Source organism: Balaenoptera musculus, chromosome 14 (genome assembly GCF_009873245.2).
Source record: "Balaenoptera musculus isolate JJ_BM4_2016_0621 chromosome 14, mBalMus1.pri.v3, whole genome shotgun sequence".
Lineage (NCBI taxonomy): Eukaryota > Metazoa > Chordata > Mammalia > Artiodactyla > Balaenopteridae > Balaenoptera > Balaenoptera musculus.
Window position 1 is genome coordinate 18,203,104 of NC_045798.1, and position 72,089 is coordinate 18,275,192.

A 72,089-nucleotide genomic window follows, 5' to 3' on the forward strand; every position below is an offset into this window, starting at 1 on the left:
CAAAGAGTAGCCCCCACACTCCACAACTAGAGAAAGCCTGTGCACAGCGACAAAGACCCAACGCAGCCAAAAATAAATTAATTAATTAATTAATTTTTAAAAATTATAAAAGAAACGAAGACAGAGCAGAAGCAAGGTCCAGGATACAGGAACCCAAGCTCTGGCTGCTTCTCAAGCAAACGTTCTTTCAGGTCGGCTTTTGCTTCCTAGACTCCGGAAGTGTGGATCCTGAACCAGAGGAAAGTGAGCTGGGTGATGGCCTGACAGTTCTGTGTCCAAAAGAGCCTGGGCAGGTGATGAGGGGACCCTAATGACAAGGCTGCTCCTCACTGTGCCCTCGGCAGAAGCAGGACCACCGGTAGCAAAGGCCAGAGCCTACATCTCAGCATAGCTTTGCCTTTGGTGTCACCGGGCTCCCTACTTGCAACAAGAGGGCTCTGCCTTGGAGCACCTCCAGGTTCTGACTTAAGGCAGGGGCAATCGTGCCTGCAAACACAGGGTTATTCTTAGTGCCGGGTCCTGTGGTCACTATGGAGGTGTTTTGGTGAGGGGGGCCCCAGGTGTTCAGGCCACGCTTCCCCCATAACAGCTTGTGGTTCTCAGGGACCCATTCACTTCTGCTGTAATGCTGAGTGCTGCAAAGGGGCAGCTCATATCTGGGGCAGATCTGCAAAAAAAACCCAACAAACTAACAAACAAACAAAAAACAAAAGAAGAACCATCACATAAACAATAATCTGCTCACCAGGGAACCACAGCACTGACACTTGGGTGCACCTCCTTCATGGCTTATTTTTAGGTGAGCCCCCCGCCCATTATCCCATAGGAAATAGGGAGTTCTTAAGAATTCCTGGGCTGGAAGAGTTCTCTCAACAACTTAATTTTGAAGCTCAAAAGACAATCTGGGGAAGCTACGTGGGCCTTAAAAGATCAAGTTACAACACAGGAGCACCTCAATACATAAGGCAAATGCTAACAGCCATAAAAGGGGAAATCGACAGTAACACAATCATAGTAGGGGACTTTTAACATCCCACTTTCACCAATGGACATATCATCCAAAATGAAAATAAATAAGGAAACACAAGCTTTAAATGATACATTAAACAAGATGGACTTAATTGACATTTACAGGACATTCCATCCAAAAACAACAGAATACACTTTCTTCTCAAGTGCTCATGGAACATTCTCCAGGATAGATCATATCTTGGGTCACAAATCAAGCCTTGGTAAATTTAAGAAAATTGAAATCATACCAAGTATCTTTTCTGACCACAATGCTATGAGACTAGATATCAATAACAGGAAAAAATCTGTAAAAAATACAAACACATGGAGGCTAAATAATACACTACTTAATAACCAGAGATAACTGAAGAAATCAAAGAGGATATCAAAAAATACCTAGAAACAAATGACAATGAAAACACGATGACCCAAAACCTACGGGATGCAGCAAAAGCAGTTCTAAGAGGGAAGTTTGTAGCAATACAATCCTACCTCAAGAAACAAGAAACATCTCAAATAAACAACCTAACCTTACACCTAAAGCAATTAGAGAAAGAAGAACAAAAAACCCCCAAAGTTAGCAGACGGAAAGAAATCATAAAGATCAGATCAGAAATAAATGAAAAGGAAATGAAGGAAACAATAGCAAAGATCAATAAAACTAAAAGCTGGTTCTTTGAGAAGATAAACAAAATTGATAAACCATTAGCCAGACTCATCAAGAAAAAAAGGGAGAGGACTCAAATCAATAGAATTAGAAATGAAAAAGGAGAAGTAACAACGGACACTGCAGAAATACAAAGGATCATGAGAGATTACTACAAGCAACTGTATGCCAATAAGATGGACAACCTGGAAGAAATGGACAAATTCTTAGAAAAGCACAATCTTCTGAGACTGAAGCAGGACGAAATAGAAAATATAAACAGACCAATCACAAGCACTGAAATTGAGACTGTGATTAAAAATCTCCAACAAACAAAAGCCCAGGACCAAATGGCTTCACAGGTGAATTCTATCAAACATTTAGAGAAGAGCTAACACCTATCCTTCTCAAAGCCCTGTTAGGACTAGCAGGGCCTGAGTTAGGAGTAGTGTCAGGGCCTTAATTAGGGACAGTGTCAGGGCCTGAGTTAGCAGTAGTGTCAAGGCCTTAGTTAGGGACAGTGTCAGGGCCTTAGTTACGACTAGCGTCAGAGCCTATGTTAGGAATCGTGTCAGGGGCTGAGTTAGGAGTAGTGTCAGGGCCTTAGTTAGGGACAGTGTCAGGGCCAGAGTTAGGTGTACTGTCAGGGCCTTAGATAGGGACAGTATCAGGTCCTGAGTTAGTAGCAGTGTCAAGGCCTTACTTACGGACAGTGTCAGGGCCTTAGTTAGGAGTAGCATCAGAGCCTTTGTTAGTTATCGTGTCAGGGCCTATGTTAGGAGTAGTGTCAGGTCCTTAGTTAGGGACAGTGTCAGGGCCTGAGTTAGGATTAGTGCCATGGCCTGAGTTAGCAGTAGTGTCAGGCCTTAGTTAGGATTAGCATCAGAGCCTTTGTTAGGAGCAGCCTTGTCTCGTCCTGATCTTAGAGGAAATGGTTTGTTTTTCACCATTGAGAACGATGTTGGCTGTGGGTTTGTCATATATGGCCTTTATTATGTCGAGGTAAGTTCACTCTGTGCCTACTTTCTGGAGGGTTTTTTTATTATAAATGGGTGTTGAATTTTGTCAAAAGCTTTTTCTGCATCTCAATAGGTAATCAATATTATCTCAATAGAGATAATCATATGGTTTTTCTCCTTCAATTTGTTAATATGGTTTATCACATTGATTGATTTGCATATATTGAAGAATCCTTGCATTCCTAGGATAAACCCCACTTGACCATGATGTATGATCCTTTTAATGTGCTGTTGGATTCTGTTTGCTAGTATTTGTTGAGGATTTTTGCATCTATGCTCATCAGTGATATTGGCCTTTAGTTTTCTTTCTTTGTGACATCTTTGTCTGGTTTTGGTATCAGGGTGATGGTGGCCTCGTAGAATGAGTTTGGGAGTGTTCCTCCCTCTACTATATTTTGGAACATAGAGAATAGACTTGAGGACATGGGGCAGGGGAAGGGTAAGCCGGGATGAAGTGAGAGAGTGGCATGGACGTATATACACTACCAAATGTAAAATAGATAGCTAGTGGGAAGCAGCCACATAGCACAGGGAGATCAGCTCAGTGCTTTGTGACCACCTAGAGGGTGGGATAGGGAAGGTGGGAGGGAGGCGCAAGAGGGAGGAGATATGGGGATATATGTATATGTATAGCTGATTCACTTTGTTATACAGCAGAAACTAACACACCATTGTAAAGCAATTATACTCCAATAAAGATGTTTAAAAAAAAAAAAGGATCCAGTTAATGTGATTTTTGGAGGCTTAAAGGGGTGACCCTGTGAAATCAGGAAAACAAATGGTAAGGAAATTAAACTCAAATTGAGCAATTATTCCTAGGAAGATGGCCTTACACTTGCACATATGGGTGGTGGTGTACAAAAGTGGTTTTACTGTCATTTAGAAGAGGAATCCCACAGTGATATTGAGGAGGCCACAACTATCCACCTACAGGATTAATTTTTTTAAATGTCTTAATGCCACATGAATGCCTTGCTGTGGTTTGTCACAAACTCCTGATTCAAAAAGGCCTGTTTTTCTTTCCACATAGATGGAAAACAATCTGAAAAAAACATATATATGTATGTATAACTGAATCACTTTGCTGTACACCTGAAACTAACCCAACACTGTAAATGAAATATAATTTTTTTAAAAGGTAAAAAATAAATATACATAAAAAATGCTAATAACCTATAATGAAAACCTATAGTTTTCTGTTATCCTGATTTCTTGTGAAACTGGTCAGAAATTTGTATATTCCTTCAATATGTTAGGGTTTACTCCTCTTCTTAACTTGATTATCAAATAATCCAAGAGCCTAATCATTGATTCTGTTTGAAATTTATCTCTTCCTCTTCATAAAGTATTGCTTTGGGTATGATACAAAAAATTTGTTGTTATATTTCTCATTGTTTGGTGCATTTATAAATATATGTGCCACATTACTGATTGTATTCCACTTGGACTGGGTGACCAACAGAATTGTTGTACACGCTTGAATTTCCTAACTGAACACCATAGCTTGTTCATTAAGGGAAATGGTCCCTGATCTTGCATATTTGGGGCCTGAAAATTGCAGGGGAATATTTATTGGATAGGAAAAATTTTTTTTTCTGGCTGTGCTACGTGGCTTGCAAAATCTTAGTTCCCAGACGAGGGATTGAACCTGTGCCTCAGCAGTGAAAGCGTGGAGTCCTAACCACTGGAGCACCAGGGAATTCCTGGAAATTTTTAATTTTGGTTATTAAGGACGCAAAAACCCACCACACATCCACTGTCTCCATCATTTCATAAAAGGAAAACCGGGACTTCCCTGGTGGCGCAGTGGTTAAGAATTCACCTGCCAATGCAGGGGACAGGGGTTCGAGCCCTGGTCTGGGAAGATCCCACATGCCGCGGAGCAACTAAGCCCGTGTGCCACAACTACTGAGCCTGAGCCCTAGAGCCCGTGAACCACAACTACTGAGCCCGTGTGCCACAACTACTGAAGCCCGCACGCCTAGAGCCCGTGCTCCACAACAAGAGAAGCCACCGTGATGAGAAGCCCCCGCACCGCAACGAAGAGTAGCCCCCCGCTCTCCGCAACTATAGAAAGCCCGCGGGCAGCAACGAAGACCCAACACAGCCAAAAATAATAAATAAATTAAAAAATGAAAAGAAAAACCATCTTAACACCTAAAGGATAGGAAGGACCTAATTTCAGACCTAAAAAAAAACAAGGCCTTTCCCGGGCAGGGACAGCTGTTGTTTGTACACTGACAATTTCACTGTAGAAACCTTCTGCCCCTGGCTTATGGATTTGAATCTTGTCTCTGATACTTCCTAGCTGTGTGACTTTGGGTAAGCAACTTTGCCTCTCTGTGCCTGTCTCCTTCTCCGGGTCATTGTGAGGACTAAATGATTTAACCTATGTAAATTAAAGCCCTTGCTACAGAGGCTAGTGTAGATTTATCGTCGCCGATACTCACGAGTGACAACAGCGCCACCTAGTGGCTCTTCATCCCAGGTACAGACAAGCTGCTTCGGAGGAGGCATCCACACGGGCAGTGAGTGGGAACCTTGTGTAATGGCCAAGGCTGAGGGAGAAATAAGGAGAAAAGCCACAAATATTCATGGAATTATAAATAAAGTTGGATTCTCACTTTATGCCATATACAAAAGTTAATTCAAAACTGATCAAATATCTAAACGTAAGAGCTAAACCTATAAAACTCAAAGAAGAATACAGGGCAAAAGCTACATGACATTGGGTTTGGCAATGATTTCTTGGACGTGACACCAAAAGCACAGGCAACAAAATAAAAATAGATAAATGACTACATCAAAATTAAAAACTTATGTGCATCAAAGGACACAATCAGCAGAGTGAAAAAGGTAACCCAAGGGATGGGAGACAATATTTGCAAATCATTCATAAGAGGTTACTACTCAGGATATATAAGGAACTCTTATAATCCAATAACAAAAAACTAATGTCACCATTCAAAAATGGGCAAAGGAGTTGAATAAACATGTTTTCAAAAGTGTATACAAATGGTCAACAAGCATGTGAAAAGATGCTCAACATTACTAATCATTAGTGAAATGCAAATCAAAACTACAAGGAGGTGCCACCTCACATCCATCAGAATGGTTACTATCAAAGAAACAAAAGACAAGTGTTGGTGAGGATGTGGAGAAATTGGAAACTTTGTGCACTGTTGGTGGGAATGTAAAATGCTGCAGCCCCTATGGAAAACAGTGTGGTGGTTACTAAAAAATTTAAAATAGAATTACCACATGACTCAGCAACTTCACTTCTGGGTGTATACCCAAATTAATTGAAAGCAAGATCTCAAAGAGATATTTGTACACCCATGTTCACAGCAGCATCAATCACTACAGCTAATCCATAGAAGCAACTTATATATCTCCATCATCAGACGCATGAATAAAGAAAATGTTATATATATATACACACACACACACACACACACACACACACACACACACACACACAATGGAATAATATTCCATTGGACACAATGAAATACCAGTCCTGGGTCATTCTAAGGAAATTGTTCCATCCAAGTATCAAATGGTTTTCTAAATTTATAACCCATCACAGGCTCAAAGTCATGCCTCATTTTAACTGGCCTCCTATTTGGCCCATGACTTTCTTGCACAGACTTATTTTACTAGAACTTGTAATTGGCTTCCTTAGTTTACTGACATAACAAGCATATGTGTTCGCCTTATTTCCAAGATTTTCAGTCATAGCTTTTTTTAAATTTATATTTTATTGAAGTATAGCTGATTTACAATGTTGTGTTAATTTCTGCTGTGCAGCAGAGTGATTCAGTTATACATATATACATTCTTTTTTATATTCTTTTCCATTATGGTTTATCACAGGATATTGAATATAGTTCCCTATGCTATACAGTAGGACCTTGTTGTTTATCCATTCTACATGTAATATTTTGCAACTACTAACCCCAAACTCTGTCCATCCTTCCCTCACCGCCCTTCCCCTTGGCAACCACAAGTTTGTTCTCCGTCTGTGAGTCTGTTTCTGTTTCATAGATAGGTTCATTTGTGCTGCATTTTAGATTACACATATAAGTGATATAATATGGTATTTGTCCTTCACTTTGACTTACTTCACTTAGTATGATAATTCTAGTTGCATCCATATTGCTGCAAATGGCATTATTTCATTCTTTTTTATGGCTGAGTAGTATTCCATTGTATATATGTGCCACATCTTCTTTATCCATTCATCTGCCAATGGACATTTAGGTTGTTTCCATGTCTTGGCTATTGTGAATAGTGCTGCTATGAACACAGGGGTACATTTATCTTTTTGAATTATAGTTTTGTCCAGATATATGCCCAGGAGTGGGACTGCTGGATCATATGGTAATTCTATTTTTAGTTTTCTGAGGAACCTCCATACTGTTTTCCATAGTGGCTGCACCAACTTATTAATACATTCCAACCAACAGTGTAGGTGGGTTCCCTTTTCTCTACACCCTCTTCAGCATTTGTTATTTGTAGATTTTTTAATGATGGCCATTCTGACTGGTATGAGGTGGTACCTCATCGTATTGTAGTTTTGATTTGCATTTCTCTAATAATTAGTGACGTTAAGCATCTTTTCATTTTTTTTTAAACACCTTTATTAGAGTATAATTGCTTTACAATGGTGTGCTAGTTTCTGCTTTATAACAAAGTGAGCACCTTTTCATGTGCCTATTGGCTATCTGTATGTCTTCTTTGGAGAAATGTCTATTTAGGTCTTCTGCCCATTTTTCAATTGGGTTGTTTTTTTGTTGTTGAGTTGTATGAGTTGTTTGTACATTTTGGAAATAAAGCTCTTGCAAATATTTTCTCCCATTCCATAGGTTGTCTTTTCATTTTGTTTATGGTTCTCAGTCATAACTTTTTTTTTAGTCATAAGTTCTTAATCATAGCATTTCTTATGCTAAATCCAATTTCTTTGCAAAAACTCTTTTCTTCAGGCTCCTTGAATTCTTGCTCTAACATGGACCGTGTACTTTCCAGTCCTGCTAAAAATGTATCATCCTCGGATTTTTTTTATAATTGCACAGCTAGGTTATGTCCATAACACTAATGGTCCCCACTGGTGCCTCTCCTAGAGATATCTCTTGTTGAAAGTTTCAGGTGTATATGGTTTAACATCTTTTCTAGGTTTAGATGAACATACATGCCTACACATAATTTATTTTCAGAACGTGGTTTTATTATTATATAATTATGCAAGTGGTTTTTTCTGCTTAACCATTTTTCAAAGCCAGTAACAGAGCTCCTTCATGCTTTTGAATAGCTGCATAATATTCAATGTACTATTATTTGCTTACCTATGCCCCGGGTGATGGAAATTTGGGTTGCTCACATTTTTTTCCACTAGAAATCTTTCTACAATGAAAATTCTCATGCATATATTTTTTCCTATGTGTACTAGTATTACTACATAATAGATGCCTGCAAGTAGGATTTTTTTGACTCATAGGGTATGGGAATTTTAAAATTGATAAAGACTGCCCAATTTCCCTCTTAGAAATTATACAATTTCATATGCTCACCAACAGTTTTAGAGAGTGAGTATTTCCCATATCCTCACCAATACTGGACATTTTTCATATTAAAAAAATTTTTTTTTGCCAATCTGTAAGGCAAGAACTGTATCTCATTGCCCTGTTTTTATTTTTTCTGCTCCCTGATAGTGTGTGCTATTTCATCTCTATGTCAGTGTTCATGCTGTAGGTGAAATCCTAGTTACCCCCAAACAGGTCCAGCCCTGGTGATAGTTCTGTTGTGAAGTCTTTCTTGGTCTCTTCGGCAATCCTATCCTCTTCCGAGGATTCTATAACAATTGTACAGACTGACCTCTCAGTTGCACTGTAAAAAAAAATTTTTTTGGATGAAGCCCATTTCCTAATCCCTTATTTCTTTATTCACTGGTGCTTTGCACATACTAGGTCTAAAGAGTTTAGTTGAATAACTAAAGGTAATCTCTTAGGTTCCTTGTAGCTCTAGTGATTTGTGTGCTGTGTTTCCATTGCCCGAGACTTGTATACAGTTTTAGCTTTAGAAGGCAAAGAACCCATATTTTTAAATGAGCGCAAAGTCATTCCTCATTACTCATATGTGCATCAGAAATGGATTTCGTTATCAGGAAGATTCCCAAGACAACCAGGCTGGACACAAGAAAGAGAATGACGGCAAAGTACAGAGAGTGTACTCCATAGATAATCTTGGGACAGTCACTGGCAGCCAAGCGACTCCCCATTCCATAGGCAGCCTCTGTGACCATACAAATGAGGCCAACCACAAGTCCAGTGATTAGGCCCCAGAGGCCCCCGGCAAAAGAAACAAAAACAAAATTAGGTTTTAGAAAAGATGAGAAGCTCATTTCAGTGTGTCATAATTATTATCCTGGCTGTTTTCTCAACTAAGGACCTAAAAAGGCTAACCTTGAACACAAGGTAACAAAAGTCAGGGCAATTGCAAATACTCATGTCTCTTGGGAAGTGTTGCTCTCCATGGTCCTGAAATGTCATTGTGCTGTTGATTCTCCAACTCCAGGACACTACTGTCTACCTTGATCCAAACTGAGGTTTTCCTTAATTTTTATACACTTAAAAGCTGGTGACTTATTTGAAGAGTAAGAGAAGTTTATCCTGTATGGACTCATGGAAAAATGTACCAGTGTCTGGTCTTCATTCAAAGGAAAAATCCTGTGATGTCACTTACATTCCAGTTAAAAGTTGCAATGACGATGCCAAAGCCACTCCTGTCTCCACCAGCCACATGAGGTGACTGCTGACGATGTCAGTGGCAAAGAGAGAGTTACCCATTTGGAATCCAAGAGAACAAATAAGGATCGAGGTTTGAAAGAACCAAAACAGACTTCTTGAAAATAGGAAATTGATGGTATTTCAATCACTACTCCTTAGGGCAGGGTTTGAAAGATCACAACTTGAAGGCTCATATGCAGGGGACTTACTGTAATTAAGGGAAATGCAAATCACAATGAACTATCACCTCATAACCACTAGGATGTCCACATTGTATGTATATACCACATTTTAAAAAATCTACTCATCTGTTGATGGAGATTTAGATTGCTTCTGCCTCCTGGCTATTACAAACAATGCTGCAAAGACTATGGATATGCAAATCTCTCTTTTGAGATCTTAGTTTTCATTCTTTTGGATATATACTCATGACTCAGACTGCTAGATCAAATGGTAATTCCATTTGTAATTTCTTGAGGAACTGCCATACTGTTTTCCATAGTGGCTGTACCATTTCACCTGCCACCAACAGCACATAAGGCTTCCAATTTCTCCACATCCTCACCAGTACCTACTTTCTGGTTTTCAGGGTGGACCCACTCCACCTTAGAGGTGTAGTTATGACTTGGACCCCACTCTGCCTACTCACCTCCAGGGCTAAGCAAAGGCATCCACCTCAGCATCCCTGTCTCCAGCAGTTAAATTATTTTGGTGGGCGATTACATGGCCCACATTCATTGTCTTTCAGAAGTCTCATGGGGCCATTCATAATTGAATTCCCAGCACCACACCAGGCTATTCTCAATTGTACATCTGTCAAGAGCCCGTTTTGTTACAGAACCAAACTTAGGTCTGCTCACCAGCATGCAGTAAAGCCAATCTACTGACACCAGGTTGTGAAGGGAAGTGCAGCATTTATTTCAGGGCACCAAGCAAGGAGTCCAGGGCAGCTAGTGCTCAAAACACCCGAACTCCCCACAAGTTTCAGCAACACAGTTTTAAATGCAAGGTGAGGGAGAGGCGTCCCAGGGTGTGTGATCAGCTCGTGCACAATTCTCTGATTGGTTGATGGTGAGGTAATGTTGCCAGAGCTGACCCAGGTGTTTGTTCACAAACCTCCAACCCCCTTACCTTTAGCAGGAGTTAACATAAATATTTAAGTTAAAGGTCCAGAGATAAGAAAGAAAGCTGAAAACAAACAAACAAACAAAAAAAACAGATGGAACCAGCTGGGACCCAGATGCCTGGAATCTGACCTCCAGCAGCCTCTGAGCCTCATTATATGCTGGTTTTACTACATTAGCATATTAAATGACACACACCTACCAGCGGCCAGGGCCAGAGGTTAAGGACCAAAAGGAGGATGAAAAGGGGGTGGCACCCCACTCCCTCGGAAAAAGCCCTGCCCCTTCCCTGGTAGAATAATGCATATGCCTCCCTGTCATTAGCTTCACTCCTCCTCCCTTTGTCTTTACTCTTTCAAATTGAATCACTCTCCCCAGGTGGGCGAGAAGTTGATCTGTGAACTTCGTTCCCGCTTCCCCATTCTTTGGCCAAGGAATAAAGTTTGTGCTGTGTCAGTCTCAGCTTCAGTTTCCTTATCCGCCTTGTGATGAAAATGGTGCCGCCATAAGCCATTACAGCTGCCCCCCACCCCACCCCCACCCCCACCCCAGTGAGCCCTGAGGGAACTCAGGATGGAAACAAACGGGTTGCCTGTTGCCACGCCCTCAGCCACTGCAGCCACCCCAAAGGTGCACCCGCAGGGGGCTCAGGATGGGAAAGAACAGGATACCAGCCCTAGATAGCTAAGTTTCATATCAAAGGAATGATCACAATGAGCCCGGACTCTAGCATATTCCTATATATAGAAAAGAGCTAAATTCATTAACTTGAGAGGTCTGGTTTCCTTTAATTAACCGTAATCTTTTGATGTTCCGACTGCCTGGTTTTTGTTGCAAAAACTCCTGTATATCCTGGCTCCTCCCTTGTCTCTTCGGAGCAGTCCCCAGAGCTAGCTGAGAGGCTGCCTCCAGGGCTTGAAGTCCTCAGTCCACCAAATAAAACATAATTCTCAACTTTTAGGTTGTGCATTTTTTTCCCAGTCAACAGCCTACTCTAACACAAATGGAAAAAGAACCCTCCCCCAATGAGGCAGAGAACTTTGGCCAGGCTGGGGCCCAAGCAGGGTCCAGAGAACTTAATTAGCTAACAGTAACAGGGCAGTGTCACAAGGGTTAACATCATTCATCCTCAGGCTCCAGTAGGTCTGGAGGCTAAGAGCTCATGGTCACCAAGTAGTTAATTTCTTCCACTTGGTGGGGCGGGTTTAGCATCTGAAAAACAACTCAGGAAATGTGCACCAGATACTATTATCTAGGTACTTCAGAGAAGAGCTAAAGCAGAGGATATGGGGGGCAGGTCTGTCCCAGGAAGGCCCCCAAAGGGTCCTGCTCCGTTACAGGTGTGGCCATTAGTTATGAGTCCCAAATACCATGAAGAGGTGGGTACTCAGGGAAAGACGCATTCCAGATGTGACTTAATGCAGGTTCAGGAAATATTTACTAAAAACCTGCTACACCTGAATACTGGACTGTGTCCACAAATGATGTCTGGAAACGTCTCATCCAATCCAACATTCCAGAGTTTTCTCCTCTCATCATCTTCTCTTTTCCCTGCACCCTCTCTCCTGAGTTACCCTCCACAGACAAGCCGGAATCTTAAACCAGAACACACAATAGGCATGCTCACTACCCAGAAGGCACCCAGGGCGGGTTTCTATGGCAGTACCCTGAACACTCACAGGCATCTTCCTTGAAATCACTTAGGAACACAAGGATATTCCAGGGAAATCTTAGTGAGGACTCTGCAACTTGGGGGAACTAAATCAACGTCTAAGTTCAATACAACCTCAAATTAACAGGACAACAGAATTTGTTATAGTCTAGAACTCAATGCAACGATTCTAAAGTTCATTTGAAAAAATACATTTAAAGGAACAGCCAGGAATTTCTGAGCACTTAGCACATTCAGGCTTTTTTAGTCTTTAATCATTTCAAGATAGAGCAAACAAAATATTGTTACTGGAGCACCCTGGACAGTGTAGAACTGAGTTAATATTTAGAGCTGGGCGTGCACACAGGTTTCTGTAGGATAACAATGGAATTTCAAAGCAGTGAGTAAGGTGAGGATTATCCAGATGTCAGATGACTATCTTTTTCATAATTAAAATTGGTATTCAGTGTGCATCAAGGATATAAATGCAAAACAATGCAACTGTAAAAATATTAAACGAATTAGTGACTTAAGAAAATTTTTAAACAGCAAAGCCAAAGAATGACAGAAACCTGGAGGCAATTAACAAAAAGACTGATACAACAAATATCATTTACAAAAACAACCTCCAATAGTTAGCTTACATATCACTGCAAATCCACTTGTAGGGATCTGTGCCAGGGAGACAACTAGGGATGAGCCCAGGTTTGAGTCCAAAGACAGTCACAGCAGCTACAACTGAGTTATATTGGCCACAGCAGGGATTTAGTTCAAGTATCAAGTGCTAAGGACATAAGTTTCTGGAGTTCCAAGTGCACATCATTTGGTAAAGTCACTCGGCGGCAGGTTAATCCGCGGATGGCTGATGGGCGGGATCAGGCGGGCCCAAGGGCAGGCAGAGCCACTCCCCCTCCCACCTTCCCATCCCACTGACACTCAGAGCATCTCTTAATTCGCCAGGTGCAGCTTAGAGTTGGCCGCATTTGGGCCAGGATGGAGGCGGCGCCGGAAGAGGCTGGGCAGCAGGGTTGAAAATGAAATTGAGGTGGGCTTGCACCCGGCACCTGCCCTGCTCGGGGTGAGGCACATCCCACAAAGCAGCCAGGCTAGTCCTCCCTCCAATCCCACCCCTGCTTGGTGACTGCTTTGGGGGCACAGGGTTGTGTCCTGGGAAGGGCTAACCCTTTTAGAAAGGAGCTTTGCACCTCTAACCCTGCAGAAATCGGCGCTCAGACGCTGTGGGGCTGGAGGAGAGGGACCCGAAGGCACAAAACTGTGGGTGCATCATGCACAGATCTTCCTAATTCCAGAAGAGGAAGGAAGGTAGGTGAGCTGTGTGGGCTGAGTCCGGAGGACCAAGACTGGAGATAGGTGGGTGGAGTAGCAGTTCAGAGGTAGGGGTGTGTGCGTGTGTGTGTGTGTGTGTGTGTGTGTGTGTGTTTGTTAGAGAAAGTCTAGGGGACACCCGGGCTCCTCACTGTGCTATGGGGATGCCTAGTAGGTAAGAAGAACCCAGTACACACCTGACTCGTACTAGCAAGCACTTTGACCATAGTGTCTCGTGAATCTGTGTGTGGAAAAGAAACATAATCAACAATTTTCTTAAATTCCCATGAGTATCTTCCCAGGTCCCCTGTCTTTTACTACAGGACACTTCTCTGACAATTTTAGGGGCAGTCCCTCTTGTTGGTGTGATTGGAAAACGTGTGTCGCTAGTAACCTGATGCTTTATTTGAAGTCATAGTTAAAAAAAAAGTTCCCAGGCAACTACACAGAGATGTTTAACAAAACCATGTTTTTTAAGGGCCTCTCCCCTTCAGGGTCATCGCCTTCAGGACAGCAGTGACCGGCAGGGCCAGGGTTCGAGCCCGAGGCAGAGTGCACAATCCAGCATCCGTGGAGCCTGCTAAGCCTGAGGTGGCTAGGGGTTCCCGAATGCCTGAAGTACCCAGAACCGACCCACCACGGAGCTTCGTTGACACAGTGAGATGTGGCACAGCAGTGAGCTTCCTAATGTTCCTAAAGATGCGTTGCTGGGTCAGTACAGTTCAGGTTTAGAGTTCTCTCCTGCTGAGAGAGAACTAATGCATCTTGTAAGAAAAGTCGGATTCTACGGCTGCCGGTGTGGGCAACTCTAAGCTGCACCTGGCGAATTAAGAGATGCTCTGAGTGTCAGTGGGATGGGAAGGTGGGAGGGGGAGTGGCTCTGCCTGCCCTTGGGCCCGCCTGATCCCGCCCATCAGCCATCCGCGGATTAACCTGCCGCCGAGTGACTTTACCAAATGATGTGCACTTGGAACTCCAGAAACTTATGTCCTTAGCACTTAATACTTGAACTAAATCCCTGCTGTGGCCAATATAACTCAGTTGTAGCTGCTGTGACTGTCTTTGGACTCAAACCTGGGCTCATCCCTAGTTGTCTCCCTGGCACAGATCCCTACAAGTGGATTTGCAGTGATATGTAAGCTAACTATTGGAGGTTGTTTTTGTAAATGATATTTGTTGTATCAGTCTTTTTGTTAATTGCCTCCAGGTTTCTGTCATTCTTTGGCTTTGCTGTTTAAAACAAACCGCTTCCCTTTCATGTGCATCTTCATAGATGCAAACAGACTTTCTTCCAACCTCCAGTGGATGGAAAGTCATCTACATCTCTTGGTCTCAGCCTTTGGTCCTCTTTGGGGAGTGATTTCAAAATGGACAATTTCAGGCAAGTGTTTGAACAGACTGAGTTGGATAGATTTTTTTAGTCTTGTTTAATACTTGCTATCCCTGCTGTGTCTATGCATTTCTGTCTCTCTTATCCCACATCTACTTTGCATGCTTTAGAGGGTCTTGCTTTGACCTCTGATGGGTCCCGGTGCTGGCCGGCAGTCACATGACCCCATCAGGTCCTGTTTCTTCTCCTCCCCCACCTGCTCAAGCCTCAACCCTTCCTCCTGCTCCTCCTCCGTCTTAATTTTCAGCCTTTAACATCAACTCCTATGTCACTGAGACAAATAAAGCATCAAAGCAGAACTTCAATGTTGTCTTCACCAAATCTCCACATCCTGGCCTTGGCCCCTCACCTGAGACCCTAGGGCACTGGCTCTGCTCCTACCTAAAGGAAAAATCTCCTGGGCCCCTTAGCCAATTCTCTATCCCCTGGCATCTCTCCTGCAATTCTCCTTTCTATCTCCCGAGTCCTAGATCATCCCCATCTGCCTACAACCAGCTGAGTTGACTCCCATCCAACAAGAATCCTCTCCTGCATCTGCTTTCCTCACAGTTACTTCCTTTCTCTTTGCTTCTCATCAAAGAAGTCTTGTCTCTACTCTGAACTCCAATCCTTAACGCCCTCGTCCCTTCACTCCCATCAGGTGCTCTCCCCATTGCTCCACTGAAATGGCTCTTATCAGGCTTCCCCAGTACACTCCACTTTGTCAAATCCCCAGGTCCGTCCTAGGTCCTCCTTGGTCTTGCCTATCACTTGTACTTGGAATAGCTGAGCCCTCTTTTCTCCTTGATTAACTCCTTCCATGTGGTGGTCAGGTCACCGCACACCCTTGGTTTTCCACCAACCTCACTGGCCACTGCTATAGCTTCCCTTGGCTGGGTTCTCCTCCTGTCCTGTCCATATGCCCAGGACCTAGTCCTTGGGCCTCTTCTCCTTGGTACAGGCACTCACACCCTTGGTCATCTTATCAGTATCACGGCTTTAAGTGCGACCTGGTATGTGGACAAGTTCCCTCTCCTGCACTAAACAAACATCCCCATGCATGTCTCATGCTCCTGATTTGCCCTCCCAGACAATTCCTAACTACTTCATCTGATGAAATCCCTTTCTTCCAGTTGTTTAGGCCAAAGTCTTTGGATTCACCCTCTCTTGACCTCAAACCCTTCACATAAACAACCAGGAAATACTGTTGTCCCTGACTTTCAAAAAATATCCAGTCTCTGATCATTTCTCATCCCCTCTATTACTACCCTCTGGGCCAAACCACCAGCATCCCTGGCTGGACCCCACAAATGGCCACCTAACTGGTCTTCTTGCTTCTGCCCTGGTCTCATCCTCAGTCTGTTCCCAGCACAGAACCAGTAACTTGGACTCACGTTCAACCCACAGCCTGTAAGAGTTCCCATTTTCTCAGAGTCACTTAAGATTAAGATTTCCTTAAGATGGCCTCCCTCCCACTACCTCTCCGAGTCCTCCTGCTTCTCCCTCCCTTGTTCATCTTGCTCTCCCTTCAATCTTTCTTCCTTAGGAGCTTGCTCTTTCCTCCACCTGAGGCTTGTGTAACCTTGTTAATTCACTGCCTCCGAGTCTTTGTTTCAGCGTCAACTTCGCACTGAGGCTCTGCTTTGTCCCCCATGAATTAATGCAACCAGCCCCTTTCATACCCCACCTTCCCAATAACTCCCAATTTTCCATACTTGGCTTTGTTCTACTTTTTTCATTTCCCTAGCAATTATCATATTCATGCCATATAAGTTAGTCATCAATTTATTTTCTGTCACTGGAATATGAGATTTTCAAGGAAGTTCCTTTGCTTTATGCTCCGATACATGGCATCATGGCACATGGCAGGCATATGATAATTTTTGGGTGACGGTCGAACATATGGATAACATTACTCTTTATTTTTATCTCCAAAAACTTGCAGGCTCAGCAACCTCGTCAAATCCAGCCTAGACTCAAGCAGCTGTGGGATGATAGCCACGTGGCTGGTGCTGGACCACCAACAGGAGCAGACGGAACACCTCAGCCTTCAGGTAAAAAGAGGGAAGAAGAAAGATTTGGTGAGGGGCAGAGGATGTTTAATATGTGACGGTACGCAACAGCGATAAAATTCTAGACAGACAGCCTCGGTGTTCCCATGATGTTTGGCAGGATGGGAAGAATGTACAGCTCTCAACTATCTCCTGCAGTGAATTATCTGGCTATCAATGCTTTATTCCGCTTATATTTTAAGGCGTATGGAAAAAGAAATAGAGGTCATTATTCATTAGCTAATTCAATGTAATTGCTTTTCAGATTTAGAAAATGCATTGGTATGACAACTATAAGTTAACTAGGAGTTCGGGGAACATGATTTTTCTTGGGTTCGTGAAACCAATACTGAAAGGTTGAGCAGTTCCTCAGATGTTTACCTACATTATATTATCCTCACAGGTGAATGGCTATCATTATACAGGTAAGCCCACAGGCTCAGATGTTGTCGTTTGCCAAGGATTTGGGTAATGCAGTGAAACCTTAGATCTGATTCTCCAACCACCTTTTTAAAACATTTTTAAAATTTTTATTGTGGTAAGAACAATAGAGTTCTACCCGCTTATTGTATTTTTTTTTTTATGGCTGTGTTGGGTCTTCATTTCTGTGCAAGGGCTTTCTCCAGTTGCGGCAAGTAGGGGCCACTCTTCATCGCGGTGCGCGGGCCTCTATCGCGGCCTCTCTTGTTGCGGAGCACAGGCTCCAGACACGCAGGCTCAGCAATTGTGGCTCATGGGCCCAGTCGCTCCGCAGCATGTGGGATCTTCCCAGACCAGGGCCCGAACCCCTGTCCTCTGCATTAGCAGGCAGATTCTCAACCACTGCGCCACCAGGGAAGCCCCTCTTATTGTATTTTTAAATGTACAGCACAGTATTAACTATAGGCACAATGTTGTACTACAGATCTCTAGAACTAACTTATCTTGCATAACTCTAATTTTACACCTGTTGAATAGCAAATCTCTATTTCCCCTGTCCCACTCCCTGAAAACCACCATTCTACTCTCCGCTTCTGAGTGTGACTATTTTCAATATATAAGTGGAATTATGCAGTATTTGTCCTTTTGTGACTGTCCTCAAGGTTCATTCATGTTGTTACATATTGCAAGATTTCTTTTTTTTTTAATTTATTTTTATTTATTTATTTTTGGCTGCGTTGGGTCTTCATTGCCGCACACAGGCTTTCTCTAGTTGTGGCGAGCGGGGGCTACTCTTCGTTGCGGTGCATGGGCTTCTCATTGCGGTGGCTTCTCTTGTTGCGGAGCACAGGCTCCAGGCGGGCGGGCTTCAGTAGTTGTGGCACGTGGGCTCAGTAGTTGTGGCTCGCGGGCTCTAGAGCACAGGCTCAGTAGTTGTGGTGCACGGGCTTAGTTGCTCCGCAGCATGTGGGATCTTCCCGGACCAGGGCTTGAACCTGTGTCCCCTGCATTGGCAGGCAGATTCTTAACCACTTCGCCACCAGGGAAGCCCATAGATTTCGTTTTTTAATGTTGAACAATATTCCAGTTGAAGCATCTTGTATTCTGAACCAAAACCAGATGAAACAAGACAAATATTAGAGCAGGGAGGAATGAGGTGCTAAGGCAAACACTGATGTGGACTGGGGACTTGTTGGGAAAAGCTTCCAAGACTCTTCTTTTCTGATGACCCATTGCTAAAATAATGTTGGGATCCTTTGATATCTTTTCTACCTCAAACAATCTTAACTCTTAATAGCTGGGGTGTAATATTGTCCTTTCTATATACATTTCCCTTTTTGTGTAAATTAACAAGTTTCATGCTTGTTTACATGTAGAGGAACTTCAACTGGCATCTGGATTGCAGGAATCCTCACTGAGGGAGAGGAGGGATGTTGGCAGGGATTATCGAGACTTCGTGGTGAATACTCGGCAGAAATTAGGCCATGTTAGAGAGTCAACAAAAGGTATGCTGGTCGTTAACAATACAATGTTATAGAGTTGTTTAACTATCTATGATGCTTTATACCGTCACCTTAAGTGGAGGTACCCTCTCACCTTCTCACATTTTTGTAATAACATTCACTTTTGCATAAACAAAGACTTAAGAGTCCTGGATGTACTCTTCATTTTCCTCTCTTCCTTTTATAGCCACTTAAGATAGAATGACCCAGTTCTTCGGTTGTGCTGAGATTTTTAAAAAACCCAGAAAACTAAACATTATTACATACAGTGGCTCCCCTCCCCCAATCCCCTGCTTTTGGCAAAGGTTTTCTTTTGTTATTTTTATTATCGTTAAATACCTTGATCCTTGAACTTCCTAAATGTGGGCTTGCATAAGGATTCACCTAAATTGATGTTAGGGATTCTGGATGCCAGGTGTATATAATTGCTTATGTTGTTTGTTGTCAATCTCCTGGTTGGATCTAACTTTGGTTCTTAATATTGTGGTGTCCAAATTGTTTGGGGTCTGATCAGCCACTCTGTTTCAGGATTAACACGTGGCTCCATTTTTCAGGCACGCTAGGTAGCCCAGTAATGCTATTTTCAAACCATGTCCAGCTGAAGTCTTGTTCTCACAGGAATTTATACAAGTACAATGTCATCTATACGCCAGACACAGAGGGTGGAAGAAAACGTGAAGCTTTACTCTCTGAACTTGAAAAGTTATTGGGACATCATCGTATATGTGATGGAAGCTCTTTATTATTACTCCACTCACTAGGGAAATGGTTAAGTAATATTCTACATTTTCCTGACATTGCTCTTTCTCTCCCATTTTTCACTCTATTAGAGCCAAACTCCCACTATTCCTGTGCAACAGTTTGTGGAGATATCCTGAACATCCCTTGCCCATAGGACCTGTAACAAACCCACATGCCATGTTTGATTATCATTGATATTCTCTAGTGTCTCATTTCACTGCTTAAACTGAATTTAATACAAAGGTAAAAAATATATCTTTTACCCTTTTTAATGGTACAATATGTCTCAAATGCTGATAATGAAGTTTTGAGTAAGTTTTTAAATTTCTTGTTCCCTCTAAAACTTTAGCAGAAAAAAACATTGGGAGAAGGACTTCCTATTTTATCCTATAAATTTCTACATCAAGGAACCAAATAATTTATAGGAGCTTGCTTACATAAAAAAAAGTTTTGACTTAAATATTTAATTCTGACTCTTTACTTTTGTCTTGTAAATCACATTTTCCACCTGCATGTGCCTTTTTCTGGGAAGGATTGCTCCTTCCACTGTGCTGTGTTGGACAGCACGCAATGGATTTGTCACACAATGGAGCTTAGTTTCCTTGGAAGAACTACGCGACCTTTTTTCTTTATCTCAGAAAAAGGAAGTGGTCAGCAAGTTGAAGAACCAGCCTGTGAAGATAACCTTTGAGCTCTCCAGAGAACTACAGACCACCTCGCCAGATTGCCTATGCTATTACAACATTCTCTTTAGAAGGTATGTTGGTAACATTGTTTGCTTGAGATTCAGTTGCGTTTTACTGTGTGTCAGTGATGCTGAACACAGCCATTTGCTTCTAGCATTTTGTATTCTTGACAAGTCCCACGTACTGAGAGGGTGAAGAATCTTTTGAGATGAAATGACACTGGAGCCTCAGCTAGGCATGTGCAAATTCCATGGATTTCCTCCATATTCTACTCCCTGCCCACCCCTACTTCCCATGGCTGCAACCTGTCTAGAAGGAATAGCAGACATCAACTTTGTACATCCATGCTTATTTCTTTCTAGAGCAAATATACTTGTTTTCTGTTCTAGATTCACTGTAATGAACAAATAGTCAAAATTAAAACTTGGAACACGTAGCCTGCAAAAGATATTTCAGTTCATTTCTAGGAATGAAGGACATACTGATGTCCTTTCCATGTTATACTGTTTTATATTATGAAAGAGAAAATTTGAGGTTAAATGAACCTCATTATGCACCTCAATAATGTAACTTACTTGTTATTAACAGTCATTATCAGATGTTTTGTGTTGTTAGTATAAACAAAATCACTGACAGATTTTTTTCCCCTCTAATGCATCCTTATGTGTGTTAACAAATGCTTAGTAATATTCACTGCACTTTCAACAAAACCTATTCTTCCAATTTCTAGAATGTTGGAGAAGATGGATTTGAACCAAGTTGGTCGCAACTATTACAATAAAAGTAAGAAGACTGAGTTCTACAAGAATAGGTATGTATGAAGTGTTGTATGAAGTGGAAAGTTTCACATTCTGCAGACATACTCATAGAAGCTTTTGAGACAGTTGCTCATTTGAAGTGGTGTATGATTTACAAGTGATCTTTTAAATACTATCCAATGACTGAACAACTAAGTTACAATTGAAGTTACAATTTAAAATGGAAACTTAAAATTTAAAATTTACTCTAAAAATCCTAGCATGATAAGCATAAACTTTAAGATTGTCAGTTGTTGTATAAACCTTAGAAAATCAAAATAATCATCTCAAACTTGGGTAATTTCTCTGAAAATATTGTCAATCATAACACTTGTGTCTATGTGTATGTATTACTCCTTGATATACGTGTATATAATTTACATATGTATATATCATATATAGCCTCACATATGAGTATATATAATAGTTTAAGCCCATAGATGATAATAAAAATGGTTTAACAAAGATGTATTACTTATAACTAGCACATCTGGTAAAAATCTCTGTTTGAAGGTCCTTCAAAAGACCAGTGATTATTAAAAGTAAGAGATTAGGGCTTCCCTGGTGGCGCAGTGGTTGAGAATCTGCCTGCTAATGCAGGGGACACGGGTTCGAGCCCTGGTCTGGGAAGATCCCACATGCCGCGGAGCAACTGGGCCCGTGAGCCACAGTTACTGAGTCTGCGCGTCTGGAGCCTGTGCTCCGCAACAAGAGAGGCCACGATAGTGAGAGGCCCGCGCACTGCGATGAAGAGTGGCCCCCGCTTGCCACAACTGGAGAAGGCCCTGGCACAGAAACGAAGACCCAAAAAAAAAAAAAAAAAAAAAAAAAAAAAAAAAAAAAAAATTAAAAAAAAAAAAATTAAAAAAAAAAAGTAAGAGATTAAAACTGACTCTAAAAGTATCAGTTTTAGACAGTGAGTTTAGGTTCCCTAATACCTGGCTTTACGTCCAGAGCTGGGATCTTGACACCCACATCTAACTTATTTGCAGATTGGAAATCTGGCCTGGCTATGTTACTTCCATTCTTCCATATGAAACTGGTCTTACGCTCTGTGCTGATGTGAGCCATAAACTGCTCCGAATGTAAACTGCTTATGATTTAATATCACACACTCGTGAAAAAGCCAGAGAAGAAGATGCAAAAGAGAAAATTCTTAAAAAATTAGTTGGGTCATCTGTTCTTACAAAGTAAGTCTGCTTTTTGGAAACCTATCCAATCACTTTGACTTTTTCTCATTAGAGATGTTCCTAGGGTTTTTGAATGATTAAATGTAGACATTCAGAAGTAGAAATAGCATGAAAATGGCAAGAATCATTGGATAATTTTTCTCATCTGGTTATACAGCATGGGAGAGGAACATATGTCAATTGTAAACTCTGCGGTTCTTGTGAGTCCTACTGCTAATTCAGTTGTTGGCTCTGAACGCTCACTTGCACTCAAGAGAGTATGCATCTTCCAAATTTCTCTTCTCCTTTCTCTTTGTCTAGCTATTTTTAAAAATTAGTACTTAATTATAATCTACTAGCAAATTTCCATTTGAAGGAAGTTTTAATTTTTAATCTCCCTCTACACCAGAAATCTTAAATTGATAAGAGGATGTTTTGGTTAAGTAACCTTAAATCCAATCTTTAAGAAGAGCAAAGTTGGAAGACTCGTACTTCCTAATTTCAAACCTTATTATGAAGCTACAGTAACCGAGACAGTGTGACGCTGGTATAAGTATAGACCTAAAAGTCAGTGAAATAGAATAGGGAATCCATGAAGTAACCCTCACTTTTATAGTCAGTTGACTTTAACAAGGGTATGGAGACAATTCAATCAGGGAAAGAATAGTCTTTTCAACAAGTATTGCTGGGATAGCTGGATATTCACCTGCCCCTTCATCACAGGATACACAAAATTAACTCAAATTTACTAAAAAATTAACTCAAAATAGACCTAACTAAAAGAGGTAAAAATATAAAATTCTTAGAAGAAAACTTAAGAGTAAATCTTGACTTTGAGTTAGGCAAAAACCTTATTAGATAAGACACCAAAAGCACAAGTAATGCCCAAAGAAACAAATAAATTGGACTTAACCAAATAAAATGTTTGTTCTTTAAGGTATACTGTCAAGAAAGTGAAAAGACAACTGGCAGAACAGGGGGAAATATTTGCAAATCACATGTAGTAAATAATTTGTATCTACATACATAAGGAATATTTACAACTCAATAAAAGAAACTCAACTTTAAAAAATGGGCAAAGGATCTGAATAGACATTTCTCCAAATAAAATATACAAATGGCCAATAATCACATGAGAAGATGCTCAACATCATTAGCCATCAGGGAAATGCAAATTAAAGCCAAAATGAAATGCCACTTCCTATCTACTAGGATTGCTAAAATTTAAAAAGGAAAATGTTAACAAGTGTTGGCAAGGATGTGGAAAAATTGAAACCAACCATTATACACTGCTGGTATAAGTATGGCCTCTTTGGGAAAGAGTCTGGCATTTCCTCAATGTGCTAAATATAGCATTACCATACGACCCAGCAATTCCACTCCAGGTTATATACCCAAGAGAAATAAAAACATATCCACCAAAATTGGTATATGAATGTCCACAACATCACTATTCATAATAGCTTGAGCATAAACAACCCAAATGTTCATCAACTGGTAAATGGATAAACACAAATGTGGTATATCTATACAATGATATATTATTTGTCAATAAAATGGAATGAAGTAGCAATACATACTACAGCATGAATGAACCCTGAAAATATTATGCTAAGTGAAAGAAGCCAGTCGGGGAAGATCACATATTATATGACTCAATTTATATGAAATGTGATGAGTAGGCAAATGCATAGGGACAGTAAGTAAACTAGTGGTGGTTTAAGGACTGGGGGAATTGGGTGGAAACAAGGAGTGACTGCTCACGGTTCAGGTGTTTCTTCTTTGGGTGATGAAAATATTCTAAAATCGCGTGATGGTTGCACAACTCAGTAAGTACACTAAAAACCACTGGACTGCACACTTAAATGGGTGAATTGCATGTTATGTGAATTAATCTTAACAAAGCTATATATTCTGCAATTACTTGTAGGATTTTAAACCACTTCTTTCTTACATGGTTCCATGCAATAACGTCAGGAATAATACCATATATTACGATTATTCCACAGGTATAACAACAGAACCTACAGGGTGGATGATATTACTTGGGAGAAGTCTCCCAGCTCTACATTTACAAGGTCGGATGGCAGTGAAACCTCCTTTGTAGACTATTACAGGGAGGTATGAAATTTTATTTCTTCAAACATATTTGTCTTAAAAATTTTCATATTATACAGTTAAGTATATTTCTCAAGTCTTATTTAGACACATATATATGTATTTGTATATATTCTCCTTTTGGGGTATTATAGCTTGGCTTATATCTATTATCCATGTATTTGAGTGTTTTGTGTATAGGGTAATGTCACATAATTAGAATGCCTCCAAGATGGCCCTCCCTGTCAGGCTTAGAAGTGGCTATGGTTGTTTTAAACATGTAGATGGATTGTTAGGTAGAAAATAAAACATGGTAAGACTTCAGAAATGAGAACTTTATGTAGGAGTTTCAGCCCTACAGAACTTGGTTCAAAAAGAAGAAAAAAATGACCAATTACAATCTGAGGTGATGTCTGTTACGTGCTAAATCTCATAATTCATGGATTCCTCTATTTATTTATTTATTTATTTTTGGCTGTGTTGGGTCTCCGTTGCTGTGCACGGGCCTTCTCTAGTTTCAGCGAGTAGGGGCTACTCTCATTGCGGTGCGCGGGCTTCTCATTGCAGTGGCTTAGTTGCTCCGCAGCATGTGGGATCTTCCTGGACCAGGGCTCGAACCCGTGTCCCCTGCATTGGCAGGCGGATTCTTAACCACTGTGCCACCAGGGAAGTCCCTCCTCTATTTTTAATTTGAGTGCTCACAAATAAACTCAGGCCAGTTGGTGAGGTTGGTTTTCTAGCTTTAGCAGATGAGAGAAAGGTAATTAAAGGAATGGCAGATATTTGTGGCAAATGGAAAGAACTTATAAATGGATGATTTTCTTTAAAAAGCTTGTATTATGTTGGGACTCAAAACATAGCTACTTGGAACAATTGCAGGTACATAGCCCTCTGACAACCCTTCAAGGGAGGGTTATTATGACATTATCCTCATTTGTGTTTCACACTTATTGCTTGTTCATTCAATCCCAAAAGCATTTAGTGAGTGCCTACTGTATATCTTGGGTATACATTAGTAAGACAATTTAGTTCTCAGCTCTCAAGGCACTTGCATTCTCATGGCAGACAGAGAGATGACAAACAAGATGAAAACTATTCTAATAGTTATAACGGATATGGAGATAATTAAAATTGGGTGGTATTATGGAGAATGTCTGGTGGCTATTAGTCTGCAAGGTCATGGAAAGCTTCTCTGCGAAGCTGATATGTAAATGGCAGCAAGGAGCAAGCTAGGTGCGGATGAGGGAGAAGAGGTAGTACAAAGGCACTATTTTCAGGGTGGGCATGGTGTACCCAGAGCCCAAACTAGGCTGGAGTGTTCTCTAGAGAAGTAAATTGGATTTTATTGTCAAGTCATATTATGTAGATATTTGTAAGATTTCTGTCTAATATACAGAGAATGGGCTGTATGGGGGTAAAAATGGGAGGCAGGGAAATCAGTGAGGAGGTTATTAAATCAGTTGACTTAAATGATGATGGTGGCCTGGAGCAGGGTGGGAGAAGTAGGTGAAAATGGAGAGGACATAGTGAAGGCTTGGTTGTAATAAGTGAGGGGATTGTTCTGGGATGAGATAGGCACAGATGGAATTGCAAACTGAAATATCAGTAAGTTAATTTTAAAAGGTTTATTTCTGGCTTGAATAAAGTCTAATGAGAGTCAGGGAGACTCAGTGATCTCATCTGTTACCATTTTGTGGCTCTACCATCTCAACAAGAGGACTCCAAGGTTGTCATGTTAGAAGAAAAGAGGTAGAAGCAGCATACTGGCTCTTAGGTCCCTTAGACTGAAAGTGATAGGCTGATGCACTACTTTCACTCATATTTCTTTGTTAAAATTCAGTCCTACAGCCTGAACCTAAGTGGACACTCTTTTCCTTCGTGTACAGATGTGGTGAGTTCATCATCTCTCTGCCAAAGGGTGTAAATAAAGTATGCTCTTTGGGCATGCCGATGAGTCTGAAGTCCCAGGGTGTAAAGCCTGGAGTTTTCATTTTGTGAATTATTAGCTCTTACCTAGTCCTTGGATTTTGATATGCAGTCACCTAGGCAGAATATATAGATGACCAAGAGAATGAAGTATTTCAGGAAAGAAGGATATGCGTCTCTGTAAAATGTTAAGATGAGGTTAAATGAGAGTGTATACATATGCCCAAATTCACCAAACTGTACACATTATGGGCAGATTTTTGTATATAAATTATACCTCAATAGAGCTGGGGGAAAAATACACAGTGAAGAGTATATTGAGTTTGATAGCATGGAGTTCACTGCCAAGAGCAAATTGTGTAATGGTGGGAATTGAAGTCCAGGTGGAAGGTACTGAAGGAAAGATTTAGCAACGTTTGCTGTAGAAGGGAAGAGAAATGTTATGTAGACGAAGGATTTTTTTAAGTTAGAGAATACTACAGTATGTGTTTATCCTGGTATAAATTGTCCAATAGAGAAGGAGAAATTGTTAGTACAGAAGGCAAGATAAATGAGGGGTAATGATAGGAACAAAATCCCTGAAGGAAAGAAGAGGTTAGAATCCATAGCTGTGGTAGAGATTATGGACCCTTTTCTGGAGCAGGACACATCCTCCATAGTAATCGGAGGGCAAGAAGAACATACATATGTGTAGAGAGAAGGCACACACTGGGCAGAATGTAAGTGTATTCCTGTCTGAATCTTCAGACATTCACTTCTCAGTGAAGTATGAAGCAAGATAATTGGCTGAGTTAGTTGATGGGCAGCGATGAGGGAGATGTATAGGAGGTTTGAGAAGAGATGAGAAAGTGTGAAATGTTGGTTTTTTCAATGGGTAGGAAGCATAACTAGGGAATCTGAACAGAACACCCCTTTCATATTGTGGCAGACTAACTCTAGAACCAGTCAGCAGGGTTTGATTGTTGGTTGCATGGGCAGAACAGACAGCTGGGTTTTACCAGGGTTCGAGACTTGCCAACGTAGCATGATCAAGGCATAGTGAAGGAATGAATGGCATTTGTGAGGATGTGATTGTGACAGGCTATGGAATGCAAGCTGGGGAAGTAAGGGAGGTGAGGCTGTGAGAGAGTTAAGCACCTCTCTCCTTCTCAATTTATGTGTGCTGATTCCTCCACCTAGGCTGATGTTTGCCTGTTCATCCTACAAATTTTATCTCAAAGATCTTTGACTAAGAAGAGCCGTTCTGGGTCCATCCATGTTGCTGCTAATGGCATTATTTCATTCTTTTTTATGGCTGAGTAATATTCGATTGTGTGTGTGTGTGTGTGTGTGTGTGTGTGTGTGTGTGTGTGTGTGTGCATACACCACATCTTCTTTATCCATTCATCTGTCGATGGACATATGGTATTACTTATATGTGCAATCTAAAATATGACACAAATGAACATATCTATGAAACAAACAGACTCACAGATACAGAGAATAGACTTGTGGTTTCCAAGTGGGAGGGAGTGGGGGAGGGAAAGATTGGGAGTTTGGGATTAGCAGGTGAAAACTATTATATATAGGATGGATCAACAACAAGGTCCTACTGCATAGCACAGGGAACTATATTCAATATCCTGTGATAAACCATAATGGAAAAGAATATGAAAAAGAATATACATATATATAACTGAGTCACTTTGCTACATAGCACAAATTAACATAATATTGTAAATCAACTATACTTCATAAAATTTTTTTAAAAAGAGCCATTCTGGATATCCCAACAGTACCCCTCCCTCCCGTGCATACACTGACCTGCAACATCAGGCCTCTGTGAGGTCACGCTGTTCTGTTATGTACTTGTATTTCATAACACTTATCCCAATTTGTAATTATATATTTGGGTGATTTTTATTAATCTCTCCCCTCCCCAATAGACTACGAGTTTCATAGGACTAGGAGAGCTATAATTCTGCTCTTTGCAATACATATCTCTTACACTTTACACCATGACTGGCACATAGTAGCTCATACACATAGGTTGTAATAGATAATTCATGCATGTTAGCATCACAGAGTAGTGGGATTCGTAATAATTTGAGAGAGTGTGTCACATTAAGGCAAACTACCTTCTTGGCATGTGTTGATAGAGTCTTACATGTAAACATAAGAAAATGGTTCCAGCAGATTTACTTGAGTGAAATGGATGCGCTGAAATATTTGAATGACTATGGTAGTCTCAGGATGCCCTGGTAGGAACTGAGTCTCATAAGAGATGACAACTTGGTCGTAGGGTTGTAATGAGATCTGGGAAAAACTGCTGAATTCATAGATGAGGCATTAGAAAGTAAGCGCAATCCTAGCTTTCAAATAATGGAAATAGGGACAACAGAACTGATTTGTTTTTTGGACCTAAAACAAATAGACTGCAGGTTTTTTCTTCAGCAAAGATGGGTTGATTTGGGATCAGTGGAGAATTGCAATTTGGGGTCTGCAACCCTGGTGAGCCATGTGCAAGTCCCACTTGACGAGGAAAGGAGAACCCTTTTATAGAAGAGAAAAGGAAGTTGGAAGGGCTTTAGTAAACAAAGAGTCCATGGCTTTTCATTGGCCAAGGTCTTGCCAGGGAAGAAGAGAAGTCTTTCTTCTTCCTGTTGGGCTCTGCTATCGTTGCAGGGTGTGAGAGCTCCCTCTCTGGTCTCCTGACTCTATTTAATTGAGGTTTGTTTATTTTTTACAAAAGCTATAAGAAATGGAAGTGTGATTTCCAAAGTTCTCTATAGGAGGAAGGGCAAGTCCAAAGGCTTTGATAAACTGGGTGATAGGAGTTGTGGATGAAGCTTAAAATGATGCCATGATTCTACATGCATGTATATACCTGCAAAAGTGCCCTCCTTAAAGAAGGGTCTAGGACAAGGAAATAGGGGGTGAACCTTAGCTGCCTTCAAATAACTACAGAGTGCTTGAAGGAAAAAAATATATAATCTGCAACAATAGCATGAGAATTAATAGTAGCCGCCCAGCTGGAAAAGAGCCATGAAACCTGGATTTGAAGTCTTCTTGCCCAAAGTTAGAACTCCTTTTGAAGCTCTCAGATGCTTAAATGACAGATGATACCAGAATTCATGTGGTTAACTTATTGATGAGGACCTTGCTAATAAGCAGCTTAGGAAGATCTACAAAGAATCTCCACTTTGTGTTGGGGAGTAAAGTCACTGTTGTACAAGAATTTGCTGCCTTAGGGATAGGAACTTCTGTATGTGATGCCTTAGAAGATGCCTTTCCCTACTGGAAGCAGAGACTAAGGGTTTAGGGGAAATAAAGCAGGAGGAATGTTGGGAATAGATCTGGAATTGCCACTCTAAAAAGTGGCCAGGTTTTTTTGTCCCCCATTAGTATAGGAATCCTCTTGAAAATTCTCAGTATGTTTTGGAAACTTTCAAGGCACTACTGTGGTGAGAAATACATAATCCAAGAGTCTCACCCATCTACATCTATAATAAAAAGGGTAGCACAATGATTCCATTATGTTTTGTGGGTGTTCTACTCTCCTTGGCCATCTATGTTTGTAAGTGATCCCTGGGACATCAAATTAAGAGAATATTAAGAGTGTTTTGGAGGCTCTCTTAAACTGGGGGAAACAATATCACCACACCTCTAGGCCTCCATTTGTGATCCGAAAATGCACTTTTGAACCTATTTATTTGATGTTACTAAGGTTTTGCTAATAGTCATGCCAGTGTTCGTTTTTCTGTTGAGCAGCAGTATGGTACAGTGGTCACTACCTTAAGTCAGCCACTTTTGATCACCAAGAGCAAATGGAAAAAGAGCCGACAGGACACACTCCGTCAACCTATAATGCTGGTTCCTGAGCTATGCCACCTGACAGGTACTGTGGATTTATACCATCTTCATAAAAGACAGCCCTTCTTTAAAGTCACCAATATTACTTTACAGGATTTTCACAAGACTCCACATGACCCAGACTTGTTCTCTCTGATTTTCTTCTTCTTCCGGATACAACAGTTATGTCTTCTCTAATAGAAATCTATTCTTGCTTGTTTGGTGTATTATCTTTCGGATTTTTTTTTAAAGGCTTAACGGATGACCTGCGTAAAGACTACGGAATGATGAGAGAGTTGTCCACCTATATGAGGATGGATCCAGGTAGAAGGCAGTGTAAATTGCTAACACTCATGGATGCTTTAAGAGAGTAAGTGCTTGGCATTCCCTGGCTGTCCAGTGGTTAGGACTCCATGCTTTCACTGCTGAGGGCCTGGGTTCCATCCCTGGTCAGGAAACTAAGATCCTGCAAGCTGCACGGAGTAAGTGCTACTTTTCTGTGTGTGTGAAGTGGAGACCTGTGTGGATCACTTGGCATCTCAGATTCTTCAATTAAAAAGTGACGATTGGGAAGAAAGTGATATTTGGGGAGTGGGGAGGTGCAACTCTATTTTTTTCTGTCATTGCAGTGTTAGAGGAGGCCAAGAGGGGGTAAGAATGAAATAGATTCTAAGTGCCTGCACAAGTGTGAGAACAAAGACAAGATTGTTTGAGTTTTACGGAGTTTACCTGTAGCATCTTGACACAAAGCACTTTAGATGAGAGGAATACTGACTTGTGTTTTGCAAATGGATAATTGCCTTTGTGTATTTTCTTGGGTTTGAGCATGTGGAAATATTTTTTCTTTCAGAAATAATACTGTACAAAAGGAGCTTCGAGACTGGAATTTGGAACTTGAGATGGAGTTTTTATCCTTTTCTGGAAGAACTTTGCAAGATGTAAGAATTCACCAAGGAAGAAGAACTGTAAGACAGCTGCAGGATTGTCATGTCAGAGTTGGGTCAAATTAGTAACAACCTAAAGAGGAACTAACTCGGTCATGTCAATAACCATGACTGGTGTTTTCAGACTACCTGTCATTTCCATATGAGAGGACAAGCCATCATTCAATAAGAATGCATGTAACATGCTTGGCATAGAGTAAACTCTGTATATCTTTATTAGTATTGTGTACATTCTCTCATGGTAAAATGATCTTCCAAATGTATCCTTAAGAGTCAAATACCTAAAATCATAATAACCCAGAATAACCCATGGTATTCTAGTGTGACTAACCTATATCTTAAGGAAAAATAGCTAACATTAGACCAGATGCGAAAGACTACAATATACATAGATTTCCTTGGATTGCCTTTTTAAGTCAGCGTTTAATTTCCACCCCCAGGATTCTCATCTCAATTGTTTGTGATTTCATAGATCCATGCACTTTGAATATCTGTCACATGCAATCTTATGTTACCTGTTCTTGCCCATCAGCATTTTGAATGAGCATCATAATGACAGTAGAAAGCAAGTGGTTTGTTGATTTCTTAATTTTAATGGATCTTTACCTAGAATATAATGTGTTGGAGCTTTTCAGGATCAACTGACAAATGAGAATTTCATGTTTAGATTTCATGTAAAACTCTGTCCAAGTTCTTACTCTGTATCTTGTGGGGAGGGGGAACAAGGGAGGGGTTTACTTTTTTTTGCAAAATTGTTTGAAAACATGTCAGATTTTATATTCATTAGTTATAATAAACTTATTTTTAAAGTACTTTAAAAAATCTTGTCATGACTGAAGTTTAAAATGGTAATGTTTCAATGGGAAATACCACAGATTTACAATGGAAAGGATCTTAGATGATGTTGGTTTTCTTTTTTTTTTTAATGAAGTTTTATACCATGTCTTGAATTCTCCTCCAGTTTGACAACCATAATGCAGATTGGTCAAGAAACACAAGGGAGGTACCTGTACTTAGAGCAATGTCACTGGATCATTGGCTAATACTCTATACTAAGGGAAATTATGGAACAGCCCTTACCTTTCAGCAGAATCTACAGAAATTCACACCCAAAATGGGCATAACTGTCAGAAATGCAAAACTGTAAGTAGAGCAGAAATTATCTACAATTTCAAAATCGGTTGCTGGCAATTTGAAAGTGGAAAAACTTCTTAAATTGTAGGAATCCGTCACGTTATCCAAACTCTGAAAGTGTGTAAGCAAAAAAGTAAAGTCTGCTCTAGCCCACACATATTAAATCAGGCTTTTGTGATCTATGAATTTCTGGTTATTGGGCCACATCTTGAAGACATGAGAATTAGCAACTTGATGTGAGTGGACGGGGGAGGAGGGAATAGTAAAAACTAGTTTCCAGTCTTGTTTCCAAAAACTGAACTTGTTTTTGTCTTAAAAACCTTCAAATGAAATACTTACCTTGGCAGTCTATCTTGCCTTGTTTTATGTCATGCTTCATTGGCTGTATAAAATGTGACATGTTTCACTGTTCATTACTTTTGAAATATAGATGAAATACTTATTTTCTAGGCTTGAAGCAGATGATACAGTCCATCCTTATATAAGCACCTTAGAAAAACATGCTTCACAAAAAGCACAGATGGTAAGTGTCTATTTGATGTGTGCCCCGTCCTTAGTGAGTTGCATTTGTATGTATTTTAGAATTTGGATGTTGCCATTGGTTTCCTAAACCAGCCAAAAAATATAAATTTACCCCTACAATGTAGCTGAATACAGACTTTGGGGTTTAAGCTACTACTTAATATCACCATGTTATGCTCATTCTTTTAGGCTTGAGGACTTAGAATTATTTTTTAAGTCTCAGATTAAAAAACACCATACAAATATTAAGTAATATGGATTATGGTAGGCACACATTCATCATTTCTCTCTCCAGCTGTAACCTGCAAAGTCTATGATCTGTTCTCTTCCAGTAAGTGTTCTTTCGTCTGGTATTTCTCATGGAATTTTTCCTTTCTCCCATCTGTTGTCATTATGTTGTATCTGAATTACTAAAGCAACATCTTTCTTCCTTCCTTGGTTTCTTTCCCCAAACTCATCTCCCATTCTTCCTTCATCATCCAGGATGCTCTTTATATCTATCTATCTACCTACCTACCTATCTATCTAATCTATCTATCTTGGCAGCACTGGGTCTTAGTTGTGGCATGTGGGCTTCTTAGTTGTGGCATGTGGGCTTCTTAGTTGCGGCATGCAGGGTCTTTTAGTCGCAGCATATGGACTCTTAGTTGTGGCATGCGGGATCCAGTTCCCCAACCAGGGATCGAACCTGGGCCCCCTGCATTGGGAACGTGGAGTCTTACCCACTGGACCACCAGGGAAGTCCCCAGGATGCTCTTTAAAGGGATCTTTGTTTCTTGATCCTGAAACCAGGATATTCCTCCTATTGTCTTTTCCATAGAGCCTAGACTTTTCTCTCCTTTCAGCTTCTACCAAGCAACCCTGTAGGCTACTCTGAAGGATACCTTCTGTGAGCCATTATTATACTCAAATGAAATCTTACTTTTGAAATCCTGTTCTTAAATCTGTGTCTTGCTTCCTGTTACTTTGATTGAATGCCATGCTTCATGCTTCTCTGGTGTTGTAGCCTTAAATGCTCAGCTAGGTCAAGGAAGCCTCCGGTGGGACTCAGCAAAGCATCACATGTTAGAATGGAGTTGAAGAGGCCTTGGTGGTGGTTTGCATCCCAACTCATGACATGACTTTCTTTGTTCATTTAGCATCTGCCTGGAAAATGAAAGACTGCCTTTCTAATTGTGGGAATTTCTCTTAAGAAAGTGTCTGAAACTTGAATGGGAACTTGCCCCACTTTTACTAATTATCCTAGTTTTTCTTTTTGGAACAGTATCTTTTATTCAAGGCAGTCCCTTAAATATTTTAAGGTGTCTTTTCAAATGGTGGGGAGAGCACGCCTACAATCTTATGCATTCCAAACAACTGGGAATGACCAATAAAATAGGAACCGGAAATTATGTGTAAAACATCTTTTGGCACAAAAGTAAGTCTCCCTAGACCAGGAACAGAGGGGAATTCTCATATATAAGCAGGGGTGAAGCCATGTGGCTCACAAATTTCAAAGGCTGTGTGGCGCTGGGTGGGGGCCAGAACCAGGCTGTGTAAGGTAATCCACTGAATGTGATGGGAAGACATCAAGTCACATATTTATGTTATATCTCAAATTAAACATTAACTTCCCAAATATTAATATGAATTGGTGGTAACACTACCAAGAGTTCATAAGTACTCACATAGTTTGGGAATAATAAAGAATTTAATTCCTATAAACGTGTGAGCTGGTGGAGTAAGGCAGAAATAGAGGAAATAAAAGCATATTTAAACTACAGACTTTTTTAAACCAGGAAGGAAAAGCAATCTAGTACTGCATTAATAATTTAAGGCTAAAAGAATAAAAATAGTCATCTTACACATAATATTAATAACCTATTCCTCAAAATCAGATATTGGCAGTAAAAATGGCAACTGTGAACACAGTCCCTGTTATTTTAGAGAATCTTTTACAACTTTTCTGTTTAAGAATGAGTACACACCAATCCAATCTAAAACCTCCACTATCTATTTTCCTGAATATTTTAAAACTTTTTTCTTTTCACTTTATATTTTCAGACTTATAGGAAGAGTTGCAAAGACAGTACAAATCTCTCTATAACCATCATCCAGATTTCCCAACCAGTAAATTTTATCACATTCCTATAATCATTCTCTCTCCCTCTTTATATTTACCTACATATAATCATTCTTTCCTTCTCACTATATATATATATATATATATATATGTATATATATACCTGTGTCATTATTCATAGTAGTTACATGTGTGTATATATGTTTTTTCCTGAGCCATTTATCTGATCTACACCCCTAATCCAAATTCTTCCAATCGTTCCCTTTTATAGCAAAATAAATTCTTCGTCTGGTCCATCAAGGGTCACCTGAGGCATCTAACCATCAGGCTTTTTCCGTCTTCTTTTAATCTGGGAAGTATCTTCAATCTGTCTTTGGGTTTTATGGCCTTGACATTTTAGAAGTGTACTGGCCAGTAATTTTATAGAACAATCCTCAGTATAGGTTTGCCCATTTCCTCATGACTAGATTCAGGTCATGCATTCTTGCAGAATATCACAGAAGTATTCTATGGTTTACTAAATCCATCATATTGGGAAGCCCATGATGTTGATTTAACTGGTCATTTTTTTTTTGCTATTCATGGTTTAAGTCATCAGATCTCCATGTAATAATTTTTTTATTATTATTAGAGTTTAGTTGATTTACAACGTTGTGTTAGTTTCTGCTGTATTAACTGGTCATTGTAATTTAGCTCATATGATTAAGTTGAGGTCTGGTAGGTTTCACCATTATAAAGTTAGTGTTTTATCCCTTTGTAATTGATTAAATTTATTATGGCACGACACTTCGAGACTATGCAAATGTTCTGTTTCTCATTGAAGTTTCACTCATTAATTTTAGCATCCATTGAGGATTCTTGTCTGAAACAGTTGTTAACATGGTCTCACCAAATAGTGATGTCTATGTTTCCAATATCCCTTCTATATTTATTAGTTGGTATTTTATTATAAGGAAGAACTCTTCATTCTTGTGTAAACACACTCATGGATTCTTATTTAATGGATCATAATCTTTTAATCTCATTGGATGCTCACTTTGTCCCCTTCACACTCACTATCCTACAAATGAAACTACTTCCCTGCCTTCTTATCACCGTAGCTTAATGTTGTCTGTTCTTGAACTTTACCTAAAGAGCCATATGCTTTCAGTCTTGTGTTGGTTTTTCTTTGGCTCAGCATTGAGGTTTATCTTTGTTGGGTGTAGCTGTAGTCTTTTGTTCTCTTGCTCTAGATGGTAACCCATTGTTTTTAACTTAATGTATCCTATTGTCAAACATTTGGGATATTTGTAGTTTTGCTATTACTTAAGCACCGTCATGACTACTTTTGTACTTGTCTTTTGTGCTCATATGTATGCATTTCTGTTGGGATGCACCTGGGAGAAGAATGTTCCTTTGTCACTAGATGCTGCTAATCAGATTTCCTTAATGGCTGTACCAAGGTGGTACACACCCACCATCAGCTGGAACATTCTCATAGCTTCATGTCTTTAAAGCATAGTATTATAAATCTAATCTGTTTAGAGTGGTAGGCTCAAGATTTAACTCGAGTACCCTTTCCTTGGCAGGACCTGGTCTTTAATTTCTGTCCTTCTCCCTCTTTGAGGAGAGGTTGTTAGTCTTTTCAGAGCCTCCCAACCTCTCAGCCGTGTTTACTGGGATGGGCAGATACCTCAGGAGAGAACACAGCCTCAGTTGCTGGGATCACCTCTCTGGGTCCCTACTTCTCTCCTATCTTAACCCTATCATTCTTTATTGCCTTGTTAAACTGGCTGAGCCTGAAACAGGCATGTTTCTATATCTTCATCAGCTTGAATAGCTCTTAAGAGGAGACAGGTCCATGCTATTCCAGAAGCTGAAATTTTAGGAGACAATATTCGCTGACCACTCTCAGGAAAGTCAGATCAGCAGATTTAAAAAAACAGAATCTAGAAGATTTTAAACTTGAACCTAAAAGCTTGACCTACTAACCTACTAACATATATATATATATATGAGAGAGAGAGAGAGAGAAAGGGAGGAGGGAAAGAGAGGGAGATGTGTGCGTGCGTGTGTGCGTGTGCATGTGCGTGTATAAAATATGGACCCAAAAGATCAGGTGCTCTTTAAAAGTGCATCTATAAGTTCGTTTTGTCTTTGTCTTCAACTGATCACACTGGGCTTGGAGAAACCTAGGCAAATAATGAAGGACCAGGATCCTATCGACCACATACACTGACCACAGTACATTACAATTAGAAATCATTAAACCACGTACACCTGAAGAAACCATTATTTTTTTAAGTAACAGTGATATTAGAAAGAATAATGGAAATTTATTAAATTCTTAGAACCGAGGGACTATATAAGTAAGTACTAGGCATCAAAACGTGGGTGACACAGCAAACTAGAAATGAGACCTACAGCCCTTGATGAATACACTGGGAATGAAGTCTGGATTTTAATGCATCAAGAACCAAGTCAACCAAAGTAAAATAGAATGAAATCAACAGTAAAAAGAGAAACTAAATAGAAAACAATCTGCAAATAAATCTAAAGCTTTGGAAATGCTAAAATTTGATACTGTCAAGAATAATGAAAAAGAGTAAGGCTCAACAACACTAGGAAAAATAGAGTTCATTATTAGAGATTCGCTGGTGGTTAAAGAAATATTAGGAGAACACCATGGGCTAGAGTGGGCCAGTAAGTTTGAAATAGGTTGTTTATATTTTTCTAAAAACTGGTTAGTGTGGTGAATTATAGTGTGGTGAATATTTCTTAGTCCACGCAGGTAATGCATTTAATAAAATCTCATACTTTTTCATGTGAAAAGAAAAACTCACTTAATCTACAATGAGAAAAGAATTACCCTAATCTGATAAAGAACGTCTGCCAAAAACTTCTAGAAGCATCACTGTTAAAAAGAATATACTGATGATTTTTCCCATTAGTCAGAAACAAGCCAAGCGGTAGCCTCTCTTCCTAACGGCTCAGTGTCCTACTGGAGGTCCTGGCGAGGGCTTGGAAACTTGCTCTGCTGCTTGTAAATCAGGCAGTTTCCATAACAACCCCCAAGCTTGTTTGCTGGTGGGGGCAGATAACAGTATTTATCTCAGTGGATTGGTGAGAGAATTAACTGAATCAAGTAAAATGCTTGGCAAGTGCCCCACACAGAGCGATCATCCCATCAACGGTGACTGTCCTGAGGACAGTATAGTTCAGTCTATGTTTTTAACCCATCCATGTTGACTTCATGATAGACTTCTGGAAATGGAACGATTCCCGGGAATGGAATGACTAGGATGAAAGGGTTTTGCAAGTTTCAAGGATCGATGCATATTGCCAAATGCCTGTCTCACAGCCTGTCTCTTCCAAACACTCATACTCACACTTGTTGAATGCAGTGTGATTCTAGACCCTTCGCCCTCATGGATTCAGATATCTGTTTAATAAATAGTCTCTACTTTGTCAGTGCTCCAACTATATAGCTTCCTCGACACGCATCCATTTCTCACATCGCTGTGTTCTTGCATCTTGGGGAATGTCATGTTTGCTTTCTTTCAAGGTCCTTTTCTTGCTGCCCACTGAAAATAAAGAAATTTATGATGGCATAAAAAGACATGTGTGTGTCAATTACCCGATTCCAAGCCAGTGTGTGTTGAAAAGGACCTTAGAGAGACCCAAGACGCCGCTGACCATCACTACAAAGATTGCCCTGTAGATGAACTGCAAGCTAGGAGGTGCCCTCTGGAAGGTGGATATAGAAGTACGTGGGGATTTTGTTGCCTTCTCTTGCTTTCATCTGTCTTTGGTAGAATTTGTTAAGGTCCTATTTAATTGGAAATTTGCTTTGTGTTCTAACTCAATCTGCTACCTTGTTTAAAATTTAAGTTGCAGAATGCAATGTTCATCGGTATCGATTGTTTCCACGGTATTGTACATCGACGAAGTCAGTCGCAGGATTTGTGGCAAGCATCGATCCAGACTTGACGCAGTGGGTAAGCTTTGGCAGACAGTGTTTAGTGGGGAGCTATCTGGAGGCCAAATAGGAGAGGCGGACCTAACACACATTGTTGGCAAGCTCCATGGACAAGTTGTTCTTAGTGATGCGCTCTCCTGATCTTCTGGCAAAGTTAGGCTCCCAGAACATTTTGTATGGAAGCCTCTGATCATTCTCTATTGCTGCCTAACAACTACGACAAAATGTGGCAGCTTAAGACAACACTCACATGACCACGGACAGTCCTGTGGGTCAGATGTTGGGCACTGCGTGGCTCTCAGGGCCTTACAAGGCCGAGATTTTGTTTGTTTTTTTGGCTGCACTGCGCAGCATGCAGGATCTTAGTTCCCCGACCAGGGATCGAACCCATGCCCCATGCGGAGGAAGTGCAGATTCTTAAACACTGGACCACCAGGGAAGTCCCAAGGCTGAGTTAAGTGTCACATAAGCCACATTCTCACCTGGAGGCTTGGGATCCTCTTCCCAGCATACGTCGATGTGGCAGAGCCAATTTTCTTGTGATTGTGGGACAGAGGACCCCACTTCCTTGCTGGCTATCATCTACAGCTAGTCTCAGCTTCTAGAGTTTCATCCACGTTCCTTCTGATGTGCTCCCCGCCTCCCCTCCAACTTCCAACCCACCAATTCACACTGTGTTCTTGTTCTCTTTTGAATCTCTCCATCTTCCTCTTCTGTCATCAGCCAAAGAAAACTCGCTGATTTTAAAGGAGCTCATGAGGTCGGATATCATCCATCTGGAGACTCTCCTTATCTTAAAGTCAACTGTGCCATATAACATCATCACAGGGGCCAGATCTCACTATGTTCACAAGTTCCAAGGATGAGGACAAGTAGAATTCTGCCAACCGCAGGATTTGATCAGTGAGTCTCTGCATAGGGACACATGAGGAAGCACTTAGGATATATGTGGGTGAAGACACATATGGGAACATACCCAGTGGCCTGTAGGTATAATAAGATCTTGTCTTCATACATTTGTATATAATGTACCTGAATAAGGAGATGTGCTTCTATATCCTATGATTCTCCTTTTCTCCAGGGACCTTTTATTTTCTGTGCGTAGAGTAGAAAATAAAACCCATAGTGCAGATGGGTTTGCATATTCTTCTCTTGTGCATTATGGTATGTGGGACAGTCACAAACCACCACTATGTTCAATGCTGTTTGTGGCCCACTAGGTATAATTCCACAGTATCCTTTAAGGATCTTTTTCTTCCAGTCATACTCTAAATAGAGTAACATGGATTTACTCTGCCTTTTTTAGTAGAAAATGTTGTGATAATAGGTAAAAAGTTAAGCTTGCATTCATGCAATAGATATTTTTGAGCACTTGCTATGTGTAAATACTGAGAATGCAGCAGTGAAAATGTAAAGCCAAAATATCTGATCCCATCCATCGGAGTACAGATTCAGATGAAGAGGCAAACATACATCATACCCTATCAGGTCATCCTAATACTCTGAAGTAAACAAAAACGCAATAAGGGGATAGAAACTCGAGACAAACAGGTGATTTTACTTGATACGCTGAGCAGTGGTCACAATAGCTATTACTGTTTTGAAGCAAACTGCTCCCTCCAAAGCAGATTCATATGGATGAACCATTGTTTACGACATTGAACTAGAAGTAGGAGTCTCCAGAAAAACACTGGGTTTGCACTTTGTGGAATTCCCCAAGAGCTGAAACAATATGAGTCATATGTATTCAAAGCATGTATAATTTGTAGTTAATGTTAACAAATGTTTCCATTCTATCTTACTCTTTGTGTGCATTCAAAATGTTACAAAATGCCTAAGATATGTGAAGAGACCAATACTTGGATCTCTGCAGCCGGATGAAGAATGGATCTTTAATTGGATCCTCAACTACTGATAGTGAATTTTTTTTTGGTCATAGATTAATTTCATCATTTTGATTCTGAATTAATCTTGTTTTCCAAACTAATGGCTTATTTTTCTCCATACAGGTGGTTCTCTCAATGCATCATCCAGCAATCGGGGCAGGAGCTTGTCAATGGGCTGACAACCTGCTTGCATAGTCAGTGCCTGGTGGAGGCTGGGGGGCTTGAGTCTATACTGGTGGAGATACTGCCCCCCCACCTGGGACATCTGGCAATGAGTGAAGACACTTTTGGTTGTCACAGTGGGGATAGAGGTGCTATTGGCATCTAGTGGACAGAAGTTTAGGGATGCTGTTAAATGTCTTACCATGCATGGGACAGCAACACTCCCTGCCCCTGACCACCACAAACAATTATCTGTCTCAAAATTTTCATACTCTTGTTAAGTATGGACTAGACTGAGGACTTAAGCAGTGTCCTGAAAGCTACCATGTTGACAAATGAACATAGAAGTTGTCAAAAACAGTGGCCACTTTGTTCCAAGTTATGGTTTATTTATATGTGTTTCTGACTTCCTTTCAGCTGCCTTGAAGCTCTGGTATGAACAAAATTCATCTCTGCCACATTCTATCATTGGGTATCGAGATGGAGTGGGAGAAGGACAGCTTCAAGCACTGATTGACCAAGAACTAAAACAGATGGAGTCCTACTTAGAAAATGCTTACAGAGGACAAAGGTGGGTATATTACTCATGAAGTGCAGATTTTGTAAGCTTTACATTTTAGTTTCCAGGGGCAGGGGGGAAATATCTACAACAACTGTGATGTGTGAATTGGAAAGCTGGATACAGAGAGCTTCAGTGGATGGGTGGGGAGAAAAAAACAGACCCTTCCCCCTTTGTGTTCCATGCCCACATCAGAGGAGAAAGCAGAACTGAAGCCTTGCAGTAGCAGGTTGTTTCCCCATATGGAACCCCATGATTCTTTCTTTTTCTAATCTCCTTCCAAACCTTGATGGAGGAGAGCTTGCTAACCTCAGATATTCCTAAAAGTCCATGAACATAGCCTGTCAATGGTTTGTACTTATCCAGCTCCTTTATCCTGGAGTTCTGTTCGTCCCAGGACTGGGGATTCCTCTCAGTTCCCTTCTCTGGCCTCACCTGTTTGTCAGTGAAGCCTGGTGCCCAGCACAGACAGTACAAGTAATCTTGACCTTGGGAGGAAGGGACCCTTCCCCTAGGATCTGAATGGCTATGAATAGAAACCTCCTCCTTTACTTCCTGAATCAGGCTCTTGGAGCTAAGACAGTAAAATTGGGGTGTGTGGAGAGCTACCATCTGCAGACTCCTTTTAATGGCTCCTACGTGTGGGCTGTTTTCGACACTCTGAATGCTTCTGAGATAAGGCACAGCAACCAGAGTGACACTGATCATAATCTTTTAAGTGTCAGACTAACTTTCATCGTGGTGAAGAAACGAATAAACACCAGATTTTTTATTGAAAAGGATGAGGGAAGACTTGACAATCCATCTCCAGGAACGGTTATTGATTTAGAGGTGACTAGGACGGAATGGTAAGCCATCTTTCTTTATTTTAAAGATTCCTTTTTATTCCAATAGTAACAGAATTTTTTAAGGTTTGCATGATTTGCACGAGAAAGGAAGAATTGACCTAAAGAAGGTTAAAAATGGTAGGTATGTTAGATAATTTTTTCTGTCTTCAGTCATTTTGTTTCTCAGAGAATTTTAAAAACAGACAAATATTTATTGATCGTTCTAAGATGATTCAGTTGTTAGGAAGAAGGCTAGAACTTCTGGTTAACTTTAGACTTGTAAAGTGAATTATGCAAATGAGAAAGTTATGCAAAACCACAGCAAGAAATAAAACAGGACATTCATACCAACAGATAGGGAGAAATGAATTAAATTTGAAGACAGAAACACTGATTTTTCTAGTAGAAGGCATGAAAGGATTGAAGAAAACAAAGCAAATGAAAAGTACAATTAACAAAGTGTAACATAAAATGATATAAACATTCAATATTTACAATAAATTGGTTAACCTTACCACTTATATAATTTAGGGAGTTTGAATATATTCTGGTGATTTGCAGGGATGGATATTCCCATCTTTCCCTGAATCTCTGAATCACATTACCTATGACCATGTCTAACGTGCTAATTTGATGTTTGCTGCCTCTAGGCATCAGTGCATATGCTTTTGAGTTTAAATCCCATGAGCGTTATTAATTGTCAATGATTTCACTGTCCTTTGTAGATTTGCTTTAGCAAATCATTGCTCAACAGTTAGCCAGGCTTCTAAATAAAAAGGAAACTCTGTATCATGGATTTCTGTAAATTGTTACTTCAGAGACTAGGTTTGCTACATTGTTTTTCTTCTAAAATAAGCTTGATACCAATTATGTTCTATAATTCTAGGTATGACTTTTTTATTGTGAGTCAGTCTGTGAAAGAAGGCACTGGCACTGTCACTCCCACTCATTATAATGTCATCCATGACACGCTTTACTTGAGCCCAGATGCAGTACAAAGTCTAACTTACAAACTATGCCACATGTATTACAATTTTTCAGTAAGTATTTTTTTTCTTTAATTTGGTAATGTGCATCTGTAATCCCATACTCCTAATTTATCCCTCCCCCCTGCACTTTCTCATTTGGTAACCATAGGTTTGTTTTCTGTGTCTGTGAGTCTGTTTCTGCTTTGTAAATAAAAATAAGTTCATTTGTATGCTATTTTTTAGATTCTACATGTAAGTGATATCAAATAATATTTGCCTCTGATTTACTTCACTTAGTATGATAATCTCTAGGTCCATCCATGTTGCTGCAAATGGCATTATTTCATTCTTAATGAATGAGTACTATTCTATTGTATACACATACCACATCGTTGTCCATTCATCTGCTGATGGACATTTAGGTTGCTTCTGTGTCTTGGCTATTGTAAATAGTGCTGCTACGAACATTGGGGTGCATGTATATTTTTGAAATAGAGCTTTCATCTTTTCTGGATATACGCCCAGGAGTGGGATTGCTGGGTCATATGGTAGCTCTGTTTTTAGTTTTAAGGAGCCTCCATACTGTTCTCCATATGAACATGGTTATGGTACCATGAATATGGTAAGTATTTTTTGATACTGATTTTCCTTCAGATCTGTGAAATTGTTCAAAATTGAATCTACTTTTTGAAACTTGGATATCTATAAAAATTTAAACTTAGGGAAAGCAGACATAAAAGTAAAAAAATCTTTTTGGTTGATCTTTCTCCTAAAGGGTATTATCCGAGTTCCTGCTCCTTGCCATTATGCCCATAAGCTGGCTTACCTGGTGGGCCAGAGTCTTCACCAAGAACCACATGAATCTCTGTCAAAACGTCTCTTTTACCTTTAACATAGAGAAGAAAGCATGATGGGATGTTGAAAACCACAATTTGTAAACTTATTTTCTCATTCTGCATCTGTACATCTTAAATTTTTTCCTAGATGCACAATCAGAATTAAAACCATTCTTGACTGGACATGGACGAGACTCCAAGTGTGTTATGCTATTTTCAATACTACCACTAACTTAACATGAGGCTTCTCTTCTCCAGGCGGGAGAACTGACAGTGAGAGTTTTGTTTTACAATTTACCTCTCAAATGTGTTACAAGGACTTTATGATTAAACATGCCTGAATATTCTGTACTCCAAGCAATGCTGCTCTAATTGTAAAGGTTGGGGGACTTCCCTGGTGGTGCAGTGGTTAAGAATCTGCCTGCCAATGCAAGGGACATGGGTTCGAGCCCTGGTCCAGGAAGATCCCACATGCCACGGAGCAACTAAGCCCATGCGCCACAACTACTGAGCCTGTGCTCTAGAGCCCATGAGTCACAACTACTGAGCCCACATGCCACAACTACTGAAGCCCACGTACTCTAGGGCCCTGCCCCGTAACAGGAGAAGCCACCGCAATGAGAAGCCCATGCACCACAATGAAGAGTAGCCCCTGCTCGCCACAACTAGAGAAAAGCCTGCACGCACCAGTGAAGACCCAAAGCAGCCAAAAATTAATTAATTTTAAAAAAAAGGTTGGGCATTAGTCACATGGAGAATATATGTATCTATGAACAAGTAAATTCTACTTGGAAAATCATACCTACTTTAGTTTTGTAACATCCTTTTTCTCAAGGACAGTGAAGCCATAAAAGTGGCAAAACTAAATGGGAATTTATTTGTGTTTAATATTTTGTATGAAAGAAACAACCTATATATGAAATAGTTTGTTCTTTGTACCTGCATGGGAATCTGAATTTTTTCTGGTGGAGCTGTAGTAAGGAGAGCTTTGCGATTTAAAAGTTGGTGGCTCAGGAATGTAACATTTTGTCACATTTTCCACAAAGAAGGTAAATTAAGGGCTTTGTTAGCATTTCTGTTTAATTCATTCTCTTGTGCATGTTCTAAGTGTGACATTATCGTGTTAGCTGTACCATCATCAGAAGAAAGTCTTGAATAAGTTGTTTAAATGAAGCTATCATGTTTTTCCTGAAAGCAGACACATTATTTTTTCTCTCTCCACTTAAAACTATCTTTAAATAGACTTAAGAAACAATATGTGGGACTTCCCTGGTGACGCAGTGGTTAAGAATCCGCCTGCCAATGCAGGGGACACGGGTTCGAGCCCTGGTCCGGGAAGACCCCACATGCCACGGAGCAGCTAAGCCCGGGCGTGACAACTACTGAGCCTGCGCTCTGGAGCCCGCGAGCCACAACTACTGAGCCCACGCACTGCAACTACTGAAGCCCACACACCTAGAGCCCGTGCTCCACAACGAGGAGCCACCGCAATGAGAAGCCCGTGCACCAAAACAAGGAGTAACCCCCGCTCACCGCAACTAGAGAAAGCCCGCACACAGCAACAAAGACCCAACGCAGCCATAAATAAATAAATAAATAAATAAATTACTTAATTAATTAAATAAAAAAACAATATGTGAAACTTTTGTTCTCTTATACTCCTAGAGTGGTATTTTTTTTTTTTTTTGAGGTGGGGTAGTTAGGGGACTTCAAATACATCAGAAAGGATATGTTTAAAAATAATATAATTGCTTTGATTATAGGTTAATCAATTTAGGTTTGCAATTTGAACCCATCTTAAAAGAAATAAAATTAAAACAAGTCTTTTAAATATACTGTAATCCCGGTAACGTCCTACCTAGCTGTATTGCTAATAATGATAAATATAATATAGGATATGGTCTCCATGATTAAAGATGACACATTCTTTTCTGAACCTAGAATTTGATTTATGATAATACATTTATGGTAGTACATTTCTAGAGAGCTACAAAAATCACTTGGAACAAATTCAAAGTAATGAGAACTTTCTGAACATTTCCTATAAATGCAATACAAATATTATTTATTCATAACACTATAATGTCTAGAATTATAAATTTAAAATGTGATTCAATAAAGGTATTCATGTTAAAATCACTGAATTCAGTCTTGTTATTAAAAATATGGTCTTAGGCTTCTTAATCTACTGATTAGAAAAAATTGTTGCCTTTGTAAGATGAATATAAATATCGTGACCAGAACACCATCTGACTTTATTAGCCTACTAGTCCTTTATAAATTAGATGAAGGAAACTGGGTATCAAATATTTCTAGGAGAAAGCTTTATTGTTCCAAAGGCTTACAGATAAACTTTCTCCAGTGTATCATAGTACCTAAGTTTCACGTTACTGAGTAGGTTAGGAATGAATCTGCCCTAAGTAGCAATACAATATATAATCTAAGAATAATGAATTTCCTGACTCTGAGTTAGAGGTCTGATGTGGGCATTACCGGGCTAAAATAAATGTCAGCAGGGCTGCATTCCTTTCTGGAGGCTCTAGGAGTCTGTTTCCTTCGTTCTAGCTTCCAGAAGTTGTCTGCATTCCTTGCCTCCCGGCCCCCCTTCCATCTTCAAAGCCTGCAATGGCCAATGGAGTCATTCTCATATCCCACTGACACTGACTCTTCTGCCTCGCACTTCCACTTTTAATGGCCCTTGTGATGATGTTGGGACCGCTTGGATAATCCAGGATATTCTCCCTATTTTAATGGTAGCTGATAGGCAGCCTAGCTCCATCTGCAACCTTAATTCCCTTTCCCCATATAAGGCAACATTTGGGTAGAATCCAAGGATTAGAACATAGACATCTTTGGAGGGGCCATTAACCTGCCACAGAGACATTGCCCAGGGCTGAGTGTGTTGGGGAACAGGGACACATGTGAATGTAGGAACTCCTCCCACCCATGGGTGCTTCAGAATAAGAGAGACTTAGGGGAGCACCCACTGGAGTCTCAGGCAGCACAGCTCTTGAGCACCTGCCCCATGACCTGCACCCCTCTCCTCATCATTCTCCTCCCTCTCTGCATAGGTGAGGGCTGACCTGTTCTGGGTGGAATATTTGTGGGGGACCCCTCAGTTCTGCCCTGTACCCTCATTCACTTGGCTCACTGTTCCCTCTCTCCCTGTAGGGTCTATGGCCCAGGCAGGGCTGACTTAGCCACCCTCAGCATCTAAGGGCCCAGGACAGATGGCCACCATTACCTGTACTGGAAATAGCAACAATGTGGGCAACCAGGGAGCAGCTTGGCTGCAGCAACACTCAGGCTGTGTCCTCAAACTCCTGACCCACAAGTATGTTAACCGACTCTCAGGAATCGCAGAGAGATTTGTGGGCTCTGGGTCAAGGCAGCCTGGCCTCTCTCTCTCTGGTCTCCAGCCTGGAGACGAGGCTAATTATTACTGATCAGCATGGGACAGCAGCTTGGTGCTTGCATTGTGCTCAAGGTCCACAGGGAAGTGAGAGAAAGACCTTTGGGCTTCAGGCTACCTACTCGTTGCCCAGAGCATAGGGGTGCAATGGATCCCTGAGGAGATATGGAGTAGACAATACGGGGTACTTGAAGGGGCTTTTTAAAGTTGGGATTGCCAGCAAAACTCAATAAATCCAGTTAAGGATGTTTAGAATTACTCATTCAAAAATATTTACATGCAGCACAGTTCTAGACCTACTGGGATCTACTTGATGATGTGTATTACATGTATTTATTAATGAAGAGGAGCTAGGTTAAATATGTTTATTTAACCTCCGATTTTTTCCATAAAGGAACTGTAAACAATTAATGTCAAGAATAGCTAAAGGGACATTTACTTACCCAACTTCTTCCTAACAATCTTTCAATTCCATGCAATGATCTAATTTTTCAGTCCTGTGGATTATCCACCATTACAGCATATATTGGCCACTTCCTGGGGTCCCTAACGCTAGAACAGTAATGCTCTCACACAGCTTATGTTTTTGGATGTCAGTCTCCTCAATTGTGCCTCCAAAGCCCCATCTTCACCTTTTTCTACCAGTCCCTGAACACAACAGTGTGAGAATTAGAAGGGTGCCGTGGGAGCACATATTGAGTTAAATCCCCAGTGAGGGTTTGGGCTTGGGGAAGCATTTAGGACACAGAAACCTGACCCCAGAGGGTGATATCTTTAGGATTTATGGAAATGAGCTAGAAGGAGAAATGAGGGGGAAAATGCTCTAGGTGTTGGTAACAGCATATGTCAACAGAAAAAAAAATTTTTGGTTGTTCATCCAAGTAAATAATAGAATTTGCACTGGGCCTAAGTGTGACAGATGGAGGTGGGGACAGGGTCAGGAGAAGTGACTCTAGATGAGTCTGGATGAGAGGAAGGAAGGGTGCAGCCATGTCGTAAAGATGACACATCCTAAGAAGTAAGCATTTGGCTGTAGAGGTCCTGTGGAGCCTGAGCCAGTCAGAGTTCTCTAGAGAAACAAAAAGAGATAGAAGGAGATTTATTATGAGGAATTGGCTCACATACTCAGGGCTGTGCACATGCTCAGGAAAGACCTGGGAAGGTTCTAAGCTCTCACCTCCGGCTGACCTTGACGTTCTGCACAAGCAGGAAGTGTAGGCTTAGGTGGGGATTTCCGCTGCCTGGCTGAGTGTTAAGACAAAAATCCCCATGCTCACAGAGCCCCTCAGTAAAGACTGGGTGACTTCTTGGTTCCAGGCTGTTAATGAAATCTCTATCCAATCAACAAATGACCACCAAGTAACCAAACAGGGACGACAGTGGTCACACACGACACAGAATACACTTTAGTGAATTCGCTCAGAAAAGTCAATAGCAAAAAAACAACAAAAGAAAAAAAAAACCCAAAACAAAAAAGAAACCAAAAACACAACAAGTACAAAAAAATAGCAAAACAACAAATCCTGGGGAGGGGTGAGAATCTGATTCTCAGAGTTTCCATGTGATATTATTTTAAATGTCCAGTTTATGCCCCCTCGCCAAAAAAAAAAGAAGAAAGAAAAGAAAAAAAGTGTGGTCCTACGTGGTCCAGAAAAGAGTTGACATAGTAGGGCTGAGACTGCTTTCCTTAGAAAGGCCTGCTTGCTAGATTGGCCCCTGGCTAGAGTCTGGGAACTTGGAATCAGGACAGTCCCCACCATTCTCCAGTAAGAGTGGCTCACTGTGCCCAAGCTGTTTTTGCAAACACTGTGCTTTATGCTGAACATCTCTCTCCTGCTGAAATTCTTGAGTTTAGGTATGTGCTAGGCAGAGGATGACTAAATGACCAGACCCCAGTAACAACCTCTGGGCACACAGTCTCTAATGAGGTTCCCTGGAAGACAACATTTCACATGTGCTGTCGCAAGTTTTGCTGGAGGAGTTAAGTGTGCCTGTGTGACTCCACTGGAGCAGGTTTCCTAACAGCCTGTGCCTGGTTTCCTCTGGACCTCCTCCATGTACTTTTCCCCTTAGCTTATTTTGCTTAGTGTGCTATCATTGTAATAAATCATAGCAACTAGTATGACAATGTACTGAGTTCGGTGAGAGAATCACATAGCCTGGGGGTGTTCTCGGCCCCCCCCCCCAAAACAGGCTGACACACAAGGGGAAAAAAACCCTAGTAGGGCTTCCCTGGTGGCGCAGTGGTTGAGACTCTGCCTGCTAATGCACGGGACACGGGTTCGAGCCCTGGTCTGGGAAGATCCCACATGCCGCGGAGCAACTGGGCCCATGAGCCACAACTACTGAGCCTGCGCGTCTGGAGCCTGTGCTCCGCAGCAAGAGAGGCCGCGACAGTGAGAGGCCCGCGCACTGCGATGAAGAGTGGCCCCCCACTTGCCGCAACTAGAGAAAGCCCTCACACAGAAACGAAGACCCAACACAGCAAAAATAAATAAATAAATAAATTTATTAAAAAAAAAAACCCTAGTAGACAGTATCTTCATGAAACTCCTGACAATGGACAAATACTTTATATCAGCTATTTTTTTAAACCATTTTTTAAAACTGAAGTGTAGTTAATTTACAATGTTGTGTTAGTTTCAGGTGTACAGCAACATGATTCGGTTTACATATATATATATATGTGTTCTTTTTCAGAATCTTTTCCATTATAGGTTATTATAAGATATTGAATATCTCTGTGCTATACAGTAGGTCCTTGCTGTTTATCTACTTTATACATAGTAGTGTGTGTATGTTAATCCCAAACTCCTAATTTATCTCTACTCCCTCCCCCTGCTATCCCCTTTGGTAACCATAAGTTTGTTTTCTATGTCTGCGAGTCTATTTTTGTAAATAAGTTCACTTGTATCATTTTTTTAGATTCCACATATAAGTGATAGCATATGACATTTGTCTTTCTCTGTCTGACTTCACTTAATATGATAATCTCTAGGTCCATCCATGTTGCTGGAAATGGCATTATTTCATTCTTTTTTATGGCTGAGTATTATTCCATTTTATATATATATATACACCACATCTTCTTTATCCAGTCATCTGTTGATGAGGATATAGGTTGCTTCCATGTCTTGGCTATTGTAAATAGTGCTGCTATGAACCCTGGAACATTTTTTGAGTATGTTCAAAGAATTAAAAGAAATCATATTTTAAAAACTAAACAATAGTATGAAAATTATATTCCTCTAAGTAGAGAATGGCAATAAAGAAGATAAAATTATGAAAGAGAACCAAATGGAATATCTGTAGTTGAAAAGGACAGTAATAACTGAAAATTTCACTGGAGGGGCTTAGATTAGTTTCCCAGGGCTGCTGTAACAAATTACTACAAACCACATGTCTTAAAACAACAGAAATTTACTGTTTCACACTTCTGGAGGCTGGAAGTCTGGAGTCAAGCTGTAGGCCCAGCTATGCTCCCTATGAAAGATCAAGAAAATTATTCTTCCTTGTTCCTTTCTAGCTTTTGGTATTTTCTGGAACTCATTGGTTTTCCTTATCTTGCAGCTGTATCACTCCAATCTCTGCTTTCATTATCACGGGGACTTCTCTCCTCTGTGTCTGTGTATCCAAACTTCCCTGCTCTTATAAGGACAACAGCCATTGGGTTAGGGCCCACAGTAATCCCGTATGACCATATCTTAACCTGAGACCTTATTTCCAAATAAGGATACTGTCACAGGTACTGAGCATTAGAGATTTAATATATAACTGGGGGGGACACAAACCCACAATAGGGCTGAACAGATGTGAGCAGGAGGAAGACAGAATCAGCAAATTTGAAGACAGGTTAATTGAGTTCCAGTCTGATGAACAGTAAGTTAAAGAAAGGGTGGGGGGGACAGGGAAGAAAAATGAACAGAGCCTAATGAGACCTGGGTAATACTATCAAGCATACCAACACATGCATAAAGAAGAGTCCCAAAAAGACATGAGAGAGAGAAAGGGAGGCCATGTGAAGTAATAGCCAAAATCTCACCAAATTTGATGGAAACCACAATCAATATTCAAGAAGTTCGATGAACATCAAGTTGAATAAACTCACATCACAATAAAATGGTTCAAGGTCAAAGACAAAGAGAGAGAGTCATGAAACCAACAAGAAAGAAGTGACTAATCACGGGCAAAGGCTCCCCACTAAGTTTAAGGGCTGACTTTCATTAAAAATCATGGAGAACAGAAGGCAGTGGGATGACGTAGTAAAAGTGCTAAAAAAGGGAATTTCCTGGCAGTCCAGTGGTTAGGACTCCGCGCTTTCACTGCAGAGGGCGCGGGTTCAATCCCTGGTTGGGGAACTGAGATCCCACAAGCTGCGTGCAGCGTGGCCAAAAAAAAAAAAAAGAAGTGCTGAAAGACATTGACTGTCAACCAAGAATTCTCTAGTAGAAACAAGGTTAGAGAGGAGAAGATGGCGGAAAAGTAAGACGCGGAGATCACCTTCCTCCCCACAGATACATCAGAAATACATCCCCACGTGGAACTGCTCCTATAGAACACCGATTGAACGCTGGCAGAAGACGTCAGACCTCCCAAAAGGCAAGAAACTCCCCATGTTCCTGGGTAGGGCAAAAGAGAAAAGAAACAACAGAGACAAAAGAATAGGGACGGGACCTGCACCAGTGGGAGGGAGATGTGAAGGAGGAAAAGTTTCCACACACTAGGAAGCCCCTTCGCGGGCCGACACTGTGGGTGGCAGAGGGGGGAAGCTTCGGAGCCACGGAGGAGAACGCAGCAACAGGGTGTGGAGGGCAAAGCAGAGAGATTCCCGCACAGAGGATCGGTGCCGACCAGCACTCACCAGCCCGAGAGACTTGTCTGCTCACCCGCTGGCGCAGGCGGGGCTGGGAGCTGAGGCTCGGGCTTCGGAGGTCGGATCCCAGGGAGAGGACTGGGGTTGGCGGCGTGAACACAGCCTGAAGGGGGCTAGTGAGCCACAGTTAGCCAGAAGGGAGTCCGGGAAAAAGTTTGGACCTGCCCAAGAGGCAAGAGAATATTGTTCCGGGGTGTGTGAGGAGAGGGGATTCAGAGAGCCGCCTAAACGAGCTTCAGAGACGGGCGCGAGACGCGGCTATCAGCATGGACCCCAGAGACGGGCATGAGACGCTAAGGCTGCTGCTGCCGCCACCAAGAAGCCTGTGTGCAAGCAAAGGTCACTCTCCACACCTCCCCTCCCAGGAGCCTGTGCAGCCCGCCACTGCCAGGGTCCCGTGATCCAGGGACAACTTCCCTGGGAGAACATATGGCGTACCTCAGGCTGGTGCAACGTCATGCTGGCCTCTGCCGCTGCAGGCTCGCCCAGCATCCGTACCCCTCCCTCTCCCCCACCTGAGTGAGCCAGAGCCCCCTAATCAGCCGCTCCTTTAACCCCGTCCTGTCTGAGCGAAGAACAGACGCCCTCAGGCGACCTACACGCAGAGGCGGGTCCAAATCCAAAGCTGAACCCCGGGAGCTGTGCGAACAAAAAAGAGAAAGGGAAATCTCTCCCAGCAGCCTCAGGAGCAGCGCATTAAAGCTGTACAAACAACCTGATGTACCTGCATCTGTTGAATACCTGAATAGACAACGAATCATCCCAAACTGAGGAGGTGGACTTTGGGAGCAAGATATATTATTTTTTCCCCTTTTCCTCTTTTTATGAGTGTGTATGTGTATGCTTCTGTGTGAGATTTTGTCTGTATAGCTTTGCTTTCACCATATGTCCTAGGGTTCTGTCCGTCCGTTTTTTTTTTTAACTTTAAAATTTTTTTTCTCTTAATAACTATTTTTTATTTTAATAACTTTATTTTATTTTATCCTCTTTCTTTCTATTTTCTCTCCCTTTTATTCTGAGCCGTGAGGATGAAAGGCTCTTGGTGCTCCAGCCAGGCATCAGGACTGTGCCTCTGAGGTGGGAGAGCCAACCTCAGAACACTGGTCCACAAGAGACCTCCCAGCTCCACGTAATACCAAACGGCGAAAATCTCCCAGAGATCTCCATCTCAACACCAAGACCCAGCTTCACTCAACGACCAGCAAGCTACAGTGCTGGTCACCCTATGACAAACAACTAGCAAGACAGGAATACAGCCCCATCCATTAGCAGAGAGGCTGCCTAAAATCATAATAAGGCCACAGACACCCCAAAACACACCACCAGACGTGGACCTGCCCACCAGAAAGACAAGATCCAGCCTCATCCACCAGAACATAGGCACTAGTCCCTTCCACCAGGAAGCCTATACAACCTACTGAACCAACCTTAGCCACTGGGGACAGATACCAAAAACAACAGGAACTACAAACCTGCAGCCTGCGAAAATAAGACCCCAAACACAGTAAGATAAGCAAAATGAGAAGACAGAAAAACACACAGCAGATGAAGGAGCAAGGTAAAAACACACCAGACCTAACAAATGAAGAGGAAATAGGCAGCCTACCTGAAAAAGAATTCAGAATAATGATAGTAAAGATGATCCAAAATCTTGGAAATAGAATAGACAAAATGCAAGAAACATTTAACAAGGACGTAGAAGAACTAAAGAGGAACCAAGCAATGATGAAAAACACAATAAATGAAATTAAAAATACTCTAGAAGGGATCAACAGCAGAGTAACTGAGGCAGAAGAACGGATAAGTGACCTGGAAGATAAAATAGTGGAAATAACTACTGCAGAGCAGAATAAAAAAAGAATGAAAAGATCTGAGGACAGTCTCAGAGACCTCTGGGACAACATTAAACGCACCAACATTCGAATTATAGGGGTCCCAGAAGAAGAAGAGAAAAAGAAAGGGACCGAGAAAATATTTGAAGAGATTATAGTTGAAAACTTCCCTAACATGGGAAAGGAAATAGTTAATCAAGTCCTGGAAGCACAGAGAGTCCCATACAGGATAAATCCAAGGAGAAACATGCCAAGACACATATTAATCAAACTATCAAAAATTAAATATAAAGAAAACATATTAAAAGCAGCAAGGGAAAAACAACAAATAACACACAAGGGAATCCCCATAAGTTTAACAGCTGATCTTTCAGCAGACACTCTGCAAGCCAGAAGGGAGTGGCAGGACATACTTAAAGTGATGAAGGAGAAAAACCTACAACCAAGATTACTCTACCCAGCAAGGATCTCATTCAGATTTGATGGAGAAATTAAAAGCTTTACAGACATGAAAAGCCAAGAGAATTCAGCACCACCAAACCAGCTTTACAACAAATGCTAAAGGAACTTCTCTAGGCAAGAAACACAAGAGAAGGAAAACACCTACAATAACAAACCCAAAACATTTAAGAAAATGGGAATAGGAACATACATATCGATAATTACCTTAAATGTAAATGGATTAAATGCTCCCACCAAAAGACACAGACTGGCTGAATGGACACAAAAACAAGACCCATATATATGCTGTCTACAAGAGACCCACTTCAGACCTAGGGACACATACAGACTGAAAGTGAGGGGATGGAAAAAGATATTCCATGCAAATGGAAATCAAAAGAAAGCTGGAGTAGCAATTCTCATATCAGACAAAATAGACTTTAAAATAAAGACTATTACAAGAGACAAAGAAGGACAGTATATAATGATCAAGGGATCGATCCAAGAAGAAGATATAATAATTGTAAATATTTATGCACCCAACATAGGAGCACCTCAATACATAAGGCAAATACTAACAGCCATAAAAGGGGAAATTGACAGTAACACAATCATAGTAGGGGACTTTAACACCCCACTTTCACCAATGGACAGATCATCCAAAATGAAAATAAATAAGGAAACACAAGCTTTAAATGATACATTAAACAAGATGGACTTAATTGATATTTATAGGACATTCCACCCAAAAACAACAGAATACACATTTTTCTCAAGTGCTCATGGAACATTCTCCAGGATAGATCATATCCTAGGTCACAAATCAAGCCTTGGTAAATTTAAGAAAATTGAAATCGTATCAAGTATCTTTTCCGACCACAATGCTGTAAGACTAGATATCAATTACAGGAAAAGATCTGTAAAAAATACAAACACATGGAGGCTAAACAATACACTACTTAATAATTAAGTGATCACTGAAGAAATCAAAGGGGAAATCAAAAAATACCTAGAAACAAATGACAATGGAGACACGATGACCCAAAACCTATGGGATGCAGCAAAAGCAGTTCTAAGAGGGAAGTTTGTAGCAATACAAGCCTACCTCAAGAAACAAGAAACATCTCAAATAAACAACCTAACCTTATACCTAAAGCAATTAGAGAAAGAAGAACAAAAAAACCCCAAAGTTAGCAGAAGGAAAGAAATCATAAAGATCAGATCAGAAATAAATGAAAAAGAAATGAAGGAAACAATAGCAAAGATCAATAAAACTAAAAGCTGGTTCTTTGAGAAGATAAACAAAATTGATAAACCATTAGCCAGACTCATCAAGAAAAAAAGGGAGAAGACTCAAATCAATAGAATTAGAAATGAAAAAGGAGAAGTAACAACGGACACTGCAGAAATACAAACGATCATGAGAGATTACTACAAGGAACTCTATGCCAATAAAATGGACAACCTGGAAGAAACAGACAAATTCTTAGAAATGCACAAACTGCCGAGACTGAACCAGGAAGAAATAGAAAATATGAACAAACCAATCACAAGCACTGAAATTGAAACTGTGATTAAAAATCTTTCAACAGGGCTTCCCTGGTGGCGCAGTGGTTGAGAATCTGCCTGCTAATGCAGGGGACACAGGTTCGAGCCCTGGTCTGGGAAGATCCCACATGCCGCGGAGCAACTAGGCCCATGAGCCACAATTACAGAGCCTGCGCGTCTGGAGCCTGTGCTCCGCAACAAGAGAGGCCGCGATGAAGAGTGGCCCCCGCTTGCCGCAACTAGAGAAAGCCCTTGCACAGAAACGAAGACCCAACACAGCCATAAATAAATACATAAATAAATAAATAAAAACCCAAAGATTAAAAAAAAAAAAAATCTTCCAACAAACAAAAGCCCAGGACCAGATGGCTTCACAGGCGAATTCTATCAAACATTTAGAGAAGAGCTAACACCTATCCTTCTCAAACTCTTCCAAAATATTGCAGAGAGAGGAACACTCCCCAACTCATTCTACGAGGCCACCATCACCCTGATACCAAAACCAGACAAAGATGTCACAAAGAAAGAAAACTACAGGCCAATATCACTGATGAACATAGATGCAAAAATCCTCAACAAAATACTAGCAAACAGAATCCAACAGCACATTAAAAGGATCATACACCATGATCAAGTGGAGTTTATTCCAGGAATGCAAGGATTCTTCAATATATGCAAATCAATCAACGTGATACACCATATTAACAAACTGAAGGAGAAAAACCATATGATCATCTCAATAGATGCAGAGAAGGCTTTCGACAAAATTCAACATCCATTTATGATAAAAGCCCTGCAGACAGTAGGCACAGAGGGAACTTTCCTCAACATAATAAAGGCCATATATGACAAACCCACAGCCAACATCGTCCTCAATGGTGAAAAACTGAAACCATTTCCACTGAGATCAGGAAAAAGACAAGGTTGCCCACTCTCACCACTATTATTCAACATAGTTTTGGAAGTGTTAGCCACAGCAATCAGAGAAGAAAAAGAAATAAAAGGAATCCAAATCGGAATAGAAGAAGTAAAGCTGCCACTGTTTGCAGATGACATAATACTATACATAGAGAATCCTAAAGAGGCTACCAGAAAACTACTAGAGCTAATCAATGAATTTGGTAAAGTAGCAGGATACAAAATTAATGCACAGAAATCTCTTGCATTCCTATACACTAATGATGAAAAATCTGAAAGTGAAATTAAGAAAACACTCCCATTTACCACTGCAACAAAAAGAATAAAATATCTAGGAATAAACCTACCTAAGGAGACAAAAGACCTGTATGCAGAAAATTATAAGACACTGATGAAAGAAATTAAAGATGATACCAACAGATGGAGAGATATATGTTGATGGATTGGAAGAATCAACATTGTGAAAATGACTCTACTACCCAAAGCAATCTACAGATTCAATGCAATCCCCATCAAACTACCACTGGCATTTTTCACAGAACTAGAACAAAAAATTTCACAATTTGTATGGAAACACAAAAGACCCCGAATAGCCAAAGCAATCTTGAGAACGAAAAATGGAGCTGGAGGAATCAGGCTCCCTGACTTCAGACTATACTACAAAGCTACAGTAATCAAGACAGTATGGTACTGGCACAAAAACAGAAACATAGATCAATGGAACAGGATAGAAAGCCCAGAGATAAACCCACGCACATATGGTCCCTTATTTTTGATAAAGGAGGCAAGCATATACAGTGGAGAAAAGATAGTCTCTTCAATAAGTGGTGCTGGGAAAACTGGACTGCTACATGTAAAAGTATGAAATTAGAACACTCCCTGACACCATACACAAAAATAAACTCAAAATGGATTAAAGACCTAAATGTAAGGCCAGACACTATCAAACTCTTAGAGGAAAACATAGGCAGAACACTCTATGACATAAATCACAGCAAGATCCTTTTTGACCCACCTCCTAGAAAAATGGAAATAAAAACAAAAATAAACAAATGGGACCTAATGAAACTTAAAAGCTTTTGCACAGCAAAGGAAACCATAAACAAGACCAAAAGACAACCCTCAGAATGGGAGAAAATATTTGCAAATGAAGCAACTGACAAAGGATTAATCTCCAAAATTTACAAGCAGCTCATGCAGCTCAATAACAAAAAAACAAACAACCCAATCCAAAAATGGGCAGAAGACCTAAACAGACATTTCTCCAAAGAAGATATACAGATTGCCAACAGACACATGAAAGAATGCTCAACATCATTAATCATTAGAGAAATGCAAATCAAAACTACAATGAGATATCATCTCACACTGGTCAGAATGGCCATCATCAAAAAACCTAGAAACAATAAATGCTGGAGAGGGTGTGGAGAAAAGGGAACCCTCTTGCACTGTTGGTGGGAATGTAAATTGATACAGCCACTATGGAGAACAGTATGGAGGTTCCTTAAAAAACTAAAAATAGAACTACCATACAACCCAGCAATCCCACTCCTGGGCATATACCCTGAGAAAACCATAATTCAAAAAGAGTCATGTACCAAAATGTTCATTGCAGCTCTATTTACAATAGCCAGGACATGGAAGCAACCTAAGTGTCCATCGTCGGATGAATGGATAAAGAAGATGTGGCACATATATACAATGGAATATTACTCAGCCATAAAAAGAAACAAAATGGAGTTATTTGTAGTGAGGTGGATGGAGTTAGAGTCTGTCATACAGAGTGAAGTAAGTCAGAAAGAGAAAAACAAATACAGTATGCTAACACATATATATGGAATCTAAGGAAGAAAAAAAAAAGGTCATGAAGAACCTAGTGGCAAGACGGGAATAAAGACACAGACCTACTAGAGAATGGACTTGAGGATATGGGGAGGGGGAAGGGTAAGATGTGACAAAGAGAGAGAGTGGCATGGACATATATACACTACCAAACGTAAAATAGATAGCTAGTGGGAAGCAACCGCATAGCACAGGGAGATCAGCTCTGTGCTTTGTGACCACCTGGGGCGGGGGGGGGGATAGGGAGGGTGGGAGGGAGGGAGATGCAAGAGGGAAGAGATATGGGAACATATGTATATGTATAACTGATTCACTTTGTTATAAAGCAGAAACTAACACACCATTGTAAAGCAATTACACTCCAATAAAGATGTAAAAGAAAAAAAAAAGAATTCTCTAGTAGAGATGCCCTTCAGTAATGAAGGAGACATTAAGACATTCCCAGATAAATAAAACCTGAGAGAATCCATTGCTATCACCAGGCCTATAAGAAATATGGAGTCCTTTAGGCTGAAATGAAAAGACAACAGAGTAACGCAAATCTACATGAAGAAATTGTTACATATGTAAATATAAAAGAAAGTGTAAATATAAGTACATAAGATGTATATAGTATAAACATATAAACAATGTACTATTTTCTTCTATCTGCTTAAAAAGGACAGTACAAGAATATTATAATCTATATTGCTGAACACACAACGTATAAAATATGTAATGTATATGACAATAACAGTATACAGAAGGATACATGGAACAGATCCACAGATGAGTAAAGTCTCTGTAAGTCACTGAAATTAATTTGGTATTAATCCAAATTAGAATGCTATAAATTAAGATGTTAATTGTCCCCAGGGAAACCACTAAGACTATAACCCAGAATCTATAGTAAAAGAAACAACATGGGAATTAAATTGGTACACTAGAAAATAACCAGCACAAAAGAAAGCAGCAATAGAGGAATATTAGAACAAAAAGATATAACTCATACAGAAAACAGATGGCAAAATGACAGATTTCAATGCTACCTGACTAGTGATTAAATTAAATGTATTCATACATGGTTTACACACTCCAGTAGGCAGACATTGGCAGAACGGATAAAAAGCTATGATCTAGCTATATGCTATCTACAGAGTTGCACTTTAAATTCAAGATACAAAGAGATCTAAAGTAAAAAGATGGGAAAACATAAACCAAGCAAATATTAACCAAAAGAGAATTAGACTGGCTTTATTATATAAGACAAATAAACTTTATGACAATTTTTTCTAGAGACAAGTAAGGACATTTTAGAGCGACAAAAGAGTCCACTTCTCAAGGAGGAAACAGTTATAAACATTTTGCGCTTAACAAGATAGCTCCAAAGTACATGAAGCAAACTGACAGAACTGAAAAGAGAAACACGCTCCTCAACAATAATAGTGAGAAACTTCCATACTCAACTTTCAATAGTGGAGAGAATCTGTTATTTCTTGGGATCTCACATCAGCACTATGGGGTGGACAGAGTAGGGGCTGTGGCCCATATTTTATGGTTCAGGGCACTGAAATTTAGAGAGATTGAATAACTTGCCCAGAGTCACAACACTGATGAGTGATGGGTCTGAGGCAGGGAAGGGAGTTGACTCCCTGGGGGTAGAGATTCCTAAACACATGGACATGAGATCATGTCCTGGATACACAAATCAAGAGCTCTCCTCATTCCCTTTCCCACATCCTCCTGCCCCAAGGATGCTGCAGGGAGACAGCTGGTACCTGGAGGAGTTGCCTGGCCTAGGAGAATGGCTCAAATCTGGACCCAACTCCTGGCTCTACGTTTCAATCGCTGACCCCAAATACAATGCCTTTCCCCCAAATGAAGACCCCCTGAGGGACCGGGGTACCCAAATATGTGTGCATCTCCCCTCCCTTCCCCCTCAGCACTTGAGTCTAGCAGCTGATTTGCAGTGACACTTCCTGGTGGTCAGGTGACCACCCTGAATGACCAGTAGTCTTCTTGACTCCCTAACTGACTCAGAACCCAGGACATTCCAAACCAACTGCCCACATGACAGTTGCACAGAGAATCAGTGTCATCTTCAACTGGCCAAACCTGGATGATGAGCAGTTAATATTCATTAGCGGGGAACAGGGTCTACTGGGCTGGTGTTCTGGTGGCTTAACAGATGAAGCTTACAGGCCCCCAGGGTCTCACTGGCTAGAAACTGACCAGCTGAGCAGCTTGGACTAAGGCCTGGCTAAGAGCGGGCAGTGGCTGCACGGGCTCTGAGTGGGCACCTTCCCTGCCCAACCCTCCCTCAGCCAGATCCAGGCTCTGCTGCACAAACTATAGCCATTACTCCTGAATCTACTTACTGGTATTATTTCCACAGTACCTTCAATGGAGTGGTTAGTGGGGGTGATATTTGTGTCCTTACCCTGTTGTTTGGCCAGATGCTGATTCTGATGTGTCTGAACCACCGCTGCGGATGGCCAGCAGATTATCTTGATCGCATCTGATATGATATTCCTCTGCATCCTCTGTTTGATTCCTTTATAATCTTCCTTTTCTTCTTGGTACCCAAGTCATGATCCTGGAAAACACAACAAAAATTGAGAGAACTATTGATATGTTGCTGGGAGAAGACCATGCGGAGGTGTCAATTCATTCCCAGGTCACACGTCTGTTCTCTTTGTTCACCGGCCTCCTAGGGGAGTCTAGGGGAGTCAAGTGAATCAAAGCTGGCCTTGGGAAGAGGGTGTTGCAATGTGGTGTGCACTTAAAATAGCCAGCGGGCTGACTGCACGGGGACATGACTTTATTTAGTGAGATAATATAGAAAGGGAGCACAGCACAGTGACCGAGAGAGTGGGGGCTGGTGCCTGATGGTCTGGATTCAAATCATACCAGAAGCCACATGAACCTGGGAAAGTTATGCAGACCCTCTGTCCTCAGTTCCTTGTTCTGTGATAATGGAAATGTTAATAGGGCCCACTTATTAGTATTACATGATGAAGCTTGATACAATAAATCAGGTAGACCCTGACGAAAAATGATGGGTACTTCATAAGTGCTACCTAAATGTTCAAATATTACATGTCTGGAAGAATAAGCAAGAAATGTGGTAGTGCTGCCTCCAGAGAGGGGACCTGGATGCCACAGGGCAGGGGAGCGGGGAAGGTTATGGGTGTGATGCTTTAGAGCTTGTGAAGAATATCTGTTATCATCTCCTGTGGTCCCCACATCAGCCCCGTAGGGAACTCATGGCAGGTGCTGTGATCCATATTTTATGGTACATGGCACTAAAATGTTGAGATTTTAAGTGACTTTCCCGGAGTCGCAAAGCTGATGACAGATGGATGTGGGACAGGAATGTAGTTGGTTCCCTGGGACGGAAATCCCTGAACCCCTGAATCCTCTAGATGGTGCCCTGGACTCCTGAGCCCAGGGCTCCCCTCCCTCTATCCCCTCAATCCTCCTGCCTGCCCCATGGTTGCTCCAAGGACAGGAGGGGTCTGAGCCAACAGGAGGGCCCATGCCTGACCCAGCTGCCTCCCTTACATGTTGATCCCTGACCCCACAGCTGTTAAATATCCCTGAAAGAAGGTCCCTTGAAGGATCAGGGGGTCCCATCTACGTCCCTCCTCCCTCAGCATCGTCACACACCGGGTGAGCCTCCTGGTGGTCTGACCAGTGGTCGGCTTGTCTCCACGTGACTCAGAGCCCCGGTCTCTCCAAGCCAGCTGCCCACGTGGCACGTCTCTAACAAATTAGCTTGGTCTTCAACAACCAGCCCTGGATGCACAGTTACTGCTGATTAGTGAGGACAGTGGCCTGCTGGGCCATGCTTGGTGGTTTAGTGGGTGAAGCTGGCGTGCCCCACTGTCGCCTGACCAATGATGTGAGCAGCTGTTAGAGTAGCCTGGGCTACGGCCTGGCTGGGGAGGGGCCGTGGCTGCACTGGCTCTGAGGGCGCACCTTCCCTGCTCATCCTTCCTCATCAAAATCCAGCCCCTACAAACTCCTCATCCATCCGTAGACCTGCAGCGGCACAGGAGAGAGGCCCATGTCCTCCTGGAGGGACCCCTCCATAGCCACAGCCTAGAGACTCCATCCCAGGACTGTCTCTGAGGATGACTCAGGCCCTCCTAATCTCTGTCACCAAACGTTCATTCCACTAACCCGATGGCATTGCCCCTTCTCTCCACGTTCCCAGGCAGCGCCCAAACACCCAGTGATCCTGTCCACATCAACCACCGGAAATACCGCCATGAAATCCCAGCTTCCTCCCTTTCTAAAAACCTCTAGATTTAGACGGCTAATATTTGCTTTTGGATTTTGACATCGACATTCAGAAGTGTTTAGCCTGTAATTTCTCCTGTCCTGTACTATCTGCTGCTGGTATGACATCAGTATTCTCCTGGTCCGATGAAAGCAGTGTGGATGTGTTCCCTCTGTATCTGTTCTCTGGAAGAGTGTGTAGCAGACGGGCATCATTTGTGTCTTAAATGTTTGGTAGAAATCAGAGGAAGCCACCTGGGCCTGAAGTTTGTTTTGTGGGAAAATTTTTTTTGCATCTCTTTCTAATTGAAGTTTACTTGGTGTATTGTACAGGGCACAGATCTTAAGCGTAGAGCTTTATGGTTTCTTGTAAATATAAACACATCTGTTACTAACACTCAGTTCAATATACAGGCCGTCCCCAGCACCCTGGCAGCCCCCTGTAGAAGGGGAGAAGAATAAGTGCTAATTTATTCAGTTATAAGCATGAAATCAGTTTCTCCATGTATATTCCAAGTGCAATGATTTACACACAGATAACTCAAAATTAGTGTGGCAGCACACTCAGAAAGTAGTGGAGGGCGCTGGAGGGCTGGGAGAATCCAGTCCCTTTGGGATTTCCACTGTGGAGGTCTGGGGCCAGAGTAAGGAAGCTGAGAGGAGCTTCTCAGAAGCATCTGGGCTTTTACAGAGGGAAAAACTACTGCTTCCCAGAGTGGAGCGCCCATTGTAATTCACTGAGCCCTCCCTTTGCTGAGGGTGCTTTCCTATACTTGTGTGTTATTTTACATAGAAATGTTTAAAAATTAAACCAAGTAGGAGATCAATTTTGCTTGATGTAAAAGCCTCCAGTGTTAAAAATAAAACATATATCTAAAATTATGCTGAATCTGTACAGTTCAGACAGGCGATAACCGGCACTAAATAGCTGACTCAGGAGAGGAGGAGCAGAGAGGCGGCCCTCCTTGGCCCTCCTTCCTTGGCCTCATTTAAGCTTCCAGACACTGTACAAGCTCCATCCCCTCTGAGTCTCAGGCTGAGGCCTCCAGGTCACGGTCTTCACAGGTGTCAGACCAGAACCTGTCGCACAAAGGCAGGGACTGGAGTCAGCGGGGAGCTGGGCTCCCTCGGGTCGGTGTGTGGGACCCAGGGGGCTACTCAGACCCTGGAAGTGACTTTGGGCCCTGACATCCCCAGGGGTCGCATCCCCAGGGCACTGGGTGGGGACTGTTTGCTGCTCTTTGCCAAGTGTGCTCTGGTAGCAGAGAGACATGTCCTACAGGGGCGATTTAACCTGGGCATTTGGCCGGGCGGCGTTCAAGTGACTGGTCCCCTGAACAGTGAAAGTGATGCAGAGGAAAGGGAAAGCTCTGGGGCTCCAGGGTGAAAACTGTGGGTCCCTCCCACCTGGGCACTGTGAGGAGTGGGAGGTCTGATGACACAGGTGGGAGTAGTGACCTTGTCCCTCCAGCCCTGCTCAACCCGACCCATCAGGGGACCTGCACAGTGGAAATAAACAATTAATTGTTAAGTCACATTTTACCCCCAATAATTTTTTTCCTAACATCCCCACCAAGCCTTGCTTGCTTCATTCAGTTCTGAGATAGATTATTCAGTGGTAATAGAAAAATAAGGCTTATGGCCTAAGTACTCCAATGTGAAAAGGTTATAGGAAACACTGCTATGTAAAATATAATGAGGGCTTCCCTCATGGTGCACTGGTTAAGAGTCTGCCTGCCAATGCAGGGGACACGGGTTCGAGCCCTGGTCTGGGACGATCCCACATGTTGCGGAGCAACTATGTCCATGTGCCACAACTACTGAGCCTGTGCTCCAGAGCCTGCGAGCCACAACTACCAAGCCCACATGCCACAACTACTGAAGCCTGTGCGCCTAGAGCCCGAGCTCCGCAACAAGAGAAGCCACCGCAATGAGAAGCCCGCACACCGCAACGAAGAATAGCCCCCGCTCGCCACAACTAGAAAAAGCCCGCGTGCAGCAACGAAGACCCAACGCAGCCAATAAATAAATAAATAAATAAATAAATAAAATTTATTTTAAAAATAATAATAACAAAATAAAATAAAATATAATGAAATAGGGACTTCCCTGGTGGGCCAGTGGCTAAGACTCCGTGCTCCCAATGCAGGGGGCCCAGGTTCGATCCCTGGTCAGGGAACTAGATCCCACATGCCCCAACTAACAGCTTGTATGCCGCAACTAGGAGTCCGCATGTCACAACTAAAGATCCTGAGTGCTGCAACTAAAGATCCCACATGCCACAACCAAGACCTGATGCAGCCAAATAAATAAATATTTAAAAAATAAATAAAAAATGAAATATAATCAAATATATATATTTTTTTACTTATTTACAAATTTGGAAATTAAAGAAACATAAGCAATTTATAATTCTGCCCCCTTACCCTATCCCAGATTAGTATGGCATTGAGTTTCCTTCCATTTTTGTGTGTGTGTTTTGTTTTTACATACATGTGACCAATCTACAGAACCTCAGCCTGAGAAACGTTGCCATGAGGTGACTCAGGCCCTCCGCAGGGCTCTGTAGAGGCTGAGGGGCCCCCAGGGGTTGGCTCCCTCCCAGCTGGGTGCGGATCCTGCAGAGTCCCCTACTTGATGCTGAGACTACTACGGGCAGACAGGGCTCAAAGCTGGCCCAGGCGAGCTGTCCTGATTGCAGGAGAAGGAGTCCCAGGTGCCTCTGTCCTTCTCACCCTTTTCCCAGGAGGCCTGAAGGAGGGGAAGGGTCAGGGTCACACCATGCTATCTCATCATATCCAATGTTAGCGGATCTAGCATTCAGCCGCTGAGTGGGGGATGCCCCCTTGCTGATGTTAAGGGGGTTGGTGGAGCAGAGCTGGGTCCCGCACTACCAAGATATTAAATAAATCCTGGAAGACTCTTACAAACGTGTATGATGTGAACAACGCAGCCTGGAGTCAGGCACAGGTGGCCTTACAGTAACCTACAGCCCTCTCCTCCAAATGGAGGAGCCATTGGAGGCTTTGGCCCAGCAACCTTAAAAGTTTATGTGGAGTGGGTTATCGCTTCCAGGAAAGATGTTCTCAGGGCACCCTTCATTTGTCTGCATGGGTTTTTACCATCCTCTTGTCTCCCTTGCATGCAATACTGGCCACCCCAGTGTGCTCCTCAGTTTTGCTGGTTCTACCAAAGTGCCAGAAAGAAAGTTAGGAAGCAATGGAACCCACCTGCCCTTATTTGCCTCCCCTCCCCTCCGCAGTTTACTTGGTTCATACTCCCATTTCCTCTTATTCTTCCACTTTATCTCCTTCCTTCATTCTAATAGAGTAGGAGAGAATTTCTTGACAGCTGGAGAGAAAACAATGGCACATGTCAGAGGCGCCCAGGGCAGGACTACACCCATTGGTGGTAGTGGTGGGAGGGGGCAGGGCAGAGCCAGACTTCACAGGTGGGGCTGGGGTGGCTCCAGCAGGGTGGGCCCAGTCCTTCTGACTCTGACCTGCCTCCTGCCCCAGGGAGGGGGGCACTCAGGGTTGCTCAACACGATTCAGTGACACAGACAGGGTGGTGGGCGGGGACTCTGGAGCCAGGGCAATGCTAAGAAAGTGGAGGAGGACGGCTGCAGAGGATTTGTACAGATTTTATAGAAGATCCCAGGACCTCAAGTGCCTGGATGAGAACAGGTCCTTCTGGATGAGAATCATTAAAAAGAAGGAAGGAGGGGACGGGGAAGAGCTACATAGAGGAGCTTATGGATTAGAAAAAGAGAGAAAATGTAAAGGAGATGAAAGAGTAAGTAGGTTACATGCAGGTTGTTGCCCTCCCGTTCAGAGTCTTCACTGTCAGCAGAGGAGTGTTTTAGTGCCCAAGGACAGCAATGATGCTGGGGGTGGGGGCATGCGAAAGGAGAGCTGAGAATCAGAGTCAAGGTCAGGACTCGGGGCCCCTTCTGTCCCCATCTCTCCCAGGGCCTTGATGGCTTCACCTCTGCAATGAGGGAGAGGGTCTAGGATCTCTAGGGCCCCTTTTCCAGCCCTCGAATTCTGTAACTATGACCAGGACGCCATGCCTGTGTCCTCCTGTGCCTCCGACAGCCAGTCACATCTCCACGGCTTTCTGTGCATAACACTGCCCTCCTCCCAGCTCCCTCCTCTTCCTTCCTTCTTCCCTGCCTTGTCGGCTTAAAGTCCCTTCTCCTTGACAACCTCCACCAACCATATTGTTCTCCAACATATGGGAACATTGCAGGAACAATTGTGGGTGTCCTGCCACTCTCCCTAATCAATCAATGGATCCATGAACCAATCCAACCAAATGCAGGAAGCACCTGTCATGGACCCAGGGTTTCGATGGGCCTCCTGGGAGAGAATGGCAGCCAATTCCACATACAATTTATCTGTCCTGTGCCTGAGGCGATGACCTGAGCTACTTGCTAGATACTTAGTCCTCACAACAACCCTGTAAGTTTTCTAGCTCCTTAGAGGGGATGAACACAAGATTAAAGGTAAAGTAACTTGTCCAAATTCTCTTGGTCGGCAAGTGATGCAACAAGAGTTCTCCAGCAGGAGGATATATGCCCACATGAGTAAACAGTACCTGCTAGATTCTCCCGGAGTCCTGGAAGGACTGGGGAGAAGGGCACAGGGTGGGCATGGCTGGGGTATAGGGGAGCAGGGGCAGCGCTGCCGGGCTGCAGCGGTGGGTTCTGAGAGGAGAAGCGACCCCCTGGCCCTGCCTCCCAGACGCTCTGTCCTGGGGCAGGTCAATCCCAGAGGACCAGGTCAGCAGGGCTATGAGGGCAAGTGTGTGGAGCCAGCCCGGCAACCCTTCACAGCATCCTCGAGAATTCCTGCCAGCCATGGAGGGGCTCGAAGGGCAGCTGAACATGGGCCTTATTCCTGGTCCCAGGATTTGGGTTGTGGGTGAGGAGCGCAGGCGAGAAATGGGCTCCAGGGTGTGCTCCCCCCTCACCTCTCCAGGAGGACCCAGGAACCCGTGCAGGAAGCTGGGAGGACGTCATCTCTAACCTCCCCACCCCTGGGAGCGCCCTTAAACCAGGAGTAAACCTGAGGACAGGACATGAAGGTGCCGCCACAAGACCTGAATGTGCAGAGGGAGAGCGTCTGCTTCTCACCCAGCACCGGGATCACACACGAAGAACTGTGTCTCCAGGTTCAAGTGTTCGTGAGGGAGTCGTGTCCCACCAGATGGCCTCATCCCAGCTCAACCCCCAAACCCCAACCCAATAACACTCGTGCTGTATTCCCAAGAGATGCCACCCAAACGTAAGCAAAGGTTCTGGTGTTTGGCAGTGGCAAAGGCAGCAAGAACTGGTCTCCTGGAAATGATTATCTTAAATAACAAAGCAAGAAAAGGTGATTACAAACACAGCACCCTCAAAGCCCACAGAGGTAATACCTCTTCCTATTAGGTCGTTAAAATACAGAAAACATGGGACTTCCCTGGTGACGCAGTGGTTAAGAATCAGCCTGCCAATGCAGGGGACACGGGCTCGAGCCCTGGTCAGGGAAGATCCCACGTGCCGCGGAGCAACTAAGCCCGTGCGCCACAACTACTGAGCCTCCGCTCTAGAGCCCGCGAGCCACAACTACTGAAGCCCGCGCACCCAGAGCCCATGCTCTGCAACAAGAGAAGCCACTGCAATGAGAAGCCTGCGCACCGCAACAAAGAGTAGCCCCCGCTTGCTGAAACTAGAGAAAGCCCGCACACAGCAATGAAGACCCAATGGCAGCCAAAAATAAAACGCAGCCAAAAACTAATTAATTAATTAATTAATTAATTTAAAAAAATACGGAAAACACAAAACAAGCCTCCACGTTTCCTCTTCCTTCTGATTTTACACCTTTCTTCCTCAGCCTACTAAAGCAGTTGAGCCTTGTTCCCTACCTGGAGAGTCTTCATCCTCGCTGCTTGAGTCATTTATGCTCTCCTCAAGCCATTCTTTAGAAACAGAAACTTGAGCAATAAAGTTGTTAGAGAGAGTGGCTCACTCCTTCCTTCTACTCCAGTGGAGGCCATGCTGGCTCACTCAGCATCACCCGGCTCTTTCCTCTGGGTTCTCAGCCTTCCCTGAGCTCCCTGGAGCCAGAGCCCTTCCCCAAGATCATAGCTGCAAATCTTCTAATGAGAGAGAGGATCCCTCTTCAACTTCTCACTACCCCAATTCCCACCAGATAAGTACCACTCTCACCTGCAAATTTATCAACCTGAAATTCCACCTGTGATGGAAACACTTTGAATTAGATGAGTTCAGCCAACAGACCTGTGCCCAGATCAGGTCAGCTGCACAAGACAGTGTCCTGTGAGGATGGAAATATCCTCTCTACCTTGTTGAATATAGTGGCCGCTAGCACATAACTCTATAAGGCACTTGAAACATGGTTGGTGTGATGGATGGACTGAATGTTCATTTTATTTATAATTAATTAATTAGTTAGTTATAAACAGGCAAATCTGGCAAGGGAACACCACACTGGATGTCACAGCTATAGAATCCAAAGATGAGGAAGACATAGTCTCCCTCGCTCCGCCTCATTCATTGTAAGTATAGTTTGCTGGTCTTATCTGACAACGCATTTGTAGGTTCTTCCTGGACTCAGGCACACGTGCCAGGCCTTAAGTGAGGCCCTGGGGACAAAGACAGTAAGGTCAACACCCAGGTCCTAGAGGATTCCCAGCAGGGGGCCCACCTGTCGGCAGAGATGAAGAGCAAGGCCGGGCACTCCTGTGCTAGATGTAATCAGAACAGCAGGGTCAGGGGTGAGGGAGGGATGCTTCAGGAGCCCACCCGTCTCATTCCTGATCTGGATTAGAGCCCGGGCAGGCCCCTGGCTTGGTGTGGACCCAGCAGGCCTGGACAAGCTGAGGAGGGACCCTTTCCACCCCTGAACCGGATCCCAGTCCGGGGTGGGGGGATGTACATTAGACATTTTTGGGGCCTGAGACGGGTTGTCCAGGGCTGAGCACTGGGGTGAGAACTGATGAGGAAGATACAGGCAGTGCCCTTGCAGTGGTCACCTACGTCCAAGGTTCCTGTCCCCACGAGTGGGAGGACACAGAGTTTGGGCCTGAGAATTCCAAGACGATTTCGAAGAAACTCTCAGATTGATGCCTCTCAGTCATAGGGAAGAGTAGCAAGGATCACCTCGACTCTGGGAACATCCCTCATGTCTTTGCTGAGCTTGCCCTGTGCTAGTGCCTGCGCCCCTCCCCACCTCCACTGCACCTGGAGTGTTCTACAGCTGCCTGGCCACATGCTGTGAGCTCTCTTCAGTTTAAATGCTTTTCTGGGCCGGACAACCCTTGGTTAATATTGTCTAGAAAAGGAGTAGCAGTCATGCAACCTCTGGAAGCTGATGAAAAGTAAAAACTGGTCCCTGTCCCAGCATGAGGGAGAAGAGGTCTCAGAGCCTCCTGTCTCTGGCCGGACCCTGTAGTCCATTCCTGCTGACCCATGTCAGACCCGACTCCTCTTCTCTGCCTCCCACCAACTGCTATGATGCAAAGTGCTGGGTATGTTCCAGTTGATGGAGAAGACAACAGAATAGGAAGGAAGCTCCTCTCTGCAGACACTAAGTTGGATGTCCCTGTTATTCTCACTGCAGCCACTGCACCTCATCCCCCTTCATCCCCACATGGAAGGAGCACAGAGGTAGAGATGGCCATGGCTGGACACAGGTGGTGATGCTGTACTGATTTTTCCCATCTGAAGACTTTGGAATCTATCACCCCTCTTCCTTCCCATGGCCTGGGTACTCTTGTGTCTTTCTTGTGTCCCTCCATATCTTTTTCCTCTCAAGGTCCTGCCCAAGGTTCTGGGCCCTGATGTCTCCTATGGAACCCACTGCGCAGCTGCTCTTGGTATCTCTCGCTGTAACCTTTAATCACACACAGCCAGGGTCCCCTCAAGCACCCCTGGGAATCTGTGATCTAGAGATGAAGGATTTCTAGGACAATCTTGTTATGAGAAACTTGCTTCTGGGGGAAAAAATTGATCTTTTTAATCAAGTAGTCTCCTCTTTTTATTTTGTGGGGAAAAATTTCAACACTCCTGTAGGACAATCAAATTCTATTAAAATGCCATGCATTTCACACAGGAGCCATGAAACAAAAGGATCCTCAAGTCAGACTCTGCCTCATTTTATATTTGCATTGACTTCAAACAACTCCCTTGACTTGTTACTTGCTAAGGCTTCAGAAGAAACCCAGACCCTATTTCCTCTGGCAGGTGTGACAGGGACATGAGTGGCGATGTTCCTGTCCCACTGCTGAGTTCCCCGTTCCCCACCTTGCAATGCACAACCTCCCCTTCATCCTCCCAGGAAGGGAGCCCAGCGCCTACCCTGATGCTCGGTCCCTGAAGGAGATCTCTGTACAGTGTTTCGTGCCCAGCACACAGAAACCAGGGCTGGCATAAGTGATGGGAGACTGATTTTCCACATCAGAATGGCATTTCCTATTCTTGCCAACATTTTCTGAAGCAAAATACTAGACCTTAGTTGGTGAAAGTTGGAGTGAATGTCCTTCATTTATCCCTGGAGGATCCTCCTTTCTCAGATTCCTCCAGAACTGGGTGCGACATGTGGGTTCACCTGGGGCTCCTGCAAAAGGAAGGAATGCTGCCCCAGTGCCCAGCTGAGATGGGGGAGGATTAATTCTGAAGCCTCCTGTAATAACAAAAAGAAGCTTTGGGAATGTGGAGAGGGACAGCAAGGAGGCACCCTTGAGAAAGTACCCCTTTAATGTTAAAGTATCTGAAGGAGCAAGGGCTGGGATTACTGCAATCTCAGGCCTGCTGAGCATCCCACACAAGGATTGGGAACAAGGATTAAAGTCATAATTGATATGCCAAACTCATAGGAGAAGTTTAGAGTCTGTCCCAAGAAGCAGAGGCCCCAGAGAAAGTCCACAGGATTTGGAACTGAAGG

The 72,089-nt window shown here is 42.2% G+C and overlaps 1 protein-coding gene across 1 annotated transcript; it reads left to right on the forward strand.

The window, feature by feature from the left end:
* Positions 1 to 11,956: 11,956 nt before the first annotated feature.
* Positions 11,957 to 44,065, forward strand: PIWIL3 (piwi like RNA-mediated gene silencing 3). The gene is given in 25 exon segments (XM_036823417.1): positions 11,957 to 11,964; positions 13,197 to 13,314; positions 13,456 to 13,559; positions 14,057 to 14,237; positions 16,877 to 16,985; positions 18,779 to 18,907; positions 19,459 to 19,677; positions 19,800 to 19,804; positions 20,284 to 20,402; positions 21,062 to 21,142; positions 22,121 to 22,318; positions 24,307 to 24,418; positions 30,071 to 30,197; positions 30,404 to 30,521; positions 31,002 to 31,140; positions 32,057 to 32,238; positions 32,680 to 32,752; positions 38,358 to 38,558; positions 38,684 to 38,735; positions 38,738 to 38,786; positions 40,781 to 40,851; positions 41,237 to 41,390; positions 42,098 to 42,226; positions 43,092 to 43,245; positions 43,949 to 44,065. Coding segments are annotated over 25 exon segments (2,949 nt in total).
* Positions 44,066 to 72,089: the final 28,024 nt, after the last annotated feature.